The sequence below is a fragment of the Pinus tabuliformis genome, chromosome 2_2, assembly GCF_031772625.1.
Source record: "Pinus tabuliformis cultivar Carrire ecotype Pingquan chromosome 2_2, CPIR1, whole genome shotgun sequence".
In the NCBI taxonomy this organism is placed as follows: domain Eukaryota; kingdom Viridiplantae; phylum Streptophyta; class Pinopsida; order Pinales; family Pinaceae; genus Pinus; species Pinus tabuliformis.
Window position 1 is genome coordinate 392,335,618 of NC_142300.1, and position 72,089 is coordinate 392,407,706.

A 72,089-nucleotide genomic window follows, 5' to 3' on the forward strand; every position below is an offset into this window, starting at 1 on the left:
TTTTCATAATATTTGATTAGATGTTATCTAAAGTATTTTCTATATATTTAAAATCATAACTATATGAAACTTTTTTAATTTAAAGATGTAGCACATATAATTAATATATTAATATAGCATCCATGTCATGTTTTTATGGAAAATCATTGAAAGTGACACTATGTAATTAACATGCATCCGTATTTGATTAGTGTACCATCTAGAAGATACTCAACCTATAGGTGCACAAGTAACAATAGCAAACACACACATTAAAAAACATTTAAACATTCAAGCTGCCAAACCATAATGAGCTTAGCAGTGAAGTAATTTTAAACCCTATGATACGAATAATGCAATATTGGCTTCGGTGGTCTGACAAAAAATAACACACTGTTTTGCTATCTCATTTGGAAATTGAAAGCTGTGATAGCGACGGGAAAAACAAACAAACAAAATGCAATGTTTTGCTATCTCGTTTGGAAATTGAGAGTTTTGATACTGATGGCAAAAATTAGTGCAAATAAAACTGCGAATGACATTGTAACGACTGCAACTGGTCCCATAAAATCCTGCCTATATCCAAAGTAGCGCCTCAGGAATTTGTTCACTTCTTGTTTACCACCATCAGCCATCACCATTTCATCTGAAATATCCCCAAACTGAGATGCTACCAGTCCATACAGAGTCCATGCAAAGGGGGAAACCCAGTAATACCATCTCCACCACACAGGCATCCGCTGCCACACCAAAAAACATAAACATGAGAAAGCGACTTTATTGAGGACCTTCATCAAATATAATTAAGTGGACAGTAAATCTCACCGGCCGTGGAATTATGAAGCCGGAGAAAACCATCCAGACTACTACGAAACCCGTGGAGAGAAGTAAAGCTACGCTCGCATTCGGGGTGAGAGCCACGGTCATCATCCCGTAATATTTGGTGTAAAGGAGCGTGAAGAACATCATAAAAAAATACCAAAAGAATTTGGCCGCTGTCCAGTGGAAGTCGATCAATGCATAAACGATCACTCCGTACACCACCGTTTGCACAAATATGTATGGTACTTCGATCAAAACCTGACCCACACAAATATTATTTCACTATCTTACATTTATAGAATTAATTACTTTCAACTAAATACTAAAATGGATGCCAATCACAAAATAAAATAATTATAAATGTCATTTTATAACAGAGTAAATGAAAGACTGTTTACTTGAGCAAGGGCGTAGGGCAGAGCAGAGTACATTCCTGCTGCCTTTTCTCTATAGAAGACTGTCCTTTCAACTTCGACTACTGGTAGAACAGATACGACATTGCTCAAACCTAGGAAGAGAATTGCTGAGAACATCGATCCCATTGCATTCAATAGATCTTGCTGTCTGTGTCTGGAAAAAATTACAACAACCCATCCATAAGAACTAAAAGTACGTTACATAGAGAGTTGACCAACATAGATATTACTAAATTTCATGACAGTGGGAGCTGAAATTAGTGCTTACGTTTTTTGGCCCATTCCCCAGAAAATGGTGCCAAAGATCAAACCACTGGCAAGGGTGAAGAAGAATCGAACGCTGTTGTACTGAGGATTGCGCCAATAAGACCAATGCTGCTTCCACAGACAAGCCAAGGTTTGAACTACAAAGGGTTGAGCGAATTGCCTATGAAAGCTTAAATCCTTGGAGCCAGGGACAGGATGGCTAATTTGCTGAATTAGAGCTTCATTACGTCTGCGCATAAACCACTATCGATTATCTCTCCGCGTTTTTGAACGATTAAAATAGACCGCCACATATATAAAACAAATAATGGCTTACTGGTAGAGAGATGAATTTCGATAGATTTCTGCAAAATCAACTCCAAGACGAACCGCTGAATTGATTGATGTTACTTCTAACATCCATGTAGCAGGGTTGTATCCAGGTGTGATTTTCGCCACACCTTCAATTGATTCCAAGTACTCCACAAGAGTTTGGCACTGGTGACCAAGAGGTCCCACGTAGATCAATTGTCCTCGTTTCATCAATAGTAACTGATTTCCACATGGAAGAAATCGTTATTGGTTAGTAAAACAGGTACATGAGCTGCGTTTTCACGAGAAGAAAGAAATCTAATGATAATCCAACTCTCAAAAATCTTAGTGAAATTTTGGATCGAAGCGAATTTCATTTTTTATTAAATTCAGATTTTAGGTTAATATGAAAACTAATTTTTTTATATTATTAATAAACTTATATTAATGAAAGAGGAAGTTTATTATAAATATATATGCTAGGTTAATTTTCTAATAGGGTTGATTGAGAGTTGATCTAAGTTGACCATAGTCAATTATTAATGTAACAATGTATTGTTTCATCTATGTAACAATGTTACATTAATGTTGACCATTGTGACACCATTACATTAATGTTACATTAAGATTAACCATGGTTGACAATGATTGACGTTACATTAATGCTACAAAAATGCTTGCTTGTATTAATGGTTGAAGTGGGTTAACGGGGTTGATCATGGTTGAAGAGGGTCCATCATTTTTGGTGAAGGCATACCATGGTTAACTTCAATTGACCATGATTGATAATGATTACCATGGTTGACGAGGGATTAAGATAAAAGATTATGGTTGACCTTAGTTTACCATAGTTGACTATGGTTGACCATTGTTACATAGTCATAGTAATGTTATATGGATGTTGATTATGGTTACATTAATGGTTGAAGTGGGTATAAGGTTGACCATGATTGAGGAGGGTTGACCATTGTTGGGCAATCTAGACCATGGTTGACCTTAGTTGAACATGATTGACAATGATTAGTATGGTTGACCTTAGTAGACAATGATTGACAATTATTAACCTATGTTGACCATGACTAACAATGATTCTATGGTTCACTAGGTATTAGAGGGAGATTATAGTTGTCCATGGTTGACAAGATTGACTAAACATAAATAAATAAATAAATTCACTATGAATTGAGTTTGACCATGATTAACCATAAATATATAAATACACTTATATTAGATAAATATAAATATAAATACATATTTATGTTATAAAAATATATTTATATTATAATTTCAATTTAATTAAAAAAACACTCATAATGTTTATTTTAATAATAAAAAGATATTAATAATATAGAAATTATATTTTTTAAATTTGAAAATAAAATTCTTACATTATCATAAAGCTCCTAAATCATTACAAAACTCTATTATTTTTAAAATTTTGGCTATATTTGTATAGAGTTTATATATATATATATATATAAACACTCTCCCTGTTCACTAAGTCTATTGAGTTTGCATAGGTTAGTTTTTCCATTAAAATTCTCTGTCATAACTTAACATGGTATAAGGCAGGTTCATAAAACTCTTCACAGAGTAAAGTTCTGTGTCATATTTATCACTGTTTATAACTTAACATGGTATCAAAGCGGGTTCATAAAACTCTTCACGGAGTGGAGCGCGGATAGATGGGATTGCTTCTACAATATCGAAATTAACAATAATCCCTGCAAGGAAGTGAAATTTGTGGACATGGAAGTGAATCTCCACGACGATGTGGTGGCATATCCCATTTTATTGGTGTTCTGGTATATTAGCCTCCCACCTGGAGTCTTCAAAACCCGTTGCACAGTTGTGGCTTTTGCGATACATGAGCCTCTGTGCCATCTCTCCCTCTCAGCTAGCAACCACATCTTAGAACACTCACCTCAAATTGATTATGGTTACTTCAATTGAAAACCAAAGCTAAGAGATGGGGAGCTGATTGTGAGTGGACCAACAACTGAAACAGTGGAAGAGTCATTGATGATGACATTAATCTAAGCCGAATAGGCAGCAGTCACTACAGCATTATGCCATGAGGTATAGTTAAGAAGACTTTTGAGAGATCTAATACATGTGGAGGAGCTAAGTTTGATTTTGTGTGACAATTGTTTAGCAATTGTATTATCCAACTCACAACAACAACAAAAACACATTGGCACTCACCACTTAATTTGCAAGCTGGTCAGTGACATTTCTGTGAATCTAGAAATCAGATAACATAACAGCCATCTTCACCAAACCATTTAAAAGAATTGTTTTTGAGTTTGAAAACAATACTTACTCCTTCCTATGCTGAAGAATGTAACAACTAAAATTAAAACAGTGTTAAAATGTAATAAGACAAGTCGATGTAAATTAGTTATTTTTTTATGAAATAATAATAATAATAATTATTATTATTATTATTATTATTATTAAACACTTCAAAATTGTGTTATTATCATGCATATTAATGATGAGAAGGGTAACCTATCTCAATTCTCTGTGATACTTGTTGTATCTTGTTATAAATTAACATTTATTCCATATTTCTATCTACATTATTAAAAGTTTGTCAACTGACTCAATAATAATTAAAATTAAATATAAGTTTTAACTATCATGAGGAATTAAATATCCCAAAAAAAATAAAAAAATTAAGTTATACCAATCAATTCCGACACAACCACTCGGGTACTCGATAATCTCAATCGTAATAAAAGGAATATTTTTTTAAACTAAAAAAAGTCTATCAGCCTTGGATACTTCATATACCATCTATACCTTGGTGAATAGCTTAAATATACCTCATCGAAGGCTTCGAATATATCTATGCTGGGTTGATGAATGGTGCAAACGACCGTTCGTCCAGTATCTACAGTGCTACGAACCGTTCTCATAACAATAGCTGCGGCCCTTGCATCCAGTCCAGTTGTTGGTTCGTCCATGAAAATTATTGAAGGATTTGCCACCAGTTCAACGGCTATTGTTAATCTCTTTCTTTGTTCTGTGGACAGACCATTCACTCCAGGGAATCCCACCAAAGCGCCACTTAGTTTATTCAACTCTACAAGATCCATTACTTCGTTCACAAACATCTGCTTACATAGAAGTATTGTTCACCATCACCATGTTGACCTACAAGAGTAATTAATTGACCTAAACTTACCCTGGAATTGATTAATATTAAAATACCTTTCTTGTTTCAGAATCTATCTCTTCGCCAAGACGAAGCCAAGAAGAGTAAACAAGGGATTCGTAAACAGTAACATATGGTGAATGAATATCGGTTTGTTCGCAGTAACCAGAAATCCTTGCAAAAGTTTCTTGCTTCTTAGGATACCCAGAGATCGTAATCGATCCTTCGATGTATCCTCCAGTTTTTCTCCCTGCAAGAACATCCATCAGTGTGGTTTTCCCGGCACCGCTTTCACCGACAAAAGCAGTAAGTATTCCGGGCCTGAATGATCCACTCACTCCACACAATAATTGAAGTCTTTGTTCTGTGACTCCCTGCTTCTTCATTTCCTGCATTGTTCACAATGAGTAATAATTAATTACATCTAGAGAAGCTAAAAAAGAATGGTCAATGTTATACACCCAGTGGTGTTGTAATAAACGCTGATTGTTTCAAATTGTATTGGATGCTGGATATCTAAATCATATACCTTACAATACAATCTGAAACAACCACATTTTTTTTAATCTAGCCTTTATATTCTTTTATTAAAAAATATTTGAAAAACATTGAACTTGAATTTATTTTAGTATTTAAAATGAATCTGTATAAATAAATTTAAGCAAATTTCGTTTGCAATATGAACTTTCAAATTAGAAATATGGTGGCCCAAAGAGAACATACTGAAGGCATATCTACATAGTAGTTGATGTTATGGAATGCCAATGACAATGGTTGGAAAGGTAAAATCATCCCTTTTCTTTTAGCCGTTGGCGCTGCAGGACACTGCTCCTTAGTAACTTACGAAATTAAAAAATGAGTAACTTGCACAATTGCAATCCACAAATTAAAAAATGATATGAAAGGGAATAGTTCGAATTCCATGAAGGATTTTACCAGAAGTTCGGGTGTCATGATGCTGCTGTGTAGACATCAAGATTGACCTTTTTAATGGAAGGTTTTGCATTTCCTGTTTTTGATCTTTTTCTATCTCATCTTCAGCAACTATTGCCTGCGACTTTCCAATGGCTGCAACATAACATATCCAAACTATAATGATTTAAAATCGTGATGACAAACTTGCCAGTACTATAGACAAAGGATCTGAAAGCATCAGCATTTCTGTATAATCTCTTCCAACCCGTCCATCATGATTTGAGAGAGACTGTGCAGGCTAACAATAACTTTTGCAATTTTAGGTTTTATTGAAAGAGACATTATAAGTTGGTTAATACTTACGGTTCAGATAATGCATTGCCAGAATGAAGAAGATATTAAACGTAACAGCGAACCCCATGAGCGCTGCAACACCAATCCAATACCAGTAGCTATCGGTAAAAATTCCACGAGATTTTAGCAATTTCCATCCAATTAGATCGTTTGGCTGCATCAGGATAAAACTCAAATTCAATGATCTTTTTCACTGGAGCAAAAAGATTTGGTTTGGTTAAGATGTTGCATAAAATAATATCAGACCTTCTGCCACCTTGTTGCTAGGAACTCATTCACTGCAATAGCATTTTGAGCGTACGAAAGAGGGGATAACCAGTAACCCCATATCCACCACCCTTTAATATCCTCTGTTTGAGACAACCCATAAATTAGGATTTAAAATCAAAAAATCTTGGCTTCCGCTTGAATCCTTCCTTGGACTGATAATATATTTGTTTTTGAAAATATGTAATGTACCTCTTGATATAACGTATCCACCAAAGATGAACATCACCAAGAGCGTGAGTGCACCTACGGAGTCTGCGACAATAATATTCCGAGCCACTGCAGCTATGAAGCGAAAGATTGCTAAACCTGTCTGATGGAGGATAACGTACAGCAGAAACTGTCGAAAAAACCTGCACAATAAAAGAGATTAGAACAGCTAACACTTCTAGAGCGTGAGGCATATGCATTGTGCATAAAAGGCACATATCAATATCGTTGTTATATGCAATCACAAGGTTTCTAATTATGTTTTTTTGGGCACAGCCATATTATCATACAGCGCATTCAAATGCAAAGTATTTATTTTAATATATGTTTATATACATTATTGAAGGCATTTGCATTTGCATGTGCATGGTTGGGTTATTAAAGGCATTTGCAGGTTTCGAGCTTTGACAGATATGGAAATCAGATTCTCACGTGTATATTTCATGCAGATATCGAGGTCAGCACTAATACTCCCCAGAGATAGGGTCAAGGTCGAATTAAGTACTCAGCGCAACTTCCATGAAGTATTGGAAGTATTTGCACAAGTTCAAAGTGGCTACGGGTTAAATATGAAAATTTTAGGATTTTAAGGTGCTGATATGATTTTTGGTTTAATTTTCCATGTTTTTAAGAGAAAAATGGTTAATAAAATAAATTTTGTTAATTTTATTTTAGTCTAAAGTTTGGTGTGTCAAAATATTTTTCCTGAAAAATGGTCAAAAATTTATGGAGACTATATAATTTGTTGGAAAATTAATCCAACCACAGAGTTAAATACACTGACAGCAGCCATACCTGTTGTACATGTGCAAATCAATTAAATAGATTTTGTTTGCAGGTTGCTGATTTTCATGGCTTAAAAAAAGTTCTGAGCAGTAGTACAAATTCCCCATCATATCAGATAATTAAATTCAAATGAGCATTTAATATAGAGTTGGTGAATCCAAACATCTATTCCGCAAGTGACATATGTATTCCTCAACATAGAAAATCATTTTTGTAGAATAGTTCATCCCGTATCTTAAAATTTTGACTACCATGTATTAAAATATTAAAAAAAAGGTATGTTTGAATATACATGTATGTAAAAGTCTGGTGCAAAGTGGCCAAGGTAAGTCTAAGAAGTTTGGCCAAGGTAAGTCTAAGAAGTTTTGGAGAGAAAATTTTGGAGCAATTTGTGGTGGGCACTGAAAAACAATTTGTTACTTTAACTTTTTGTTTTACTGGGTGAAAGAACCCCAGTCTCCATCTATCATGGGAAGGAGTTGCAGCCTCTATTTATCATGCTAATGTATTTTCATCTGTTTTGAAATTATAATCTAAAGTATAATTTGTTGCTATATGTCTTTGGAATGTTTTGAAATTATGATCTAAAGTATAATTTGTTGCTATATGTCTTTGGTAATTTGACGTCCGATTCTTAAGAGACAACCACTCTGTTTTTACTGTGTTTTGTTGTGCCTAAATTTGCTCTCTTTTTTCTGTGTTTTGTTGTGCCTAAATTTGCTCTGTTTTTACTCCATTTTAGTTGGGCAAGTCAAATTTCATCTCTGCAACTGTTGTCTTGAGAAAAATCTCCCTGCCTAAATCTTTCATAATTATAAGAAATTTGAATAAATATTACCCACGTTTTTATAATTTGCATGTAGTGCATATCAAAGACCAGTGAGAATAAATCCTTAAAGAAATTCCTAATGTAAAAGACCTATAAAAGCATCTATAATATGCTCATTTCCTGCTTACTGTCTTAGGAAGAGGCAAAAACAGAAGAGCTATACACATAAAATCACGCTGTCATAGGAAGACGAAGAAACAGAACTGCAGAATAATGAAGGGTGGAGAATATACAAATAAAATCTGAGGAGGACGAAGAATAGAAGAAAGAAGTAAAGAAAGAGAGAAAGGAAACCGGTCAGTTCAGCGTAAAATAAAGAGAAATTTTATTGTGGTTCAGCAGAAATTCTTTTCATTGTATGTGACTCTATGTGAGACTGAGACCCGCAGTAACAGATAAGTGGATGAAGAAGAAAGTCACATTCCCAGTACTGAATGCCCATTGAAGCCTTTGACAAGATTGTATGGTTTTGAGATTCAGAGGGAGTCCATTGATTCACTGTAAACCAAGTTTTTGTAAAATTATTTAAGTTTAATGAAAGGCCAGTTGACCCAGTTTAACGCAGGAATTTCCGCTGTCTATGCGTTATATCAGTTTCAATCGATATGCTATTCAACATTGTTTATGTGAATTTCAAAGCTTATAGTGCTCTTGTCTATGTGCTACCTTTGAGTGGGTTAGTTTGACCCTCTGCATCATGCATTTATACAATATGTAAAATACTGAACAATATTTTGCAGCTTGGTGCAATATGTGCATGTATTGCTAGATGAATGTTTTGACTGAAGGATATTTTACCTGTTTGCTGCAATGGTGAACAATATTTTACCTGCTTGGAGTAGGGGCAAAACCAATGGTATAGTACGTAAGAGAAACCCACGCAGCAGATTCCATAAAAGAAAAGGGAATTTCAGTAATCCATATTGGAAGCGAATATGCCCAAGCAGGGTAGAACATGAAATCTCTCTGTTTGTAAAACACAGGAAGCTTTTCAATAGTCAGCGGCATTCCTGAAATTCCGTTGAACATATTCATGGCGAGACCCAAAAAGAGAACCCCAAAGTAAATGGACCCGTCATCCAGATTTCTGTGATGCATATTTGTACGAAAAAAAATTGTCATAGCCAGCGTAGCAACAGAAATTATCTGACAATAACAAGCAGTGAATCCATTGAGAATTAAGAAATCTAAACTGAAATTCTACTAAATTTGGATAGTAATAATACTATTTATCATCCCTTGCCATTCTCTTACCTGAAAGAATCTGAATATATGTACGAAGGAATTCCTCTTCAAAAGTAAAAGTTGTCTATCAAAGCATGCTTTAAAAAGTTCTGCTTTCCTTAGACCGTATTTCTCTGTAGAGAGAGCTGCGGGATGGCATTGCTCTTTGTCGTATGGAGTTGACATTTCCGCTCTGAGATTGGTTCCCACGTGAAAAAATTGAAATGCATTTGCAAACTCCTTCACTGTAACGTATCGGTATGCCTGGCTCGTGTTACACCAGTACTGTTCTTGGTCTTTAAGCGAAGTCACCTATTCCCCAGCAGATAAAATTTGAGCGGATTTTATCAGTTCATAGTGCTTTACAGTTATATGAATTTCCTACACATTCATGGATCAATGAACAGGAATTCAAATGTGTGAGTAGAGATTAATTAAAAATAAATGTACGGGAATTCAATTGTGCACCTGGGGCTTAATTCTACTTAGACTCGTCCTGAAAGAGATTTGTGTCACAAGAACGTGTTAAATCTACCGACCCAGTAAAATTATACTATTAGTGATAATTGTCCTGTAATTCTGAAGTTCATAAAATTTATAATCAAACCAATTTTTTTGATAAAGTAGATTATAAAATTGATCCCTATATATTTTATAAATAATATTAAAATTGTTATTAAGTTAGGTGTAGGGTTTTTGGTAGATATTTATAATAGATGGAAAAACTTAAGTTCACATTTTAAATCTTTTAAATGTAAGAAAACTAATTACCTATCCCTTGAAAACGTGGGGACCGTATATGAATGATCGTAAATGAATAACTATTATTTTTATGCATTCATACAACTACAGGTCAGAATAAATTTGAGGATGTAATAACAATTTCTCCTTAATAGTAGATTTGAGGATGTATTAAAAAAAACGCATTGATGTAAATATATAATGAATTAACCCATTCATACAACTACAGGCCAGAATAAACTTGAGGATGTAATAACAATTTTTCCTTAACGGTAGATTTGAGGATGCATAAAAAAACGCATTGATGTAAATATATATTAAATTAAGTTTATATTTATGTAAATATATATTAAATTAAGTTTAAAAATATATGGGGAAATCTTATATTTTATATTTAATTATAAGTTTTGTTATATATTAGTTAATTAATTTAAATGAAATATTTTATTTTATATTGGTAATTTAGTAGAAATTGTTGCTACTATTTCATTAGATAGAACTAATATTTTATAAACATCATAATGGTTAATATGTTTTTGGAAACCCAACCCAAATTACTTGATATACAAATAGTGAACCATATCATTTAATCTAAATTACTTTGACAAATAGGATATTTTAAATTAATAACAGGTAGAAGTTAAAAATAGAAATTACAATGCTAGCTAAATATTATTTAAACTATTAAAATAAATATTTTTTTATTATTTTATCAATAAAATCTTAAAAATTTTGAGACTATTTTTTCATTTAGAATGGTAAGAAATATAAATGTGGGTCTTTATTTATATTTTAAAATAATATTTATTTTTTTATTATAAAATATATTTATATTTCGTAAGATTTTTTAATCATTTATTAGGTATATAAATATATATAGAGAGGGGTACTTTAAATGATTCCGATGTTAGTAACAATAAGTTATGATATTTTATATGAACTTGTAACATTTAGTTTAGTGGAAAGATGTATGTTGAAAAAGATCAATTCTAATTCTTTATTTAATCGAAACATAGAGAGTAAACATAAATAAAAATTGGGTTGCAATAATGAAATCGGGTAAGGTACCCAAGTACAAATTCATAAACGGAGAAAAGGAAAAAAATCCTACAAGAAAGAAACTCCTCTTCAAAAGAGAGAAAGATGGACATAAACATGGAGCTCGAACTGTAGATCCCGCAACATCTACTGAATGGCGAGAACTAAAGCCTACTCCAATTAGGAATTACCAAAAACATGAAGATGAGAGCCTAGAAACCTCAATGAAGTTGGTTGATCTCTAAAGTAGAAGATGTTGTAAAAGAACAAGAAAGAAAAATAGTGACAAATCCTCATAAATGATTTAGAGAAAATAAACTCTAGTAAAAAACCAAGACAAAAGATTCAAATAAAAGCAACATCATTAACCAAAAAACAAATAATGAGGATTGTAAGCATGAAAACTCAACTCAAACGCATTACAACAACACTAGTGAAGATGTTTGAACATTGTCACCATCACACTAATCAAAGACAATAAACAAAAATATAGCAAAGAAAATTATATATTTCATCATTTTTAACTACCTTGTTGAAGCTCAACTGAGGGACTAGCAATAATCAACAACCTATATCAACATCAAACTCACCCTCCCCCCTAAAAATAACTCAATTGAGGGATTAGTAAAAATCAATAACCTTTACCATCATAAAACTCTGCCCCCAAAAACAAAACTAAGGGAGCAACAACAATAGAAACATTGTATGACTGCAAATTTCGATGAGACACAATGGTATGAAGTCTATAAACATTTGTTCAAATGATGCCATGACCATCCATTAATCCAACCACAATTGATCTTGATCATCGGCATTGATTCATGGTTTAGTCTTTCTCGTTGTTTTTACAGTGATGAAAAATACATAATCAACATCTTTTTATTCCTGGATAAAATCATATGAGTAAAAAGCTCAATACTACTATTTTGTAGGCTTAAATTCTAGTGCATATATAGGGGTGGAAAACATTTAAAACAATGACATTGTCATCTACAATGACATTATCAACAAATTTATCAATCTATGCGACGCAATTAACAGGGGATGCTCTTCCATCAACCTAGTTTACCAAAACTTCTAGAGTAGCTATGGTGTATGGTGCATCTAAAACTTCATCTAAAACTTTCTGTCTTATTTCCGTCATACTTATTATACCAAAACTTCTAGAGTAGCTATGGTGTATGGTGCATCTAAAACTTCATCTAAAACTTTCTGTCTTATTTCCGTCATACTTATTTCCGTAACTTACTTGAATTTGTCGAAGCGGACTCTGAAGCATAACTTCCTCACATCAACCAGAGATATGCGTGGACTGCGCGACTCCCTTTCGCTTCTCCAACACGCCTTACAATCTCATTCCATGCGATGATCTTGGAACAAAACAGTCCTCAGACTGGCGGCCCAGAAGGCTTCAATATTAATTCAAAATAAGATTACACACCATAGATAGCCTCAAGTATGAGAGCACTGATTACACACACACACTCACTTGCAAAACAGACAATGCAGAACTCTTTGAGAGTTCTTTCTTAAATAGCCTAAAATCGAATCTAACTTAGCTAAGACATGAAATAAGATAGAAATAATTAAGGGTCCTGTCGGTATCTTTTTCCACCGACGGTGTCTACTCAATTTTTCTTTTTGTACAAAGATTCCTGTCACAACATGTGATCAACAGTATCACATTGCTGACAAGAGATTCTTTACCATGAACCTTGCGGACTCCTATCACTATCAAAATCTGCTTCAAACTCTGAATCTGGTGGGGTCTTTATTCTTTGCCAAGAATATGTTAAATTTGAAAGCATTTCCTGTGGATTCTTCCATGAAGACGTAAGCCATGATAAATATTCCTTTTCCCAAGTAGGGTCATTTTGTACCTGAGCATCTTGATAGACATCGACAAAGACAGTATCTTTTTCTTCTCCAAATTTTGCTTTTCCTTTATAGTCATGGATTACTATTGAAGATGCCTCTTTTTGTGGTGCATGTGAACTCTGGCCTGCGTCATACGAAAATTTTATGGAATCTGTAGTTTTCCGTAGGCTTTTTGATGGAAAGAGATAATCATCTTTGTTCCATCTGTTCACATATGCGAATGGATCAATTTCAATCCCAAGGAAGGTATCTTTCTTACTTTTTCTAAAGTCTGGCAAAGACTGCACTGCCAACTCTACCCCATCTAACAAATCCCATCGAAAAATCTGAAACATGCTAACTGATTGCTCGATTCCTGCTTGAACCCACAATTTGCATTGATGACTGACATGTCCTTGATCCCAACTTCAAATATCATTGCTGAACATACACGGTTTGACAATAGCAGATTTATCAGACATACAGAATCTTTTGTCCAATTTCCGGAGGAGACACTAATAGTTATTAATGCTTTTTGATTGATAATTAATCTTAATACTCCTCTCTTTCCTTGCATCGGTTCCAGTGTTTTAATCATTGAGATTTTTTCTGGTAATTTTAATGAATGGAATTCTTGAAGCCACATAGAAACCTTTTTTATTTGTTCTGGATTTTCGGCCAATGTGGATTCTAGAATGCTATCCTTGCCATACATCTGTGCAAACGGATTAGGTTCTATCGGATTGCGAAATTCCATACTCTGATAATCCCATGGCTCTGTAAAAGTTCTGAGATATTGAAGGGTTCTCATCACACACTGGGAAGCTTTTGTCTGAACTTTCTTTTGACATCTGCCATTCTTTATTTCCCAGTCAGCAAAAGGCTGGAACAATTCATATTGTGGAAAAGAATCTGTAGATACAAAATTTTCATCCACTTGTTGTAAAAAGGCTGCCTCTAATTCTTCGAACATATCAGGAATCCTGAGGGATTTTAAAAAACATTCAACTAATCCGTTCATATTCACTTCCTCAAGATCTAACATTTTTGCAGAGACATAAACAGCAACAGAGAAATCAATTCCACGAATTATTTGATAATAGTTCAAAGTCTTTAGAACTTTGATCATTTCTGGAGTGTAATGGTTGTTCCATGTGTCATCCAACAATTTGAAATAAACTTTTACCTGTAAATTTGGTAGAGGATAAACCTTTACCAATTCTTCGTCAAGATTAAGAAAAACACCAACATTTTTATGCTGCCAAGCCTGGCATCTTTGAATCCACTGATTTCTTCTTAATCTTAAACCAACTACCTTTTTTATTTCTTCCATAAGGTCGGGTAGGAGGAATTCTAATATTTTAAAACGTTGTACAAAAGTTTCAAAATTATCATCAGAAGCAGATTTACCTGAAATATCAAACATACTTTGTTTATGTACATGAACCTTATTCATTTCTCTTGTCAAAGCATCTGCTAAGAAGTTAGAATTTCCTGGGATCCATTCAACATCAAATTCATACATCTGAAACCACATTTGCCATGCTAACAATCTTCCTCGAGCTAACTGTTTTGAAATATTTGCATTCAAGAAGTATTTAAAATTCATGGAATCAGTCCGAATTAAAAATTTTGCAGGAGCCAAATAGATTTCAAACTTCTGGATTCCATTAAAAATAGCAAGGGTTTCTTTTTCAGCAGGGAAATAACCTTTTTGATGTTTCTGAAATTCTCCCGATGCATATGCACAAAGAACTTCTTCAATTTCTTCTCCTTCTCCTTTTCTCTCAAGAAGAGTGGCTGCCCAAAAGTTATCTGATGCATCTGTTTGTAGAATCAAAAATCCATTACCTGGCGGTTTTAATGCTGGCAGATTCTGGCATTCTTGCTTAAGCAACTGAACCGCTTTAGTAGCTTCATCAGACCAACCTCTGTTAGTAAATTGACGAATTGGAGAAGTTTTTTCAGAGAGATTTGGAATATATTTATGTACATAATTTAAAATTCCTATAAATCTCTGAATCATATGTTTATCTGCTAGCTGATCAGGAAATTCAGAAAGTTTTGTTAACACATGAGGCTGCATCTGAATTTTCCCATTGCTGACATGTATTCCAAGAAAATCAATACTTTCTTGAAACAAGATCATTTTCTTTTCTGACAAAACAAGACCATGTGCCTTGGCCTCATCAAGAAATATCTGTAAATGTTTCAAATGAGATTCTAAATCTGAGCTATGTACAAGAATATCATCAATATATACAACAATGAAATCATATTTACTGAAGATATGATCCATTCTTCTCTGAAAGAAGGCAGGAGCATTCTTCAATCCAAAAGGAACAACCTTCCATTGGAAGAAACCTGCAGGACATGTGAAAGCAGTTTTATGACGATCTTCTTCTGCAATTTGAATCTGATAATATCCTGATTTCATGTCAAATTTACTAAAAATCTTGCTTCCTTGGATTTTCTGCATAATAGTTTCTTGTCTAGGCATAGGATAATTGAAACTTTTGGTGATTGCATTTAAAGGCTTGTAATTGATAACCATCCTATCCTTTCCACGAACTATTTCTGAATGATTTCTAACAAGGAAAGCGGAACATGAGTAATGAGATTCACTCTTTTCAATCAACTGAAGATCTAACAATTCTTGAATCTGCTTTCTCATTTCTTTTTCCTCAGCAGGGGTGCATGGTATTAATTTGCCGGTTACTCCATTATCATGCAATGTTTTAATTTCCTGCTGTGGACTTTTTGTAGTCCAGAATGCTTGAGGATTGTTTGAACAACATTTTAACAATTCCTCATGCAAAGTAATCTGTTCAGCTGACCAATTGGGATCTCTATTTGCTTTCTGGGTAGGTTGTGATTTGGCCTCATATATCATTAGTACTTCTTTCCAATCATGAGACTCATTTTTTGTTTTCTTGGTACCTACCTTTTTTTGACTCTGCTCCCTTCTAGCTTCTGAGTTTGCCATTGTCAAACTTGGAACTGCTACTGCTTTCTTTTTGACATTACAAATGATTTTTTCTTCACTTATTGTTACAGGCAGTACTGAGTTAATAAATGGCATACCTAAAAATAAGCTTGCAGAAGCATCATAATGCTGAATAACAGAGATTTTGATAGTAACCCCCCCAAGTCTCATAGAAATGTTATCAACATAATGGGTAAGGTTAACAGATCCACCAATTGTTTCAGATCTAAGAATATGTTGCAGTGGCTTCCATAATCCCTTAAAAAGAGATGGGCGTGCAAGATTATTGGAGCCACCAGTATCAATAAAGGCATCAACACGAATCCATTCACCACGGACTTGAACTTCAACTGGAATATACAGAAGATCAGTGGTTTTGACTATCTTTTTGAGAAATGCATTTTCTTCTTCTAAAACAGAATTATTTACAGGGAGTGATGATGATGATGAAGACGCAACTGTTTTATGATAGGGACACAAAGAACTAACAAGTGGCTGTGGAGGCAAGGAATTTAAATTGGGAAATGAGTCCTTCAAGTCTGCTATAGTAACAGTTTCAATAGAAGAATGATCAGACTCTTCTTCTGTAAAGTCTTCTGTATCGGTCTCATCACTATAATGATGTTCTTCTTCTTCAAATTCACTTGGTTCACTTTCAAAACCAGAATAACAAATATTCATTTTTTGGCTGACATCATTAAGAGAATCAGTGTCAGACAATGAAGCATCAGTTAAAATATATACATCAGATACTTCATCATTTGAATCGACTACTGACCAGTCATCTGCAAATTCATCAATCTCAAAACAGGCTTTCAATTTATTAGAGGAACTCTTGGGACATTTTCGGGCGAAATGTCCTTCTTGCTTACACATGAAGCAAGCATTATCTCTTTTTGGTTGTTTCCTCTTTTTAACATATCTAAATTTTCTGAATGGCCTTCTAGGATTAGAAACTCTCTTTGGTCTGTATTTACCATATTTCTTAGTTCTTCTTTTTCTGAAAGGAGTCCAGGGTAATACAGAACGACAAACATTCAGATTTGGAGAAACATTATGAACCTGTTTTTGCCAGCACAAATACTTAACCTTTTCTTGACACCGGAATAGGAGATCTATCCAATAGATTTGTTCAATCTTTTTACCTTGAACTTCAATATCTTTCATAATCATGTCTCCTAAATTTCCAGGTAACTTTGATAAGAAAGCAACTTTTTGAGTAGGATCATTGTTTAAACTTGCTTTAAAAACTTTAGCCATGTATTCTGATCCAAACTGATCTAGATCTTTTAAATCTTTCAACTCCATTCTAGTTAAATCAGTAATTATTTGCTTTCTTTCATCAGTAGGTTCTGGAACAAATTGAGTAAGCAACAAAACTTCTAAAGTAGCTAAACCCAACGCTGCAACATTCTGTCTTTCTTCATTAGAAGCAGACATCCACCAATCCCACACAATACCTGCCATATGTTTTTCGGCTAGCAAGAAAATTGAAAAATTATCCAATTTGGACACTACTTGCATTTGGTATAAAGCACCAATCCATATTCTAATTGATTCAGCTGGATTCTTAGACTTATCCAAATCTAGCACATATCCAGATGAATTAGTAGCAAATAAATCCTCTTCAACTCTTGGATATTTTGGCTCTTTATACATATTGGCTTTCTGTAGGGAGGGCATTATGAATGATGGAAATAGAGTAGCAGCATTCTCAAAAGTAGCCAATTCGCTTTTATTTCGGTGCACTGTAGTTGGCTTTGACTTTTCTACTCTAAAGCCAATTTGGCTACTGCTAGACTCAGCTACTTCTTCTTGGGAATCACTTGTTTCCCATTTTTTAGGAATCTCCATTGTTTTAGAAAACTTTGGACGCTGTGATTCCTTTTTCTTTTTCTCTCTTCTTCTTCTTTCTCTTTCTTCTCTCCTTTGTTGTTCAGCAGTTTGCTCATCATGTAGAAGTTTAAGATTTGCTAGAATTAATTCACTTTGACATCCCAAATCATCTAAAACTTCTTCTGCATGTGCACACCAAGTGGTTAAATAATTTCCGATCTGATATGTCTGATCAAGATCATTTGTATTTTGTGCATTATGTTCAATCAATGGAGCACAATCTGCACGAGTAATTGGTTGTCTAGAAGATGAGGAGGTGGTACAGAATTTTGTACGAGGAGGCCACTTGCCACCCTTGACATATCTACGATTGGCATATTGCCATTCTTCGACAGGAGGAAAACAACCTATGCGGTGCATTTTATTTACAGTGGGTAAAAATGGTTTAGACTCTGGTATGTACAACTCATTAGGTGACAATGAAGGTTCACTATGACTGACTTCTTGTAGGGCAGACAAATCATGACTACTTGACGGAACTTCAGTTGGAGCAATAGGAAACACATATCTTTTCTGCTTGGTAATTGGACGAGGTACTCTTGGCCTTGGAGGAATCAATTTTACTTGACCATTGTCAATAGCAACTCGTTTTACCTTTAGTTCAGGCTTCTTTTCATCAGCAATAGACTTATATTGGAAATACCAGTTTCCAGGTAATTCAGTAGGGTCATATAGGACACCTTCAACTTGGGCATTTGATAAACCAACAGTGACACAATCTTTCAATACAGGCTGTTTCAGCTTAGGATGTGCTGTATTGGTAAGTTGGAATGAAGCTTGCCCTATTACAGAAAGGTATTCACTTTCTTCTGCCATAGTTAACCCTTGAACCCCAGTTAATAATTTCCAGCAATCTTTCAAATGTACATCATTCAGGCTGATGGCATAGTCAGGATAGATTGTCCCATACTGACAACCTGTGGCAAGGTTTCCCATAATAGTTCCGATCCTAGCATGATCATAATTCTGATGACGGGTATCAAACAGTTCGGCAATACAAGGAGTATTAATTCCATGACGAAACAAAGGAGCAAGACCTATTCTTATCCCCCCAAAATGAAGATAGAAATATTTTCCGTCTTTAGCATATTGACGAAATTTTTAAATTTCATCATTAGAGAACAAGTTCAAAGCAAGGATTTGAGTAGAAGGTCCAGAGATTTTTATAGTAATTTCTACTTCCTTCAGAAAAGTCTTTCGTTTCAAGACAAAAGTCATGGGGAGTTTATATATATCAGTAGCATGCAAAGCAGGAGGAGTCCACTTAGAAGGATCCTCGACTATCTCATGACTTTCATTTTCATTATTTTCAGACTCAGCTGAACGAGAGGAAACTTCAGTAATGACCTTTCTATCTATAGAGGAAAATGAGCGTAACAGATTTGCCATATTTTATAATCTAAACCAGAGATAGACTAAAGAAAGCGTTTATCTACTCAGCCCAATGATCAACAGAGTTGCCTTTCGAAGGCTGTCTGGCTTTCTCTAGAACTCTGTCTATAGATTACAGACTCAGGACTATAACAGGGCTCCGATACCAAAACTTCTAGAGTAGCTATGGTGCATCTAAAACTTCATCTAGAACTTTCTGTCTTATTTCCGTCATACTTATTTCTGTAACTTACTTGAATTTGTCGAAGCGGACTCTGAAGCATAACTTCCTCACATCAACCACACCTCAAAGACCTACTCTAGATTTATGCACTTCAAGCATAATAGGAACATAAATTCACTATCCATTATTCCCAAGTCCTCATCTAGTATATCCCATTTTGCTCAAAAATTGGGATCTAATGTAGGTAGTATGTTTTTCAAAGCTAAGTGTAACAAAAGCCTATGATGAGTCATGGTCATCTTTCACAACATTTTGTAGGCCACTAACTTCTTGTTCAATTTTTTTCTTGCACTCTTGCAAATTATGAATAATGTCATTTTTCTTTGTCAAGTATAACAATAAGGCACCTTCTTGTCAATAAAGTGTTTGTGACATCAAATACTCATATATATATATATATATATATATATATATATATATATATGGGGATAACAACACATTTTCCAATCTATCAATTTCTATCAATTAACTCTAATTAGTATCTCATTAAAAATTATTTATATAAATAATATCTATATAATATTAAAATTAATTTATAAAATAAAATAATTAAAAATAAAAATGTATATTTTTATTATTAATATTTTATAGCTAATAAAAATAAAAATGATTTAAAAATAATGTTATTAATATTAAATTACAATTCATTATATGTGTTATTAGTTTTTTGAATATATATATAAAGTTTATGTAGGGTAAAATAGATGGTGATGGAATGTATTGCTAAGGCACTCTATGATGTGAAGGTCATAGATTCAAAATTTTCTAGACAAAAATCCAGTTTAGCTGTGTGGTCAGGGCACTATCCCCAGGTAATTTTGACGGATTAAATGCCCTTAGATCATATTTTCTTAAACCAAAGGTTAAAGATGTAGTCATCTCAAGACTCACACAATTTAGCAAACAAAAACAAATTATAAAATATATTTAATTAGAATATACAAATTTAATTTAAATATTTATAAAAACACAAATAATATATATAACATTGAAATGTAATATATATATATATATATATATATATATATAATTATAATTATAATTATAATTTAACTCATATATGTTTTATAATGATTGAATAAATAAATAGTTATATGTTTTATAATGATTAATGAAATTGATTTAAAAGAAATATATAATTATATATTAATGTAGATTTATTTTAATTATGAATTTATTATGTTACAATTTATATTTCAAAATTTAAATAAATATATAAAAATTTAATATTTATAATAAAAAAATTTACCAAAGACAAATAATGATAAATATATTTTTAATTTTGAATCTATTAAATATTAAGAGGATCAAATTTCTTGAATTGCAAATCTTTTTTTCAAGTTTTGCATTTCAAAAGATGATTGTAGAAATTTGATTCCTCTCTTGATAGATCCGGAGTTACCATGGGTCTATGTGGGTATAATTAAAGGAATAAATATTTAAAATGTTTGAATCCATGTTATATAATGTGATTCCTCTTGAGAGTTAAGATGGGTCTACCTAACACCCAGAAGGATCAAATCTTTCAATATACACTAATTTTTCTAATTAATCTCAATACTTGATAAATCATAGTTAAAATAGCTTTATACTAATTATTTAAAATACTAATTTTATATATGTAACCCTAGCATATTTATATCTTTATTTGAATTTTTGAGATACTATAGGTTTAAATTTTCAAATATTTGATTCTTCTAAAATTATATTTTCTTTGGAAAAAATTGTTTGTCATTTTATTAATAAAAATAAATTTACAATATAACAAATCTAATTATATTATTATTTTTATTACTTTTTAATTGAGTTCATATTAAGTTTTATTATTATTATTATTTTATTTTTCATCTACGGCATCATTGTAATATCATATCATGTCTCGTCAAAATAATATTTTTAAATATATAATCTATATTATATATAATTTGAGTGGGTATAATGGTTAAAAGCACTTGCTTCGTGATAAGAAATTATAGATTCAGATTTAGAAGAGGCTAGCGTATATATACATTGGTAGACTTTCATAATTAAATTCGTGCATCTAGGTGAGTCCCTTCCCTTGTCTTATAAATAAAGAGGGTTCTTATACACTAATTTAACATCCAACTTACCTTAAAATTAAATTTTTATTTTTATTATTTTATATATATTTTGTTTATTAAAATATTAATAATTTTAAATTTAGTTTTAAACCATTATATTAAAAATATTTTAAAATAAAAATAATATTAACATAGGCTATAAGTATATATATAATTAAATTATCATATATATATATAAAATTGAGTTATCATAATTATTTTTATTATTTCAAACAATATATCTTCCACCAAAGATTTGGAAAATATATATAAAAAGGAATGAGAAGATATCAATATAGGTTGTAGATATATCTGTTAGTATACTGACTCTGTTCGTCCAAAACGTATGTACGATGGTAACTTTTTTCAATATTTCAAAAATGTTTGTACCGGGTCAGATATCGAATATATAGGGTAATATCTCAGTTTGATCTATTTTACACATTTAGAAAAAGTTGTTTTTAGCTGCAGGTTTATCATTTTTACGCATTTAGAAAAAGTTGTTTTTAGCTGGCTATTTTTTCTATTCTATCAATAGGTGGAACGTGAACAGCGCTACCTCTTGCAAGAAATCTGCAACGCCTTTTCTCTCGGGGCATTTAAATCCCATGCTCTCGAAGAATTCCACAACAAATTCGCGGGGTCCTTGGTACACGATATAACCGTCTGAAAGCAAAATTATATCGTCGAAGAGTTGGAAGGTTTCAGGCGCAGGTTGCAGAAGAGAAATCACCATTGTCGCCTTCATAACATGAACGAAATGGGAGAAGCATCGGATAATCTGATATGTGGTAGAGCTGTCCAGCCCCGTCGAAATTTCATCCATCAGGAAAGCTTTGGCACCTCCAACCATCATCTCCCCTGTTGTCAGTCTTTTCTTCTGACCTCCCGAAATACCTCTCCGCATATTGTCTCCTACCATCGTATCCGCGCATATCTCTAACCCCAAAATCTGTACCAAATATTTTGACATTAGGTCATAATTCTTATAAACATGTTTACTGTGATTATGAATTCGAACAAAATGTACCTTCCATTCGCGATTTGAGCGTTAAAATGAAGATGAGTAGGAAGAAGTCTTACCTTCAAAACCGAGTCCGTCATAACACTGGTTTCCTGTCCCTCTATTGCTGTTGCCTACATATATATATTCAACAACAGTTCAAAATATTTATTTCAGCTCCATCATTTTTCATTAAAAAACTATTAACTAAATTCAGAACTGCACCACTTTTGAGGTGGGCACCTTCATGAAAACATCAACGTCGGAATCTGGTTTCACCCCTAGTTGTTTCTCTCTTCTGGAAAGCTCAATCAACGCATCTGCAGCCAAGACTGGTTATTCAGCATGGATCTTAATCATGGGATCAAAAAGTTAGACTATCGTTATTTTTCATGATGTGTAGATTTTCACATGAATATAGAGATTTTAAAACCAGATCTGTAATGAAGGCTGATTTTCATATTAATATAGATCTTAAAACTAGATCAGTAAGGAACGTTATACTACTTAATTAGTATAGATCTATCTTAAATATGGATCTAAGGTAAGTTTAGAAATTTAATTTCTTCATGTGTAATTTTTTAATGACGAATATTATTTAAATGTTTTATATAGTTATTTGTAAAATAAACCTCTCTGCTCAATTACCACTTTCACGAAAATATCATTTTATAAATAACCCAGGATAATAAACTAAATCCATCGACAACCAGACACACACCATGAACATTAAACATTTAGAATTTAATAAAAAAATACCATATCTTGAACCAACGCCTTGACAACGAGACGAAAAGTTCAGAGTTTCTCTAACAGTCATTTCTCCCATATGAGTATCATGCTGACTGATGTAAGTAGAAGTCCTCTCTGGAAAGAATTCGTTCAGGGCATGCCCATTATACTTCACTTCTCCTTCAACCTGAATCAAAACCTTGTACAGAATGATTCGATATTGTTGAGTAAATATAAGAGCAGGAAATTGAGATTTGAAGGAATACTTACTTTAAGAGTGTTTGGAAGCTTTCCGGCAAGTGCCAAGAGCAGAGTTGTCTTGCCCGAGGCAGGAGGCCCAAGAAGCAACGTCATTCTTCATCATTTTAATTGTACAAATCGCAAATCAACCCAGACCTTCGATGACTGACAATATTTCAACTTAAAAACTTTCAAGATATATATTTACCTGCCGGGTTTAACGATACCGCTGACGTTGTGAAGAATTGTCAATTTTTTCTTCTTAGTTCCACTCAACCGAAGCTTTCCCAAAATGTCCTGCAATAAACATTCCACAAATTTTTCTGTTAAACATGTCATCGAAGCTATGCAACCCAGCTGATATTAGTACTAGTATATAATGGCTTAGTGATTAAAACGTCTAATCCACTGGAAGGACGAATAATGCGATGATCGCTATATAGATATTCAAATATAAATTGAATTTCTTACTCCTAGACATGAAATTCACAAAATCTTTGGTTACGCTCGTAGAACAAGAGTTTCTTGGGTCGTGGAAAAGGTTCCTTCTGGTCTCTGGACCGATATAATGCCAAATGATCCAATCTTAATAAAATATGATATAATAGTTCACTTTCTTTATAGCGTTTATATATATGTTTGCACCATTGGTTTATTAAAAACTGAAGATAACAGTTATCTTGTTTAAATTATATTCAAAATAAATATACAAAGAATTTAGTTTGAAAAGTGAGAAATCTAAAGAATTATTATGTATGAATATTGATTTATAATTTTTTAAGGCTGAAAGAATTGAAAAAGTTGGGAAATTGAATTAAGATAATAAGTTAAAATTTTAAAAAGGATGTTAAGTCAATTTTTTAATATAAAATGATATTGTATTTCTGAAAGATTAATTAAAATGATTGTTTAATGATGATTATTATTAAAAATGATATTGTATTTCTGAAAGATTAATTAAAATGATTTTTTAATGATGATTATGTTTAATTATTGGGTCTATTTTTATTAACAATTTTTAATTATAATTAAATAATATTAAATATAGTTAATTATGATCAATATGAACATTATGGACTACCATGTTCATGGTCAACCATAACTTGACTATATTTAGCCATAGTCAACCATGTTCAAATATAGAGTCAAGCAAACTTAATTATGGTCACCAATTTTCGCTCTTATAACCTGGTTCAAGAATATCACATAAATACAGTGTTACATTAATAGTTGACTATGATCAATCATGGTAACTATGGTTGACAAATATTAATGTAACAATTCACAATATTAATGTAACATAAATATGTAATATTACAGTCAAGGTTGACCACTGTCAACCATGTTTAATTATTGTGAGAGTCATTAACCCTCTTCAACCATTAATATAATATTAATGTAACATTAAAATTAACACCAATGTAACATCAACAGTGGTTGACAAACATTAATGTGACATAAATATATTGTTATATTAATGGTCAACCTTATTCAACAATGGTCAACCCTCCTAAACCATATTGTTTGGCAACAATAATGTCAACTATAGTAAACCATAGTTTATTAATCTACCCATCCACACCTTATCAATTAGCACAACCACATTAATAAAGTGATAAATATATTTTATAACCACAATTTTTCACCATTTTCTTTTAATTAAAATATAAATTAAGAAATTAAAATTATAAATATACAAAAGTATTTTATTTTTCTTATGATTCACAAATCTCTGGTAAAAATAAATTAAAAAAAATAAATAATGAAATTTAAATTTCAAAAATAATACCTCGACTATATTGGCTGTCCAGTTAATTAATGTTGGCAATCCTCGACTTCCAACGTAAACATCGCCAGAAACATTCAGTTCCTGGAAACGGATCTCAATCTCCGGTACGACAATTCCCACTCTGAGTAGCACAAACACAAGGTGATGACGTTAGTTATATATATATATATATAAAATATAAATTGAAGCTAATTCCAAAAATAGGTAAGAGGGTGTATAATGTTGAGAACCGGTCGAGTCGTTCACGAAGTTTGAGCAGAAAGCGTTCATTATCTTCGCCCGTCACTCCCACGAGCCTGTGGATGAGTAGTTTTCGAGCTTCGGGCGGAATTTTTGTGACGTCGATCTGGCTGTGACTCGGTCCCGTTGATTGATTGTTGATTAGAAGGTCGTTGAGTATGGAAGTTCTGAGACGATTGTATGTGGGTAGCCTTTCTATTGCTGCCCATGACAACTCTTCCTCCTCGCATCTGCGTGCTCTTGAACTCGATGACAGACTTGGGAATCGATCGCTGCCACTACCGAATACGCCGCTTTCCATTGCCTCCTTCAATACACCGTTTTAATTAGTCGGCACATTCATGCACGTCTTACATGGTGATTTGACCTGCGATTCATACCCATATTACACTGTGAGTTGCCACCTAATGTATACATTTTCATTGAAAGACACAGAACTCAATTATTAACATTTTCACTGAACTGTTATTAACAGAAGTGTTTTGGATAAATGGTTTTTTTTTCACTTCTGGTTCACCCATACCCGGGTCAATGGGTAGCCGCTACATCCAGGGTTGTTCAACACTGAGTGGACGCACCCGAAGGCATCAACACCCCTCGGCCTATTTACTGACCTAACCCCAAGAGCTTTCGGGATTCGACTCTGTGACCTCCCATGGACGAGGCACTTGATTTGACGGATTGAGCTAACTCTTGGGGCTAGGATAAATGGTAATCTATTGTTTTGTTTAGATATTTTTTAATATAAAATTATTTGTTCAATTTCTTGTGTTGATCAAAATGATATAGTGTACATAATAATAAAGATACAGTTGCGCCAGATTGAAAAAAAAATAAAAATATAATTTACACATTGATAAGAGCTATGCACCCAGCATTTTAAGACACCTCAAACAGAAAATTATATGTGAAGGTACCTCCTCTTATGCTTCGGATTTACTCCCCACAGAAAATTGTGCACCCGTGTGCTCAACATAACCAGCTATTGCCCTGTAAGGTTGCAGTGAAAGCTGTAAACATTAACCATTTGGAAATGAATGTTATTTAAAATATTCACTAAATTAATGTTATTGAAATAATTTCCATTTGTAGCTTGAAACGAGAAGAAATCTTAACATTGTTTCCAAAATTTAGAATAGGCTTTCCTCACTTTGAATTTAAACATGGTAGTCATTTTACATTTTGTGTGGTTATGGTTTACGGAGTCATCACATTTACTGTTTTCTTCTGTATGGACTTTTCGAATTATCTTCTGTGGTTTATTATCAACAAGGTAGTTACTTTGAAAATATAATTTTTATTTCAAAATTGATATTAAAGTGGCATTAAAGTATATAATATTATATGAGATATATATTAATTAGTTTTTATTTAAACATAGTAGTTACCTTACATTTTTTTAGCATTAAAGTATATGGTATTATTTATTTATAAAATGTATATTAATTGGTTTTTATTTAAACATGATAGTTATTTTATATATTTTTTTTTCAAATATGATATTAAAATATATAATATTATTTATTTATAAAATATATATTAATTGGTTTTTATAAGATTTAGTTTTGATCAATTTATCAAATCAAATATTCAAAATGAGAATTACTTAAACTATTTAAAAAAAATACAACCTCGACCAAACTTCCTATACAATCTTAATAATAACATTCCAGCATTAAACACATCATTTTTCAATGAAACATTAAAGATAACCCACCTAAAAACAACTTAGTTTTATATATAATTTCAGAAAATAATTAAAATATTAAATTAATTTATATAGAAAATGTGAATATTTTATTTCTTGTATAATGAGAGTACCTCTATGCTTGTTCACCGACACAAACACCAGAAATATATAAATATTTTAATAACTATCTCCTCGAGTATAATTAGAGTTCTTATGTATAATTAGAGTTCCTATGTGATTTGTTCACCTGCACAAAAACCAATAACTCTGTTTGTCATATACCTCCCAAAGGTTCTGCACTTTGAAGACACCCTCCTCCTCCAGCTCGTTTAGGGAAGACGTTCACTCAATATGTTAACAAAAGACTTCCAATTGGCATTACCCTATGACAAAGCCATAGGTCATTTCACTCAATGGAATAATATATTTTGATTTCTTAACCTTATATATCTCGAAACTAATACAAGAATATTTTCAATCATGAGACTAAGATAGCAATTATCAAAATATAATTCATGAGATTATGATAGCAATTATCAATATATATCTTGATTAGTAGTTATTTTTAGAGTTTTTTATGCAATAAAATTAATGTATTTATATAAATTAAAAGTAGTTAACCAATATATAAAATGATTTTTTCCTTTTTTGGGCAATTTTATTAAAAAAAATTAATATAAATTTTTAAAAATCATAAATTTAAATTTTTTAATTTAGAAAATTTAAATCCCTAAAATTTTTTAGGGTATTAAATGCATTGCATTCAAAAATGCATGCCATATCCACTATTCAATTGTATTAATTTACTTAACAAGTGTTTTTTAACAAAACAATAAAAACATATTTAACACCATCACCGTTACAGTGGTTTTACCCATGGCACATTAAACATTATAACATTGACTTATTTATCAATGGCATACTATACATTATACTACTGACTTGTTTATCCACGGCATAATAAACATTATGATATCAATGTCAATCAACATTAACATATGGATTTCCCTTGTGCATTCATGTGATATGGTTCGTAGCACGGTGGATAACAATTATTACTTCATTTACTTGTTTCTCCGTCCTCGCGGTATGAGCAAATTAACCAAGCTATGTCTAACGACGGGTGGCCATCCGGCCCCAGGCGTTATAGTATTTCATCGCCATCTAGCCTCCTTTCAAGCGTCGATTTGTTACCCGAGAAACGCACAGTCAGATCTGCCCGAGGGTTCCTTTCGGTAACCACTCGAGCCAACTCTGCCTTCCGCAATTCATTTGCACTGTATGTTTCGGTAAGATTCCTCTCTGAGTATACTCTCGGCGATGGAGGCCTTGTAACCCTTGCACTGTTCACCATTGTTGGCTATTGTCGGTTGTCGAGCTGCTACTTCGGCTCTCCACTTTTCCAAGGGATTTTCAACAGGGATTGTCAACATTTTCAACACCAGGAGACCATCCCTCAGGTGAGCGGCGGCACATTTTGTGTATTGTGTTATTATTGCTCTGATTTGCTTCCCATTTTTTGTGTTTGGTATTCTAATCCACCTTGCATTTGGTTGTTGACAGGTTACAATCCGTCGACCTTCCTCCTTCGCACGCAGGCTCAAACCATTAGGGTTTTACTTCAGGGTAAGATCTCTGGCGTATTTGTTTTCACTGTTGTGGCATTACCAGCCTCTTATGTTGTCAACTCTGGCTAATTTCGTGGGCATTCTTGTTGCCCTGGCATGCCTTGATACTCGGCTTGCTGCTCATTTGGCTTCAATCTCCGTTGGCGCTCCCAAGCGATGTCACAGGTGCATTTCGGGTTCTGGGTAATCTATGTATTTGTTCAAACTCGTATAAGAGTTATTATTTGTGTTTGTGTTGTTTCAACAACCTAGCTTGTGCTACAGTTTAAAGGCCTCTACAAACTATATTTGTTTCAGACTATATTTGTTTAAGGGCAATAGCCTCTTTTAAATACATATGATGTTCTTTTCCTCCTTTAATAATTTGGAGGGTTTTGCCTCTTACGGCGTTTAATGCATATACACTGTTATTTTGTATTCTCTGCACTGATGTTTTTTCTCAGCGCTCGAATTCGGGGCTACAGTGATGAATGCACCAGTTAGGATTTTAATTTATTTTTAATTTATTTTTAGTTGATAATGGCCATGCGGCTCCGTGAGGATTTTAACAGTATAATAGACTCAAAGAGTTTTGGTTCTGTAAGGCTTACAATGCATGGTTCTGGTCTTGATGTTATAATTATGCTTTCCGTTCACTTACTTTTCCTATCCCTGTACATTTACATTTCTTTCCTCCAGTGCATTTATATTTCTTATTGTTGGGTATTTTTCATGGGAAAATACCAAAATCCAAACAAACAAACACTACAGAGGCAATGCTTTGTTTCACCTCCACAGGATCTTTTTGCACAGGGAAGCTTTTAAAAAAAAATCTCAGAACAGAGTATTACACAGCCATAAAAATCCTTGTATTCATTAAAATAGAAAATGCCTGAAACAACATCCATCCTCTTTCACTCGGAGGGATTTACCAAAAACAACATTCAGTCAACTTCTAATACATATTCATCCTCTTTGCTGAGAGGGATTCACCAAACTTAATTCATTCTACAAAACTCTGTTTTCACCTGAGAATTTACTGTGCTGGGTTTACTGCAGTAAAACCCCTTTTTACTTTACTGGTGTAAAACTATTTTTACACATACTGCTGTAAAAATATTTTACACATACTGCTGTAAAACAAACCTTTACATATGCAGTAAATTTTTTTTATTACATTCACAATTTCAAAAATACCTGTGCGCTCTTTTCTTTTGCATTTCAATGCAAATCCAATACAAAAAAAACTTACTTAAAACACATGCGCTCCACTTCGTTTTTCATTTATGCACAGGTGTGCAAAAATACATAGTTCTTCACTGCTCCTCCTTCTTCAAATGATCAATACATAATAATAATTCAATGTTGCTTCCCCTGTTCTTTCCTGCTGCTGCGAGCTCATTTTACACATTGCACTGCTGTGCAAACTTCTTGGTTTTTCGCTGCTACAAGCTTCACCACCAGTCAACTCAAAATATACATGTGCTCTCCCATTTTCTTTTGTTGCTGCTGGCTTCTATTTTCATCCCGTGTGCAAAAATTACCACATGAGCACTGCTATGTAAAAATACACACTCGGTTTTTTTCGCTGCGTGGTTCATTACAATGGTCAACGCACTCTCATAGCAAATACATTAAGTTTTACGTGCCGTAAAAAAAACATAAAAAATCTACCTACGCATATGACAATTCATAAATAAAAAGTATGGTCAATGAAACTTAAATTTTACTCCACGCCAAGCTTTTAATGTTGGCCGTATGCAGGTTTAATCAACCAACGGACGAAAATGGTGGAGCAGATCGAACGGAGGAGATCAATTTCGGAAGCCAATTTTGGGTTGAACTTTACCTCCCGAAATATTACGTTGGCTGATGTCAGGCGAGAGACACGTGCCGCCACCACATCGTATCGGAGTCGATTGCCGGATTATTCCTTCGCCGGAAAGCTGGTGCGAAATATTTCAGGCGGGTTTCGTAAACGGTTTCTGGCGATGGTACGTCTGCGCAGTTTGAAATTACACATTCAACACTCCCCTTTAATTTCAACTGCTGGGCATTCGGTCATACCCAAACACTTCCTCACATAGAGGGATTCTCCAACACTGCTGTTACAAAGACATCTTCCTCACATAGAGGGATTCACCAACTGCTTCTGATGCAGTTCCACACACAACAAAATAGTCTTCCTCTTAATAGAGGGATTAACCTGAAACTGTGCTTAAGATCACCTTCCTCATGACAGAGGGATTCACCATAACAATGTGCTGAAGAGCACCTTCCTCTTGACAGAGGGATTCACCTGTGACTGTGCTGAAGAGCACCTTCCTCATGACAGAGGGATTTACCACACTATGCTGAAAAGCATCTTCCTCTTGACTGAGGGATTCACCATGACACTGTGTTGAAAAGCACCTTCCTCTTTAACAGAGGGATTCACTAAGAACTTCACTTCCTCTCACGGAGGGATTACTGCCAAACACTGCTTTAGATGCAGTTTCAAAACAAAACATTCATTGCACTGTTGTGCATACTCATTACATTGTTCTTTTATGCTGCTGCATATTCTCTGCTGCGTCTACCCCACACTGCTGTGTCTACACTTGCTGTTGTGTTGCTGCACTTCACTTACATTTCTTTGCAAACTCTGCATTGCTGTGCATTCTTCAAAGACAGAATACTCTGTCTTTTCTGGAACAATTACTCTGTCCCACCTTACAAATTTACACTGTTGTGTGTAAACATTTCTTACATTCACTGTTGTTGCATATGTTGCATTTCAATTCAATGAACAACACATTCACTATACTTACATTTACTGCTGTAAAGAAAAAATTTCTTTTACATCTGCTGTTGTTCATTACCTTTCATTTCTTCAACAAAAACTTCATGCTGCTGCATTTTCTTATTTGCATTGCTGTGTAAAAACATATTTCTTCATTCTCTCTTAGTTCTGGTTTCATTTTCTTCGCACTACTGTGCTTCTCATTCTTGCCATCACGCTGCTGCCTCTTCTTATGCACTGTTGTCCATACCCATAACCATAGACTCTGTCATCCCTGGGTTTTTATTTGCTGCTGCGTTGCCTCTGCAATTTGCATTGTGGCTGCCTTTTGTTTCATCATACTGTTGTGTGCCCATACACTAACTCTTTACTCTCCATTACTTGCACATAGAGAGAAATCATCCTTACGCTGTTTTGCTCTGCATTCTCCACACAACAAAAAAAAAATTAACACGGGCTGCTGCCTTTTCTTTTTACACCCTTGCTTCACACAATCTTAGTCTTCATTCATTTTTTTTATTTACACAATGCACTGTTGTGCAGTTCCTTTCATTTTTCTGCTGCCACACATTATCATTCACCCATGTGTATTAAAAATATGTTGTCCCTGTTTTTCTTTATGCATTTCTTTGCATGCTGCATTGCATATGAAGAAAAAAGTTACATTTTTTTTACTGTTGTGTATTGTACTCACTCTGCTGTGAGTATGTTCTATCACATTACATAGAAGGAAACTACCTTCCATTGCTATGCATTTCAATGCATGTGCTCCATAACAAAAAAAATTCAAAAACTGTTGTTTTATGTTCTATCTTCCCACTGCTGTGAGGGTCTCCATGCTTTGCATACTTTTCTTATTGCGCTGCTGCACTTCACATTTGAGCGCTGCCCCTTTTTCTTCTCTGCTTTTATGGCAGATTTAACTTCATATTTTTCCCTTATAAAAGGTCTTCATCAAAGAGTGACTGTTAAGACAGTTCAGCAACAAAAAATTACAAGCTCCCCTTTAATGTGTGCTTGTCTTCTTTTGGCAGACTCTTCTCAAAACAAATTTAGATCCACTGGGGAGTTCAAGGGGTTTTCAGATTGCCTTTCCTTCCTTCTCCATACTTGTGTAACTTTCTTCTTTTGTGTGGGTCTAGCTTGCATAGCAGCCCATCTTAAGTTACAGTCACGTGCCATATGCCCAATGTTATGACACTTGAAACATTCTACATTTTTCATGAATAAGAATTCATGATTTCTTCTTGCAAAATTGTTTCTTGGAGATTGTCTGACACCATAACATCTATCTTTATGAAATGCTCTACAGTCTTTTGCCATATGACCAAAGTTTAAGCAAGCATAACAATAACCATAAAATGAACTTTGGTACCTGGGAGATGGAGGTTTTCTTGATGTACTTCTGAAGCCTTGCTGCCTTGAGATTCTTTGTTGATGACCATTGCCTCTTGCCTCTTTGACATCAGCTACATTTCTTCTTTGAGCTGGTTTTCTACTTGGAGTAGGATTTCTTCTATTGCAGCCTTCATTTTTCTCCTTGCCTTTGCTGGAACTAGGAGCTTCACAACTTCTTTCTGGCTTCTTCACATCTCCTTTGCTTAAAGCATCTTCATCCTTGTTTGAGGGTTCACCTACATACCCAAGTCCTGATTTATCAGATGGAGATCTATGATAGTTGAGCATGTCATCCAAAGCTTGAGAGCTCTTCATGATCTTGTTCATCCCTTCAACCTTCTTCCTGAGGAGGACAATCTCTTCTTCCAACCTTTCACACTCATTATTCTTCTTTGTAAGCTGTTCCTCAGTTTCTTCCTTGCTACGAGTAGCTTCAGCTGCTACTATTTTGAGGGAGATAATATCTGACTTCATTTTGGAGATTTCTTCATCTTTTGCTTGACTGCTCTTCATTTCCTTTTCAGCTCCTTGTGCCTGCTTCCTGGCTTCTTGTAGTTCGGACTTAGGGGAGGAGACCTCTACCTTGTACTATCCAATCTCTTCTATAAGCTTGTTCACTCTCTTGTGCCTTTGTTCAAGTTGACTTGACAAGGCGTCTTCCTGCTTCTTTGCTTCATTCAGCTGATTTGTCATGGATATGACTTCTTCATGATGTTTCCTCTTGCTTTGATCAAGCTCCTTCTTAAGCTTGATAAGCTCTTCATCCCTTTCTTTTACTTGAAGTTTGATGAGGTCAACCTTCTCACATCTAGCTTCCATGATCGATTCAGAGCTTTCTTCTTGACTGATGGTCATGGTCAGTTCTCCCTTTGCATGCAGGTCATGAAGTCTGTCCCATATCTCCTTTGCTGATGAATATTTTCCTAGATTCTTCTTTATAGAATCAGGGAATCCATCCAAGATAGTCTTTGCTGCCTTTGCATTGTACTCCTTGGATTCTTTATCCTTCTTGCTATCATCAATCACTGATTCCCAGATCTCAATCCCTTCGGACTTTAAGAAAGCCCTCATTTTTATTTCCCATATATCAAAGTTCCCATCGAACCTTGGAACCTCAAATACAATGCTTTCAAATAGATTGTTTTCTATTTTAATAGAAAAGGGAGACACAACCTTAGGGGATTTGAACACTTTCTTCTTTGATCTTGCCATTCTTAACTATTTTTAAAATCCCTGACTGTGTTTTTAAAATGACTCATTGTTTCTTCAACAGCAACACAAAAGTTAATATGAGAAATACCTGAATCCTTTTGCTGAAACTTCACACAGCTGGAGAAGCTTTACTGCTGCTGCAACAAGGGTCTTTCCTTCAGCTTCTTTGACACTTCAAAGAGCATGAACCAGCTCTGTCACCATCAAAGAGCCTAGACTAGCTCTGATACCACTGTTGGGTATTTTTCATGGGAAAATACCAAAAACCAAACAAACAAACACCACAGAGGCAATGCTCTGTTTCACCTCCACAGGATCTTTTTGCACAGGGAAGCTTTTAAAAAAAAAATCTCAGAACAGAGTATTACACAGCCATAAAAATCCTTGTATTCATTAAAATAGAAAATGCCTGAAACAACATTCATCCTCTTTCACTCAGATGGATTTACCAAAAACAACATTCAGTCAACTTCTGATACATATTCATCCTCTTTGTTGAGAGGGATTCACCAAACTTAATTCATTCTACAAAACTCTGTTTTCACCTGAGAATTTACTGTGCTGGGTTTACTGCAGTAAAACCCCTTTTTACTTTACTGGTGTAAAACTATTTTTACACATACTGCTGTAAAAATATTTTACACATACTGCTGTAAAACAAACCTTTACATATGCAGTAAAATTTTTTTATTACATTCACAATTTCAAAAATACCTGTGCGCTCTTTTCTTTTGCATTTCAATGCAAATTCAATACAAAAAAAACTTACTTAAAACACATGCGCTCCACTTCGTTTTTCATTTATGCACAGGTGTGCAAAAATACATAGTTCTTCACTGCTCCTCCTTCTTCAAATGATCAATACATAATAATAATTCAATGTTGCTTCCCTTGTTCTTTCCTGCTGCTGCGAGCTCATTTTACACATTGCACTGCTGTGCAAACTTCTTGGTTTTTCGCTGCTACAAGCTTCACCACCAGTCAACTCAAAATATACATGTGCTCTCCCATTTTCTTTTGTTGTTGTTGGCTTCTATTTTCATCCCGTGTGCAAAAAATTACCACATGAGCACTGCTATGTAAAAATACACACTCGGTTTTTTTCGTTGCGTAGTTCATTACGATGGTCAACGCACTCTCATAGCAAATACATTAAGTTTTACGTGCCGTAAAAAAAAAACATAAAAAATCTACCTACGCATATGACAATTCATAAATAAAAAGCATGGTCAATGAAACTTAAATTTTACTCCACGCCAAGCTTTTAATGTTGGCCATATGCAGGTTTAATCAACCAACAGACGAAAATGGTGGAGCAGATCGAACGGAGGAGATCAATTTCGGAAGCCAATTTTGGGTTGAACTTTACCTCCCGAAATATTACGTTGGCTGATGTCAGGCGAGAGACACGTGCCGCCACCACATCGTATCGGAGTCGATTGCCGGATTATTCCTTCGCCGGAAAGCTGGTGCGAAATATTTCAGGCGGGTTTCGTAAACGGTTTCTGGCAATGGTACGGCTGCGCAGTTTGAAATTACACATTCAACACTTATTACCTATATAATTACATTTCTTGTTATGGACCAGTGAGGAGGGAGACTGGACTGGTGGCTGAATCATTTTTTGTCTGCCCTGGTCTCAACTCCCTTCCCTCGTATTCGATATATGGTTATTTCTTGTTCCCTGGTTGATGTTTATTGGAATCTGGCACTACTCAGAACTGTTATCGAATTTCCTTAGGCTATGTTTCATATGTGTGTACTCCGTTGTGTTTTGGGTTCAGTAGAACTCTTCTCTTTAGAAGGTTATGTTGTAGAAATAAATTGCCCGTTTTGTTTTAGTGCTTCCTTAATCTCCAGCTTAAGTTTGGTTATCTTGGACAGCTAATTCGAGGTCTTAACATAGCTTGTTATTAACTTGATTGTTTATTTAGGGTCTGTTCTTGTTATTACAGTTAGCGAATTAAGGTATAACACACGTTAATACATCTTCACAAAATGACAGTAACAGATAAGACCACAGCTTAGCCATTTCATGTAAATTCTGCTTTCCATCTACAGACTCCTGAGCTTGTTATAGTTCTGGTTACAGAGTAATCTTTCAATCTAGCTATTGTGTCCTTACGATAAGACTTTCTATAAACAATAATACAGTCATCACATTTATTCACGGGTTATAAACTCTATTTCCTAATCAAGCAAGTAAATATGTGTACATACTATATACCATTTCTCAGTGTCTCAAATTCCACAAGGCATAGTCTCTCAAATTTCACAAATTCCAATGGAAGCCCTTTAGACCCTAGGCCCATTCTGTCCTTTCTAATCTTTTGACGAAGTCTGTCCACTGGTATTCACCAGCTCACGACCGCTCTGTTTGGTAACATATTACTTAGGTTTTCCAATCCCTCTTTCTTTCTATAAAAACCAATTTCTTTCCACTGAGAGTCATTTTATCTCCATGAGAGAGAGGCGTAATTGTTTCTTTACGAGAGAGAGTTGTAATTGTTTCTTTTAACTGTTAGAGGTGTAATTCTTTCTTTTAAGAATTCGTTAATTGGTCTTCTTTCATGAACGAGATTTCGTTATTAAATAAAATAACATTACTTAAATGTTAAACTTTAGTTTAATTATTGGTAATTCAGCTGTCATTGCGGGGGTGTTACAGTGCATTTCAAACAATAAGAAATCAAAGTCTTGCTCTAAATTGTATTGCTAAATTCTAGCCAAAAAAATTAAATGTGGATAAGCATCAAAACATCTCATAATACATCTCACATTAAGAAAAGTCTTTCAATAGAAATTATATAACAGAAATCAATGCATTTCAAACAATAAGAAATCACAGTCTTGCTCTAAATTGTATTGCTAAATTCTAGCCAAAAAAATTAAATGTGGATAAGCATCAAAACATCTCATAATACATCTCACATTAAGAAAAGTCTTTTAGTAGAAATTACATAACAGAAATTTTTGGTCGCTGCGTTTCAAACCAACCAGTGTGGTTCATCATCAGGACCAGATGAATAGGCGGACCATGGTAAGGACCAGAACCAACCACTGTGGTTCATCATCTGGACCAGATGAATAGGCAGACCATGGTGGTTCGTCATCAGGACCAGATGAATAGGCAGAGCATGGTAAGGACCAAAACCAACCAGTGTGGTTTATCATCTGGACTACATGAATAGGCAGACCATGGTAAAAGCTTAAATAGAGAGCAATGTAGAGACCATAATTTCAAGTAACGACTATTTTTGCAAAATAATATTTAAATTATGATATTAATTTATTAAAAACAAATATTATTAAGTAAAGGTTGTATTAACGGGTAGTTTTTGAAAAATAATATTTAAATTAATTTATTAAAATTAAATATTAATAAAAAAAAATATTAATGGTAAATAATCGAAAAACATAACTAAAAAAAGTCAAACATTATTTAAATTATAATATTAATTTATTTAAATTATAATATTAATTTATTAAAAGCAAATATTATTAACGACTATATTAAATGACTAGTTTTTGAAAAATAATATTTAAATTAATTTATTAAAATCAAATATTATTAAAAAATTCTATTAATGGAAAATAATCGAAAAAGATAACTAACCAGAATTAAAAAATCAAAGTCAAACTCCGAAGAAGGAGGGAAGTCAAAAATTATAAAAAAAATTATAAAAAAGAGTGAAGACCCTAATCGAAACAAGATTATATAATAAATAATAATAATAAAAAATTAATGGAAATAAAATAAAATAAAAATAAATAAAATAAAACGAAAATATACACAAGTAATACATATATAAAGAGTTTCAAGCTTGATCTAGATGACAGGGTTGTGAGCTTCGATGTGGTTTCCCTCGACACTAATATCCTTATCAACGACGCCATCAAAATCACCAAGTGCATTACAGATCTTGATACAGCTAATTTAGTTGGTATTTGTCTTATTTCAACTTTATTTTCATTCAATGGGGAATTCTATGAGCAAACTTGCGGTATCGCCATGGGTTCCCCCCTCTCCTCTGTGGTAGCTAATCTATTCATGGAGGATTTTGAATCAAAGGTCGTAGCTTCTTCTTGTCTTCTGCCTAAGATGTGGAAGAGGTTTGTGGATGACACTTGTGTCATCTAGTCCCATGGTAAGGAAGAGTTGGAATTGTTTTTCCTCCATCTTAACAATCAATCTAGTTCCATAAAGTTCACCATGGAATTTGAAAGTAATGGTAGTCTTCCCTTCCTTGACATCCTCCTCTCAAGGATTGATGATGGCTCTTTTTCTCATCAGGTATTTCGTAAGAAAACTCATATGAAACAATATCTTCATGCTAATTCTCATCATTTCCCAACGCAAAAGTTTGGTGTTCTTAACACCTTAGCGACTAGAGCTTTAAGAGTTTATGATGACAACCATCTCAATGAAGAGAAATCACATCTCCTAAGTGTTTTCTTTAATAATAGTTATAATAGACACCATTGTACTAAGGTTTTCCTTAGCGCTGAAAAAGGTCCTAGGGCTAAGAAAGATACCAATGATTGATTTTTTGGTGTTCATCTTCCTTTTATCCAAGGGACCACTGACAATATTGTGAAGATCCTAAGGAAGCATAAGGTGGCTTCAATCTTTAGGCCTTTAAATACCATCAGGAGCTCCCTTAGATCTGTAAAAGACCCAGTGGACCCAAAGAATATGAAGGGTGTTTACGTTATCCCATGCTCTTGTGGACTCCCTACATTGGTGAGACTGGTCGCTCGATTAATCAAAGGATTCGTGAGCATGCTGATGACATCAAGCATGGAAAGACTTGCTCCTCTTCTTTGGCAGGGCATGCAGATAAATATAAGCATCACATCTGCATTGAGGAGGCCCAAGTTGTTGCTAGGGTTAGTCATTCCCATCATCGTAAATTGAGGGAGGCCCTAGAAATCGAAAAAAGACCTAATAATTTGAATATCGACGATGGTTGGCTTATTAGTAGAAGTTCGGTCCCTATCCTATATATATATATATATATATATATATATATATATATATATATATATATATATATATATATTACTTGTGTTTATTTTTGTTTTATTTTATTTATTTTCCATCAATTATTTTTATTCTATTTTATTTCCATTATTATTTTTTATATGATCTTGTCTCAATTAGGGTCTTGACTCCTTTTTATAATTTTTGACTTCCCTTGGTATTCAACTGATGGTGTTCCCCCTCAAGGGGGAGGGGACTGTGATATCCCCCGGTTAACATTTTCCATCTTACAAATAATTGTAATTATTTTAAATGGTTGAGAAAGGGGGACATATTCCATTGCTTTAGGAAGAGGGTTTCTTGGGGAAATGGTTGTCTTTTATATATTAGTCGTAGTTGGATAAAAGGGATTTAATGTGCTAATTGTGCATTAAATGTAACTTAAAGAAGAAGGGTTGGTCCAAGTGTCATTCAGCTCAAACATCAAGAAAATAAAAGGACAAAATTTATTTGGCATGGGTTGCATTGTCAGGACGTGATTGAATGTTTGAATATTTATGTGGTGAGAATCTTGAATTAACTGTGACTTACGGGAAGAAAAAGGCAATTAATTCGTTAGGTGACGGGGAGATGTTTCATGGAGGAATACATGCTCCCTCTTAGGGTAGCACGCGCACAAGTCAGGAAGTATTGGTAGCAAACATGATATTCAGAACTATTGTGTGTGGGATAGAACATAGTTGAAAGGGGGATCAAGTGGTCTCTAGCATTGAATCGACTCCAAGAAAAGGAGCACCAACTCAGTAACCTCTTGAGTGAAGCTTGTTGTGTGAATTGTTTAAGAGAACATAGATTTCTTGTAAGGCTAAAGAACCCACTGGAAGCTGGTGGATTGATGAATCTGTTAAATTTGGGATGAATCACTCAGGTGTTTGTGAGGGCTGAAGAACCACTAGGAGTTGCCTTGGGATTGAAGCTCTGGTGCTTGACTCATTGAAGAACCACCTGGAGAAGTGATTTTGTTACCCATTAACAACTTAACCACTGATGAATCTTCCTAATAGTTGACTCCCTTCTCCTGAAAGTGAGCTAGAATTCTTTGTATTGTGAAATGTTGGTATGACTCTATGTATGTCTAAACTGTGTGAGCCATAATGAGCTTAGTTAGTGGACGAAGAAACAATGGCCTTGTGACATCTTGTTTCTATTGTGTTGGTTGTATGAAAGCACCCAAAAGCCCCCACCTCAATCTTTGGAATCTGGCTCAAGGGTGATGGTTGTAAGTAAGTCTTAGCAACAATTGTCTATGGTTGGATGGAGAGTTGAAGTCCCAACCTTAATGTTTAAGCACATTTTAATAAGATAAGTATAATCGAGCCTTTATGCATGTATTATTATGCATAAGTTTAATGTGTTGGGTTAATGTTTGTGATGATATTGGTTCATTGTGTTGGTTAATTCTTATGACATAATGAGGAATGTGTATTCCTATACAATGTTAAAGATCTATGCCATGAATGAGGAATGGTTTATCCCTGGAGGACTGATATAATCATGATTCTTATGTTTCATATATTACTCAGTTAATTTACTCAATTTAATGACTAGGGAGGTCAAACTACCGTGGAAATGTACATTACATGTGCCCAGAATATAATATTAGGAATGGTTTATTCATGTATTCATTTTAAGTCTATGAATTGGTTAACAATGGCCTGTGTGTTGAGAAATGGGTAGATCTCTATGATATTATCGATCTATTGTGTTGTTGAAGGAATGGTTCAACTCTTGTATTTACTGGAAGCTTGAAATTAATCTAATTTGTTGAGCGTGAAGGATGAGAAAATATTTGATGTCGAAATTCTCTCTCCTTGTGTTTTAATGACCTATGCAACTGGCATGTTCATGTAGTTGGTGTTTGTATATTTAACCTCAAATGAGACATTGCATCTTGTGCATATATATGTGTGTGTATAAATAACTATACACTCGCTGGCTCGGCTAAAGCCCATGTAAGCTTAAGAGGGATAACTCTAAAGCAGGCCATATAACACCTTTAGAGTATTAGGCAGAGCCTTGGAGTCAAGTCCAAGTGCCCCTAAAAACCACTAAATCCACCCTGTGTATATTTACAGGCAATGGGGTGAGTGGGATTGAGCCTTGATACTTTAAAAAGGGTCGTTCTCAAGAATATAACAATATTCATATAATTATGTGCTAAGAGCTTCAACAAAGTTGAGTCGGAGCATGCGGGTGTAGCATAGAGGAGCCATACTTAGTATTATTTTAAGGCCCAATAGGAAAGCCAGGTTACCAACCATGTGGTCGTAACGCATAACCGAGCATGATGCCAACATAATGAAGGGATGAGATTAAACGTGAGAGATCGAAGGTCGAGAGAGAGTTGGGGGTGACATGTCTAGGAGGTTACATCCCTGGATGCTCATGAAAGATCGTTAATCTGGTAGGTCGTCGACATGGAAGCAGTCGGGTGAGTGTGTTCAAATTCAATCACTAACTACGCAAGAGGCATCGATTGGGCAAGATCCTGAGATGACGTATGCCCAGAGGTTACATCCTAGAAGCCCACATTAGGTTGTAAAAGATAAACATCGGGGCTAGCAAGGACCAGGATAGTGTGGCAGAGCCTGCAACGTGGGGAAGGCCAGGATGACGTGGGGGTCGTGCATTGGATGTTGGAGGAACCACTTCCCATGTAAAGCAAGTGTATTACAATGTTAGGAGGTTTAAGGAGGGACCGCATAGATGGGTATTTATCATGGCAGTTGATGGGAATATGTTTATCCCAGAGTTTGTCTCCTAGAGATAGCCATGTGCAGTGTTCAAGGGAGAGTCGGGTTGACTCAGTACCGAGCCACCGTGGCAAGAAAAATGACACCGGAGCTTAAAAATGAGATTTGGGACATATGAACTATCCCATAGCATTGACCATGCAAATGTGTGGACTCGCGTGGACACATAATCTCAGAGGTCAAGCCTCGGGTGTTTAATGATGGAGCATGTTTAAATAGCATGGGATGATGTAAGCCCATGATGTAGTGGCATACATGCGAAAACGACATGTTGTTCATTGGTGTATGTGAAGACCCACAGAGAAGTCAACCTGGAGGGTCAACCCTGGAGAATTTCGTGAATACACAAGGTAAAAGGGGTCGGGTAACAGAACCTAGGAAACATGAATGTTTTCCATTAATGGACAACCGACAATGAAACGGAAATGCAAGGGGAAACGAGCCAGGGTAACAGGCAGAGGAGACGAGAAAAATTAATGGTAATTAATGCTCTTCAATTATCACATCATGTGTGTGTGTGCGTGTGCTTATTTTAATGTGAGGACCACAAACAATGAACGGGTCGGCAGCCAATGCGTATGTTCCATGAGGCGTTGGGTGATTGTCTAGGTAGATGCATAGGCCCCACGAGGGCACCATGTGGGCGCGACGTGGCAGAGTGGTGACATGGCAACTTATAATATGTTAGAACTCAATTGACCATAACTTTTGATCCAGAGGTCGGATTGAAGTAAAATTTTATATCATTGGAATCGTCTTGTCAAGACGAATGCAACGATGATGTCTAATTTATTTTTAAGTTAGTTGAAAATATTGAAATTTTTAAACCCCATTTTCATAACGGTACCTTGGATCTTAGGTCAATACAATAAGCATCTACTTTTAACTAGGTTTTTGGTGTGGATTAGGAGGGGTGTGTTACAATATCTACATAATAGACTTCACTTTATTCATCATGATTACGCTCTACATCTCATGCAAAGTCACACTTTTCCTACAATTTCTTCAACAAACTTCTCTACAGTGTTCATGATAAATAGACTCTTTATGTTTTCTATATCTTCTTTTACTTCTTCAAGCTCTTCCACATCTTCTCCAATTATTTTTTGCAATGTCAAAATATTCTACTTTTTTGTTACAAAGATCACTTGGTCAATAATTGTAACACTTTATTGATCGATATTGCTTCTTCCATCATGTATGCCATCTCTAGAATATCGACCCCAATACTACTGTAATTTTAGGAAGATTTTTTTCATCCAAGCCTTGTTGAGTGAGAAATAATGTTGCATCATCATTTTTTTTTCATTCTAAGTTAACATTTATGATACTGAATCATGGCCTTATAGTGTCTAACTTGAATTTTCTTCAAACTCGTTCAACATAATATCCCATAAATCTTCTACACATAGTCTAATTCTCATCTTAATGACTCCAAAATCATAATTTTTACCCAAAAAAATCAAATAATAATATATAATAATTACTAAAAAAAATACATATTGATAAATCTTAATTCATCCTCTTGAAACTTGTATATAACCTTTTCCAAAAAGTTAATTCACTTTTCAAAATTAATAATGAAGAGAAGACAAATCCATATTAATATTTTTTTTTTTTTAATTGAAGTTTTTCAAAATCCCCAATCAATTATTATTGATAACCAAAAAAATCAAATAATAATAAATAATAATTACTTTAAAAAAATACATATGGATAAATCTTAAGTCATCCCCTTAAAACTTGTATATAACCTTTTCCAAAAAGTTAATTCACTTTAAATTGAAGTTTTTCAAAATCCCCAATCAATTATTATTGATTACCAACCAATTCATCGAGAGTAGTAATGAAAACAACACAATTCACACTAATATTTATTATAAGAAAAACAAAAACAAAAACAAAAAAAACCATTTTCCTTATACTTCTGAAAGTTTTCTATGTCGATTACCAAATTTACATCCCTATTATGCAATATTTAATATTGTGATTTCCTTAAATTTGATTTTAGGGTTGGTATATAAATCATTAAATTTTAAAGTCATTAGATTCTAATTATTTATATATTAGTTACATGTTATGTAATAAGTGGATATTTTCATGTGTATATCTAAAATAGTTTTTTTTCACAAAAATTTGATGAAACAATTTCAAGCAAGATTGTGATTTTTTGTTATTTAATTTTTTTTGAATACATAAATAAATTCAACACCTTGAAAACCCTTGAGGCACTAGAACTATACATATTAAACCACTTAAACTAGATTTTTTTTAAATCTCTTGGAATTTGGTTAAAATTAACCAGAAAAAAATGTCTTGAAAAATGTTATTTTGTCTATAAGTTAGACTACGCCTATCTCAAATAGTAGAACTACACCAAGGTGGATATTACCATTTGTATATCTATTAGCTTATATTCATCTTAACTTTGTATCTATAAAAAACTAAGAGGGATCAAATCTCTTTTCAATTTAAAAGAGATTTGTATCTCAAAAGATTTGATCCAGAGTTTAGATGGATCTAGACTATTTTTATTTTTATATAATATGACTTAGTCAAATTCTTTTATTAACAAGTGCTACGTAGTATCTAATACCTGCAGCTTAGTTTAAATATAGTTAAATTGGGGTCTAGACTAGTGACAAGCTACAAGCCGATCAATAAAAGCCTTCATGAAAAAATAGATATGAAAGTGAAAATGTTGCGCTAAAATGGTGCTTTTAGGTGAGCACCCTACCTCATTAATTGTGATGAAGCTCTATAACTGTATTTATTTCGCAGTGTTTCATTCAAATTGATATAAAGAAACTTAGTTTCAATTGAATGAGATGTGAATTCCAAGAAACTTGTTTTGCACAAACATTTGTTGCCTGCAATGTTCATGGGCATTGTACATGATTGATATAGAGATGAATTTAAATGTTTTTGTCACAGTAAAGACAACGTATATGAAACAAAAATTTTATTGTTATCTCTCAAATTATAATATTCATTATTCAATTCTAATATACTATCTTTAACTATAAAGAAAATCATATTTTCTGCAACACATACTTATCCCATACTATAATACTAAACGAGAAACATTATATACAACAAATAAATTTTAATGGGTGAAATGAAATAGAAAATCAAATAGCAATATGATCAACTGAGAACATCTTTTATTGAATGAAATGGATTAGAAAATCAAATGCCAATATGCTCAACTACATAAATAAATAATGATATTTAAAAACAAACTTATAGATTAATATAAACAAAAGCATATACACAATTTAAATGATTCATTTTCAAAAATAATTCTAAAATAAGACTATGGGTCATAGAAATAACTTTTATGGTAGACAGTTGTCGAGAAGCTCAGTACATAAGTTCGAGGTGACCTCACAACTCGATCTTCAAGTCCTTCAGATGCGACCTGTAGGATGCATAAGTTCGAGATGACCTCACAACTTGAGCTTCAAGTCCTTCAGATGCGGTCTGTAGGATTCGAGCATAGGAGCCATCTGCCTTGAAAGACTAATCATGATAGGAGCATTGAAGCCATATAGCATAAATAATAACAAATTACAAAGAGATGAGAAAGTATGTGGGGGCACTTCTCCTCAAAGGCTTTCCAATTTCCCAGTCTGTGGGGGCACTTCTCCTCGAAGGCTTTCTAATTTCCCTCAGCATCCTATCATAGAAAAATCTCGAAGGGCTAGAAAGGCATGGGAATATTAGGGTCCAAGTCTTCAATTAAAGACATTGGATACCAATGATCTCTCCATATAAATCTCCCACTCTCCTCTGCTTCACAACCTTTGTCAAATTCTTCAACTAAAGAAGAGTCGAGAATGGTGGGTGAAGCTACACTTGAAAAAACCACATGTAGATCCCGCCTCCTTGTAGCAAAATTCTTTCTTTTTCTTCTTATCGATTGTACTTTAGCTTTCAAGAACAAGAAACTGCAGGCTCCCTTGGATTTATTATTACATTGGCTGCCAATTTTGGGCAAGAAAGTGGTGAATCCAACAAAAGTTTCATTGATTAATGCATCCATTGTGTATAACATAAATATGCAATGGACTATGAGATGGCATGAGAATGAATTCAGAGTACTTCGTCATCTTCTTCAAGTTGTCGATCCTAGATTGTGTGTTTCATATGGATTTTTCGACTGTGTTTTCTTCATATCGGAAACAACAACAAAGCATAGGAGTAAATGGAAACCAAATGCAAAAGGGAAAAGGAAACAATAGCTAACATTGTCGCAAAGAAGGGGAGCATGCATGGTAGCATTTCTAGTGGAATTGAAAAGAGGAAAGAGAAATAGTTGTTGCTTCCAGTGAAAGAAAGTTATAGAAAGGTGAAGAGAAAAAAATAGAGTCAAATTAAAAATTAACAAGAAAAGAAAGTGATGCAGGAGCATCCGGACACCTCAGTGAAAAAAAATTAGAGGAAAGAGACACGTGGACAACCACATGGACAGACAGGTCAATCTTGAACAAGATTCGGTTAATAAACTAATTTAGTTAAAAATCAGTTAAAACTGAACTGAATGTATGTGTAATAAGAACTGAAGGATTCATGAGATAATCAAGAAAGAAAAGAGAGGAAAAACCCTGTGCGTGTGAGAGAGGGAAAAATGTAGTTGCAGAAAAAATCTTGATTAAGGCTGAGATGCCTTAAATTGTAACCTCAGATTGTAAATAATAAAAATGTGTTTTTGTGAATTTATACTTGAAGAAGTCTTTGAGAATTTAAGTCCCTGTGTTTTTTTCTTTATTTGAATTGTTGGCATTTTGTGGGGCCGGCCAATGCCATGGAAAAGATCTGCAGCCTACCAGTGCTACTGAAAAGAATAGAATTATATTTACCTAGGACATTGCTTCCATGCGTTTTTTTTGGGCGCAGTATTTTCTGGTATACTTCAGCAAAGTATGTTTGTTACTCTCAGACCTTGTGTTACAAAATGGATTTATGCGCCGGCTATCATCAAATCTATTATCAAATCACTTCCGAAATTTGGAAAGAGATATTAGAGAATACGAGCCAATTGTGAAGGACGTGCACGTTTTAGGAGAAAATCCAGAGAGCATGTCAGTAGCCAATAGAAAGTCCATCAAGCAAGCCAAGGAGCTTATGATAGACGGCCATGGTGACAGAGGAAAATGTGTTCACCTAGTGAAGTTTTTGACGGGAAAAATGTCTGCAGGAGCACGGCTATTGTAGCCAAGGAAGCAGCGGACGGTTTTCCAAGAACAGGGTAAAGGCGAAGTCAATGAAAAAAAAATGATTCAAGTGTACCGGCGCCTCGATAAAGAATGGTACTCTAGGAAGGTAAGGTCGGTTGATGCGTGAACAAATCGGCACCTCGTTGTCTATGATGAGTGCCAGCAGCAGCGGCTTGATCTTAAGGAGGAGAGAATTAAAATTCCGGCTGAAGCCAGCAACGCGTCTGGGGAATGTTCAGAGGTTAGCGCTGCACTGATAGGCTTCGTGGGCCCATAATCCACAGGTCTCAAGATCGCGCCCCTAAAAATATTGAAAACGAGAGATTTAGAATTCGTTTTCATCAGAAAGAAAGAAGAAGAAAAAAATATAAGTCAAATTAAAAAATAATAAAACTAAAAAAAAATATTGGAAAAATAATAATAATAATAACAATTACTTTTTCCTCTTTAAAAGTTGTCATCTTAAATTGAAAATATTCAACAAACTATAATTCATGAAAAAAAAATGGAAATAAAACTAAAAAAAAAAATCAATAACTAATAGAAAAATAGAAGTTACAAAACTGCACCCATAATAAAAACTTCAACAAATCACTTTACAAATAAATAAATTTAAATAATAATAAAAAATAACAAAAATTGAATTCCAATGTTAAACTATAGATAAATGACCATTTTTATAAAAACAAATTAATAATAATAATACCATATAATTATTATACCACATAAAATATAATAATTATAATTGTTATTTTTTAATTATTTTTTAATATAATTTAGGTTATTCAAAAATTAATTACATTACCATATCCCTACTGTACTAAATTAAAAAACCCCTCTCAACACAAAACGACAAAATAATCCAAAAAATACCCAGCCTTCCCATCTTTGTGTTGAATATGGCCTTTTAACTTCTCTATATGTAAGATCTATAGGGCAACTTTAAAAAAAAAACTCTATTTTTAATGAAAATTAATTCCTGAAAACCTTGTTTTCCCATATCTCTCCTGAGGAATTATCTTTACTGCGACTTTTTAATATAGATTTTTATCTTCTCCATAGGTATAATCTATCTTTAAATCAATTTGGCCAAAATGACCGTTCGAGGTCACATTTTGCTGGCCATTGACGGGGGAAGGGGCCGCGGCAGCGGCTCTCCCGGGTGTGAGAGCGGGCGGTTATAGAGCAGCGGCGGCAGCGGGTCTCTTCTGGGCTTGAGAGCAACAGGTTATTGAGCAGTGGCGACGGCGAAATAAAAGGGAAGAAGCGGCGGTTCTCCCTAGAGTTTGGTGTTGAGAAAAGACCGCGGTTCTCCTAGCCTCGCTAAAGTGCCGGATTTTGTTGCAGATGGGTGCGCCAGCGCGGCTCCTGTGGGAATGGCTCGGTTAGGGTTTGGAGAGATGGCGGCTCTCCTCAGCGAATTTTCTTTGAAACCCCAGATTTGTTCTGGGCTTTTCAATAACCATGCTCTGAGAGAGAGAAACCAATTTTATGGATAGAAAGGAGAAAAGATTCAGCTATTCAACACATACATAACATTCAAATCAATTACTCACACTAATTACACAGAAAGAGTTACAGCTAATGAAATTGCAATATAAAATGGTTACGAAAATATCAGTATAAATTTATCTAATTTAAATATGGATCTAATAACATGAGCAGAGAGGGATTCAATTTTTTTGCATTATTTTTTACATTTATTTAAACATAGCAAAATTTCAATTTTGATGAGAGACAGACACCCTACATATTATAATGATGACATTATTACACATTTATATTGATGAGGGAAAACACCATTACACATCATACTGAACTGTAAAATAAACCTATCCAACAACCTGAAACTCAGAAAGACTTTACATTACAGCATGAGCTGTAAAATAAACCTATCCAACGGCCTGAAACTCAGAAGGACTTTACATTACAGCATGAGAAGCATATGACGGCCTGGTATTTACAAATCTTAATCATATCTCATTGCAGCTATACTAAATTCAAAGACCTGTTCATACAACCCTCAGCGTGTACCAGAATTGCAGCTTATGAGGGAATGTATGTTCGAGAAATATACAGGGCTTGAAACAGAACGCTTAAATTCATGCAGATTAAAGGTTTCTCCATAGAAAACCTATAAAGCGTATTTAACATTTTGTAAGGTTCAGTATATTTATATTTATATTTATATAACTCTGTTGTGAAGAAAAAATAAAAAAGAGAAAATAATAATCTAAAAACATAAGCGAGCAAAGTACCTTGAGTTGCAAGAGATATTCCAAACGTTCACAACTGTAAACCGCCCAGTCCCTCGCGAAAATCGCTGCTGGAACTCAAATCGATCAAAGCAATGAATGGTCAATACTGCAATTTACTGGGGCAGGGAGAAACCATCAACCAGAGACGAAGAAAACGATGAAGTGTTCATGGCTATTTTAAACTCCATCCAGCCAAAAACATTCCAACTATAATTCCACTAATATCTCTATCTAATCTTCCATATCTCACTTTGTTGACTAATGAATAATAATTTAAGATAGGTCATTCTTTCATAGACTCATAAACATTAATCTAAGATAAGTAATTCTTTTGGTGGACTCACTGTGATCACGAAGACCCTTAACTACTCTTAAGTAGCTAACCTTTTTGACCTGTAAACATTAATTTAAGGCTACTAGTCTTTTGGTGTGGTCACGGATTTGATGTTTTCTGACTTGTAAATATTAATTTTAAGATAGTTGAGTCTTATGGCGACAGGCCTGACCTCTCTTTATCTGTGTTGACAAATACACATTTAAGTAAAGACAATTATGTTCAATCGTGGATCACCCACTCTTTTTGTCTTTTTAGTTTATTTAATAATTTTTAATCTATTTTTGTTTTTATCCTCAGAGTGGGAGAGGTGAGGAGGATTGATGTGCCATACATTACAAGATTTGAAAGAGTGATTTCCTGACTACTAAATTTGAGGATTGATGTGTGAGTGAATGAAAAATAAATTTTATATGAATTATTTATTTAGTAAAAAGAAAATTAGGGTTTTCATTTTACTTTCTTGTGTAATCAAAAGTTTTATAGAGGTTTTTCCCATATCATTCTCTTACCCCGAAACACTATAATATGTTAGGATTATTTTATGTTTTTTTAATTATTATTTAAGTATTAGTGTTCGCAAAATACAAATGAGATGAAACTCCTAGGGAAAAACAATTTGTAACACTACCTTTTAAGAGTAAGTGGGTAAATCCCAAAGCCTCAATCATTGTTTTCTCTCCATCCTGGTTTTCCCTTTGGAAAGTCCTGCAAAGTCCCCACTAACGCCAAAAATTGCATACCCAATCACATGACTCCAGTCAAAGTAGAGTCCATCCACATTTCCACTTATCATATCCTTTACCAGATATGCTTTATTCGCAAATCAATTTTAATTGGTGAATTATTTTCTTTATCTTTGTACATAGTTGTTTTTCTTAGTTAACTTCATTCCTATACTCATCTGATGAATGCATGACATATTCTTACTTATCTTTATTTATGAAATGTGAACATTTGGAATAAAGTTATTAAAAAAAAAAAAAAAACCGCTAAACTTATTAAATGCAATGCATGTTCTTGAGTAAAGATCATGAAGTCCTTACACCTCTTTAGCTCGGATAGATCTCCACCCTGAAATGTCTTCAGGGCATTTATTTGATATAATTTATTTGGAAAAGTACATAAGCCTATTCAAAGCATGGATACATTAGAGCAGGTTGGTTTTGAATTTATTTTTCAAAAAAGGATATATTAGAGTATGTTGGTTTTGAATTTATTTTTATATTTATTTTTAATTTTGACTTATTTTGTAGTTTTATCAATTATAGTAAAGTTAGAGAGTATATAAATAAATGGTCAAAGTATAATGAACCTAAGCATTACGACAAAGGTTATAGTAACATTTATCAAGCTTGATTTGTTATTCATGTTTAAGATGATTATCTATATCTCTTATGTTTCACCCCTACAAATCATAGTGCAATTTATTGGATGATTTTCTTTCAATTTATGGTTTGAGGGTGAAATAACCTTTGGAAGTGAGCTAAAATTAATGAATAGTAAATATGTTATCAATTTGTATATTTATCACAATTTACATCTATATATCGATTTAGGTTATAGTAACATCTATCAAGCTTGATTTGTTATTCATGTTTAAGATGATTATCTATATCTCTTTCCTTTCACCCCTACAAATCATAGTGAAATTTATTCGATAAATTTCTTTCAATTTATGGTTTGAGGGTGAAATAACCTTTGGATGTGAGCTAAATTAATGAATAGTAAATATGTTATCACTCTGTGTATTTAGTTTGACGAAAGATTGTTGTTGGTGTTGTGTGCAAGTCTAAAGAAGAGTTTGAAATCATGAGAAACTATAGATTTCACTCAAACAACATAAAGGGATCAACAATATCACCACAAGTTTTCTTCCATCCTCATGTCTTGGGTAGCTAAGTTTTGTAACTTATTGTTTTTGGAATTGAATTATTTATTTTATGTCACTCTATTAAGGATTCACTCTACTAATTAGGGTATTTTAACTAAAACCTAATTCTTGACTTTGATATAACTTTTGAGTTCTTTTATTAAGTCCCTTGTCTTCATCTTATCTAGATTGATAAAGGTTGGTTTGATTTTACCTTTATCAACTACATTTTTATTATTGATATAGAGAAATTTAAATTATATGTATTTGGCTTGTTTAGTAAAAAAAATTCCTCTTTGGATTGGTGCATGAAATTGTTTTAATTTATAAATATGGGTGCTCACAATTTTAAAAAATAAAAAGTGTAGGCACACTTAGTTATTGTAAATAAATACATGAGAATCTTTGAATCTCTAGTAGATTGTAAAACAATGTTACAAGTTTTCAAATTTCTATATTTTTTAATTTAAGTATTTTTTCAAGTCTAATATAATGTTTTCATGTACAATCTCTCTCTTTTTATATTTATTTTGAATATAAAATGAATCATTATATAATTTGTAATATATCTTGGTATTTTGGGTTGTAAAATTGTCGGAATTGGTTTGTAAAGTCCATTTTAAGGGCATGTCTCATATTGGTCATTTGGGGTATGGAACTTTCTAGAGATATCTGAGGTATCAAATGATACTTTTGGGGGTCAAACATTATAATCATAATTCTAGACATTCAACACTTTTTGACATGCCAAAATATTTCCAACAATATGAAAATGATCTCAATGGAAGTTTGTATGTAGAAATTATTCCTCCCACTTAAGATTACCTACTGTGTTGACCACCATGACACTAAGTGGTTACCACGTCAAGCCTCACTACTCACATAGGTAGGTCCAATGACATGTGGAATTTCAAGAATATTCTAAAGCATCCAAAACAGTAACACTAATTGATGGTTGAGGCATGCAAAATCCCTAACCCCAACTCTACATGGAAGCGAGGCAATGTTAAAGGCTAAGCCACTTGAAAGAGAAGGGGTTCCATTTTTTTGTATTGTTTATAACATCCTCCTCCCACATTTACCCAAGTACACAATTGATGGTTGAGGCATGCAAAATCCATAACCCTAACTCTACATGGAAGCAAGGCAATGTTAAAGGCTAAGCCACTTGAAAGAGAAGGGGTTCCATTTTTTTGTATTTTTTATAACATCCTCCTCCCGCATTTACCCAAGTAATCGGTTTGTCAAGGTAAGCATGTGACGAGAGGCTACTATGATGTGGTTCAACTCCCCATGTAAAGTTAAGGAAGTGGAACCAACAAAACAAAACCATTCTGACTTTCCACACATGCTATAGAACCTTCAAGAGCCAACCAACCCTTCCAGGTGACCAACCCTTGAGACAACACAACATTTCACTAATCTAGACCCTCAACCACTCCCATGACAAGCCATGCATGTGAATAAGGCCTTTCATTCACTCCCATAGCAAGGCATGCCAACTATTTTGGATTTTTCAACTAATTATGAACCGATGACCCCAAATTTTGTGCCACTTTTTCAGGGTCAGGGCTCAGGCCACTTCCCAGAACTTCATGAAACTTTCAGAAATGATAAATAACAATGGAATAAGGCTACTAATGCTATCATTATTACAATTACTTGATCTTACCCCTACTATCCATGACAGGCATTTCGTCAAACATGTCACAAATATGAAATCTACAAGTCATAACAATGAATGTGATCATAGGGGTATCATACTTATCTGAGATTCATAAGGAAGCATTGATGCCTTATCAAAATAGTTGCATTATCATATATTAGGTCATATATTCATTGTTCATTTGTTTTCTAATCAAAACATGATGAGATCCATACATCAAGATTGTCATAAAACATCCTCTTAACCAACATATATTCAACAGAAATAACAAATATATAACATCCATAAAACCACATATGAAAAAAGTATATTTACCCATTAAATGCAAGAGGAAATGAGTTCTTATTAACATATGCAAAATGCAACCAAGTCTGGGACTTTCACGTACCACCCGATCATAGATTGGTTGAACCAAATCTTTCTTTCAGCCAATCACCCCCGTGCCATATTCCAAGCATGAATGTGGGATCTCATGGAACAAATCAAACAAAACCAAGCTAGGGCTTCCAGAGGCCAATCCAACTCAATCCTCAAACAGTGATTCCACCTCATGATCGGACATCACTAACCATCACCAGATTGGTCTCTACCCAAGTTGTCTAGGGCTCTAGAGTGTTTGTTCCAACCAGGGCTTCCACAACTAGTAACTCAACCCACAGTTGTTTTCGGGCTTCCAAATTGTTTGTCCAAGCGAGGCTTCTAAGACTAGTAGCTCAAACCATCAAGGGATTCTAGAGAATTTTTCCAACCAAGGCTTTCAAAACTAGTAACTCAACCCAAGTTGTTATAGGGCTTCTTGTCCAACCAAGGCTTCCAGGAACTAATAACTCAACCCATAGCCAAAGGAACATGAGCACCAACCAGAAAACAAATATAAAACCCATAACACCATGGCTATCTAGGAAATGGAAAGCCTAAGAAAATCCACTTTCAATCTGGGAAATCCTCCATGCCAATGACAGATTGTGACCAAGAAACCACATGCATGCACCATGCATACAAAAACTAGCAAGGAAATCATACATGCAACTTGGTACCTGCAAGAAAAACTTAGTGTAGTTTCTGATACTAATTTCCTCTTGCGCTTTCATGCTTTTCATTTGCCTTCTTGCTCCAAATCCCAAGTATGCCACACTCTTCTAAGAGTGCTCCAAGAAAAATATAAGTGTCCAAGAGTATGAGAGAGAGAATAGAGAGAGAACTCCAAAACTGAACTGACAAAAGATACCAACTGATCTTCAGAAGCCTTTTTATTAATGAGGCCTCTATTTTCTTCAATTTCCATTGTTTTCCTTCATTTTCCTCCTCACATGAAACCTATGATCTTTCACCTTCCTTTTCTCCTATTCTCCATTATTTTCATAAATAAAATGCTAATTAATGCCACTGTGCCTTTCCAAAGCCTTTGTCATTGCCTTTGCCAATTTCCTTAGCCATTAATTAATCACAAGTGATCCCCATCACTATGTTTTATCCCAACATTCATCTTGGAATACGTGTCCCATGGCCTTGGTTATTATTTTTCCTTTATTAACTTTATTACATGGATTTTTAACTAGGGTTTTCACAAAACCCTCCCCCTTGGGGAACACCATCCTCGATGTTCAATGACACCTACAACCAACAAGAATATTGAAAGCAAAACATACTATCCATGGAGCTTTATAATTTAGCTCGTTGCACTATTTACAATGATCAACCTATTGGAAAGAAAACCAACATGAGAACATAACAACATGACAACCATAACGACATGACACCCACACCGCTTATTGTAGCTTTATAACACAACTCATGGAGGTATTTGCATCCATATACATATGTACCAAAACATCACATCAAAACATATGGAAAAAACATTCACTCAACCAACAAAGCGAGAAGGATACATAGCCTGCATCTGATCCGACATCTCCCATGTAGCTTCATTGGGCCCAAAGTGCTTCCATTGCACTTTAACCTACTCGATTCTAGAGCATGAGCATCTTTCTCTACAAAATGCACTAAGGATCCGGCTGGAATTCACCTTCTGGTTTCACTTGAAATAAAGACCATTCAGTCACATTATCATCATCTTTAACATACTTCTTAAGTAATGACACATTGAAAACATCATGGAATTTCATTGTTGGAGGTAGTGCAAGTCTATAGGCTACTGGTCCAATCCTTTCAAGAATCTTGAAAGGTCCACAAAACTGAGTTTCAATCTTAGCACATGATCCAATCCTCAAGGAGTTCTTCTTGGGCTTGATGTGAAAGTACACATGTTCCCCAACCTGAAACTCCTTAAACAACCTGTTATGATCTGTATAAATTTTTTGTCTATCCGGTGTTTTCTTTAGATTCTTCTTGATTACCTGCATTTCCAGTTCCATCTCTGCCAGCATGTTTGGTCCAATCAACACATTGTTCACTGGATCACTCCAACTGATGGGAGTATTACAACTTTTCCCATACAATGCCTCAAATGGACTCATCCTCAAATATTCTTGGTACCCATTGTTGTAAGCAAACTCAACCAATGAAATATACTCTTCCCACTTCCATTGTTGATGGATCGCATACATTCTCAACATATCCTCCAATATCTTGTTGACCCTCTTTGCCTTTCCATCAGTCTGTGGATGATAAGTTGTGTTGAAGGCCAAATCTATACCCAAAACTGCAAATAACTCTTTCCAGAATCTAGAAGTAAACTTGGCATCCCATTTGGACAAAATTTTCTTCAGTACACCATGCAACATCACTACATCTCTAATGAAGACCTGTGCTACATCATTAGTTGAATATGTAGACTTTACTGGAATAAAGTGTGCTACCTTTGTCAACTTGTCCACCACAACCATGATAGAATCATGTTGTCTAGATGTCCTCAGCAAACCTGTAATGACGTCCATGGAAATGACCTCCCATTTCCACTCTGGAATCAGAATTGGATGTAGTAGACCACTTGGATGCTTACACTCTATTTTTACCTATTGATAATCCAAGCACCTAGCCATAAAATTTTCCTCTTCTTTCTTCAAGTTCAACCAATAGTATAACTTCTTCACCATTGTCAATGTCTTCTGATATCCTGGGTGACCTGAATATGGATTAGCATGAAGTCCCCTCAAGATAAGCTTCTTGAGATCACTGTCATCTGGCACATATATCCTATCCCTGAATCTGACTAAACCATTTACTTTGAGATGATAGTCCTCATCCTGATCACTTGTAGCCTGTTGTAACCTATGCATAAGCTCCATGTACCTATCATCCGATTGACCTACCTGCAATATCATATCATTGTCCCATAGGAGTTCATAGTTACTATATGGTTTACCTATATCCTCCTGCTAAGAACACATGTGACCATGTTCTCTTTACCTTTAATTTACCTGATCTCAAAGTCGAACTCACTAATCGTGACCAACCATCTAGCTTGCCTAACATTTAGATTATGTTGGTCAAACAAGTATCTCAATCCACTGTGACCACTCATCAGTACAAACCTCCTACCAAGAACATAGTTCCTCTGCATCTTTAATTCATGAATGATCACTTCCAACTCAAGGTCATGTGTGGGATAATTTTTATCGTGCTCATTCAATTTCCTTGATTCATATCATACCACTTTTCATTCTTGCATAAGAAATCCACCAAGTCCTTTCTTGCAAGCATTTGTGCACACCAAAAACTCTTTGTCTGGATTTGCAATCTTTAAAACTGGAGCATTCATCAACAATTGCTTCAATTGTTCAAAACTTGTCGCACATTCTTCCTTCCATTCAAACTTATTACCTTTCCTCTGTAATGATTTGATAGAATATGAAATCTAAGATAAGTTTTTGGTGAACCTCCTATACTAACCTACTAGTCCCATGAATGATCTTACCTCATCCACATTTCTAGGAGTTTCTGATTCCATGTTATGCCTTATCTTTTCCGAATCCACTGCTAAGCCTTCCTTGGAAACCACATGCCCCAAGTAGTGTACCTTTGTTTGAAAGAAACCGCATTTGCTAAGCTTGGCATACAACTGATGCTCTCTTAGAAATCTCAATATTGATGCTAAGTGTTCAACATGTTCTTCCTCATTTTTACAATATACCAATATATCGTCAACGAATACAATAACAAACTTGTCCACATAAGGACGCAATAGACTATTCATCAAGCACATAAAAGTGGCTAGAGCATTAACCGAATGGAACTACAACAAACTCATAATGCCCATACCTAGTCCAGAAAGCAGTCTTGTAGATGTCTTATTCTTTGATGTGTACTTGATGATATCCGGATCTTTGATCGACCTTTGAGAACATTTTTTCTCCCTTCAATTGATCAAATAAGTCATCAATCCTCAGCAAAGGATACCTGTTCTTGATTGTCACCTTGTTCAACTGCCTGTAACCGATGCATAACCTGAGAGTACCATCCTTCTTCTTTATGAACAACACTGGTGCACCCCAAGGTGATACACTTGGCCTAATGTATCCCTTGTCAAGCATTTCCTTTAACTACAACTTCAATTACACTAACTCTGGTGTGCTCATCATGTATGGTGACTTTGATGTTGGTGTTTCCCCTGCTACCAACTCAATAGAAAATTCCACTTCCCTATGAGGCAAAAAAACTGAAATATATGCAGGAAACACATCTTGAAACTATTGTAAAACTGGGTATCTGCTCAAGATATATGCATCCTCAACTTCCTTACCTTTGCCACTAGAAATATGCACTGCAAATAACACACACCCTTTCCTACAACTACACTTGCCCTGCATAGCTGTCACCATTCTAATTGATGTTGCCTTCTTCTTACCTTGCAAGACTATTTGCTCCCCATTGTCATCCAAACACTCAATGTCTTTGTCATAAAAATCCACCTTGGTCTTATGAAGATATAACCAGTCCATACCCAACAACATACTATATGGCCCAATGGAAATACATTCAAATGCGTTGATGTAGGGATAGAATTCAACTCAAATGTCCAATCTCTTACCCAATGATGAACTCTCTTCATTGTACATGTATCCAACTGCACTAACCAAGATTTTGCATGCACTTCTTTATTCAAACCATGCGTATCCACCAGGTTAGGATCAACATAACTATAATCAGATCTGGGGTCAATCAAAATAGAAACAACTTGATCACAAAGCTTACCATCCATCTTGATAATAGACACTTGGTGATCTACCTGCATGTTATCCAATGTTGCATAAATCCGAGGAATTCTCTTTCCAACATCCCCCACTTTTTGTGCTTCCTGGGCACTTTAAATCTACGGTCTACCACCCTGATGTTGTGGACAATCTCTCTAACGATGATCCTTGCCACAAGTCCAACAATGTAAAGGCTTCCACCCTGCACCCTTGTTCTTCCCCTCAAACCAAAATTCCTATTCTCTTTCAGATGCACTGATCTTCTTATGTGGTGCTACATTCTTTTTGTTACTTGTGTCCTGAGGCTTTGTTCACTTCTTATCCCATTTTCCTTTATTCTTTGCATTATCTATCCAATCCTTCTTAGTCTCAGATTTGCACTTTGATTGCTCAAAACAATGATTTACCTTCTAGATGGACTCCTCCATTGATCTAGGCTCATCAAACTCAATATTTTCCTTGAATTCTACCAAAAACCCACTGATGAATCTCTGAGTTTTCGCTTTCTCCTCCTTCAAGTAAGGCACATACCTCAATAACTCCAAAAATCTGCTAGTGTACTCCTCACTGGTCATGGATCCCATCTTCATCTCATAGAATTCCTTTTCCTTGTCATCATAGTATCTCTATGATAGATACTTCTTTCTGAATAGTCTCTCGAGCTCACTCAAAGTCAGCTCCTCTTCCTAAATTCCCCTTACATTCTTTACATATTCCCACCAGATATCTAATTTACCTTTAAGATTGAATGTTTTTATTATGGCCTTCATGTTCGCTGAGTAATCATGCAATCTGAAGAGCTTATTCATCCCAAGAAACCATGCTTCACCATCCTGTGACTTCTTCATTTCCCCATCAAATGTAGGTGGTTTTTTCTTTCTTGAACTTATCCGACAAATATCCTCTATCACTCCTCCTGTAAGGATGTAATCGATGATTACCATGATACCTTTATGAACCAGAACTAGAGTAAATCCCATGTCCAATGCCTCGCCTATCAGGTGTATCCAAGAATTTTCTATCCCTGATCGTGTCATCTATATCTGACCTGTGCCCACCATGTGACCTGCTACCATATGCTCCATTAGTCCTATCCTCCTACCCATGGTTGATCTGAAGTGGTCCATGTCTCTGTAAGTCTAACAAAATCTGAAGTATAACTTCATTAACTTCTGCTTGTTTCTCCTGTGCCTAAATGTTCCTATCATTATTTGCTTTGCAACTCCTTATTTTTTCCTTCAAAACTATATTCTACCACTCTGCTAGTCATCTTTGATCTTCTTTTCCTGCAAGGTATATATTGCCAGCTAAACCAAATCATAAACAACCAACGTACCTCAGTATAGTTTGGGGAGTATATATCATCTACAAGACCAACCAGATTAGCGCAATACATACAAATAAACATAATCATATCAACATTTAATCATCATTTCAATCATTATCCAGTTATCAATGCATGACCATGCCAACCACATACCATGATCTCATGCACGACAACTATCACCATGTCAATGTATTCATAACAACATATAAACACTATCTTGCATGACCAATGCATAATCGGCATGCATTCATGACGACCACATCCATCAACAACACCATCAACTTCTCACATGGTGACACCACTGCAACTGTGACCAACACCATACATATTCAACAAGTGCATAGACAAAAAGCGTCAAGAACAAATATGTAATTTACATGTATGCATGACCAACACACATCGCCCATCCAGTACAAGGGGTGAACCATGCTTTGATACCACTCTGTAACACCCTCCTCCCACATTTACCCAAGTTAATCGGTCCGTCGGGGTAAACATGTGATCAGAGGCTACTATGATGTGATTCAAATCCCCATGTATAGTTAAGGAAGTGGAACCAACAAAATAAAGCCATTATGACATTCCACGCATGCGACAGAACCTTCAGGAGCCAACCTACCCTTCCAAATGACCAACCCCTAAGACAACTTGACATTTCACTGATCCAGACCCTCAACCGCTTCCATGAAAATCCATGCATGAGACTAAGTCCTTCTAGTCGCTCCCATAGTAAGGCATGCTAGCGACTGTAAACTTTTTCACCCAATTCTGAGCCAGTGACCTCGCATTCTGTGCCACTTTTTCAGGGCCAAGGATAAGGCCATTACCCAGAAATTCATGAAACTTTCAGAAATGATAAATTACAATGGAATAAGGTTATTAACGCAATCAAGTGTACAAGTACTTGATCTGACCCCTACTATCCATGACAGGTATTTTGTCAAACATGTCACAAATATGAAATCTACAAGTCATAACAATAGATCTAATCATAGGGGTATCATACTTATCTGAGATTCATAAGGAATCATTGATGCCTTATAAAAATAGTTGCATTATCATCTATTAGGTCATACATTCATTGTTCATTTGTTTGCTAATCAAAACATGATAAGATCCATACATCAAGACTATCATAAAACATCCTCTTAACCAGCATATATTCAACAGAACTAACAAATATATAACATCCATAAAACCACATATGAACAAGTATATTTACCCATAAAATACAAGAGGAAATGAGTTCTTATTAACATATGAAAAATGAAACCAAATTTGGGACTTCCACGTACCACCCAACCATATATTGGTTGAACCAAATCTTTATTTCAGCCAATCACCCTCGTGCCATATTCCAAGCATGAATGTGGGATCTCATGGAACAAATCAAACAAAACCAAACTAGGGCTTCCAGAGGCCAATCCACCTCAATCCTCAAACATTGATTCCACCTCATGATCGGACATCACTAACCATCACCAGATTGGTCCCTACCCAAGTTGTCTAGGGCTCTAGAGTGTTTGTTCCAACCAGGGCTTCCAGGACTAGTAACTCAACCCACAATTGTTTTCGGGCTTCCAGAGTGTTTGTCCAAGCAAGGCTTCTAGAACTAGTAATTCAACCCACCAAGGGCTTCCAAAGTTCTTTTCCAACCAAGGCTTCCAGGACTAGTAACTCAACCCAAGTTGTTATAGGGCTTCTAGAACGTTTGTCCAACCAAGACTTCTAGGAACTAATAACTCAACCCACAGCCAAAGGACCATAAGTACCAACCAGAAAACAAAGATAAAACCCACAACATCATGGATATCCAAGAAATGGAAACTCTAAGCAAAACCACTGTCAATCTAAGCAATTGTCCATGCCAATGACAGATCATGACCAAGAAACCACATGCATGCGCCATGCATGCCAAAACTAGCAAGGAAATCATACATGCAACTCGATAACTGCAAGAAAAACCCGCTATAGTTGTTTATCCCAACGTCCTCTTGCACTTTCCTGCTTTTCGTTTGCCTTCTTGCTAAAAATCCCAAGTATGCTACACTCTTCCAAGAGTGCTCCAAGAAAACTGTAAGTGTCCAAGAGTATGAGAGATAGAATAAAGAGAGAGCTCCAAAATTGAACTAACAAAAGCTACCAATTGATCCTCATAAGCCTTTTTATTAATGAGGCCTCTATTTTCTTCAATTTACATTGCTTTCCTTAATTTTTCTCCTCACATGAAACATGTCACCTTTCACCTTCCTTTTCTCCTATTTTCTATTATTTTCATAAATAAAATGCCAATTAATGTCATTTTTCCTTTCCAAAGCCTTTGTCATTGCCTTTGCCAATTTCCTTAGCCATTAATTAATCACGAGTGATCACAATCACTATGTTTTTTCCCAACATTCAACTTGGAATACATGTCCCATGACCATGGTTATTTTTTTTCCTTTATTAACTTTATTACATGGATTTTTAACGAGGATTGTACATTTTTATTATTTCATTGTTGAGTAGAGTATATAGGAGAGGCATGTGAAACATAACAGAGGAGGTAGAAATATTTCATGGTAGAAAAGAGAGAATGGGTAAGTCTCATCTTATAACTAGGTTTTCTCCCATATAGGATTTCCCATGTCACATTTTTCTTGATTGTGTGGATGGTGTGTTCATGCTTGTTTCTTTTATTTCAGTTCCAATTATTTCTATAATTTTGAGCACTACACTAGTAATATTAAATATGAAACCTATGATGATAAATTATATAGTAAAACATCTTGAAGTATTGTAATAATTGTTGTAATGAATTGTTTTTGTGGAATGTCCATGGTAGTTTACATATCACATTGGTATAAAAATAGTTTCTTTGGGTATTTATGAGGGGAATTTTAGGATATAGGAATTGGTTTAAGAAGGAAGTATCAAACCCCTAGACATGCAAAATTATTCCAACCATAATAGTCCTCTAAATGAGGAAAAGGAAAAAAAATTGAAGTTGGAAGAACAAGTCATTGATATCACTAACAACATTTCCCTCCTCATGGTAGTTTTATTAAATAGGTTGAACCTCTTGGGGAGGTTGGAAACTATAAATTAAAAGTTGGACTAGATGTGAAATCAATAGATAATGAAGACATATAAAATGAGTCATAGAAAGAGTGACCAAGTTCCAATATAATCATGTTTTCACAAATATCGATTTAAAATAAAGTGAAAGTGGAAATCAAACCCCACTAAGGTGAGATTGAGATTATTAAGTTAAACTGTTATTTGTATCCATTAGAAGTTTATTTTAGTGTCCATAACATAGAAGAAAGGATAAGGATTTATTTTTCCTAATTAAAATTAGAGGGCCATGGATTAACCTAGTGAGAAAATCACATGGAGACACTTAGATTGGATGATCTGAAATTAAACAAGAACACAAAAACTTACAGATATAATCATAAACATAAAGATGCAGCAAAAAAACACTTCATTTCATTAATAGAAAAATATTGAACTATGCTTACAAACAGAATGGAAATAAGATAGCTTGGGCGATGGTAGCTTATCTCTGAGAAGAGATGTGACGGCTACATACCTATGAATTTTGTTGCAATGAGGCTCAAGGACCCATTTATTATTGGAAAACATGAGAAAACCCTAAACAACCAAAACCCTAACCCCAGGAGATGTAACACCAAGAGTTTGTGGGCCCCGTTGGGGTTAGTTGGGCTGCCAACTTCTCGGGGTCGTAACTTGGTCATATTATCTCTGTTTGGAGTGTACGTACCTTGTTCGAAAGGTCTTGCCGAGAACTACAAGTTTTTCTGCAAGCCCCTTCCTGTTTTTATGGGCATACCACAGACCCCAAAAAAACTTCGTTTAGGGGGTCAAAACTGCTCCGAAAGTTCAGGACCCGAAAAATTGCTAAAAATAGTAAATGTTGAAATGAACAAGGAAACATATGAAACTTACTGGGGGGGTCTAGGTGGAATAGGCAGGTGGACACCAATATCCACCTGGATCATTCCTACCCCTTAGGAAGCAATGGTCCCCATTACGTGCAGAGCCTCCATGAGCTGAGGAAATTTTTGTTGAACCTGGTCCCTGGTGAAGGAGTTGGCGTGCTTTGACAAATCGATATAACTCTATTGTCTATTGGTGAGTGTTCTTGATCTGTGTGTCCATGATTTTATCAGTTGTGGCATTTTCCAACAGTCTGAGTTGAGCTCTGTTGGTGTGAGTTCTTCTGCAATGTCAGATGTGTCAAACAATGGTGGAAAATATGGCCGAAGGCAATCTACATTGAACATTGGGTGCAGACCAAGGAACTGTGGGATTCTAAGATCAAAGGCATTGTCACTGATAGCCTTGTTGATGGTGTATGGATCATATCAGAGTGGGCGAAGATTGCGGTGGGGTCCAGCAAGGCGCTCCTTCTGCAAATGTAGCCAAAAATTTTCACCCACCGGGAACTTGTGTGGCACTCGATATTAATCATGGCATTTCTTGTACTTACCATTGGCTTTGTCCAATATATCATGGACCTGTTGGCGGATGTGTTATGCTCTTAACCTGCAAAATGATACCCAAATATAGAATATGCGAAGAAAAGATACCCAGAACACAGAATAGCAATGATTTTATTATTCAGAGAGTAATGTTCACTTACCTCTTCGAGGGGGGCAACCTCCAATAGAGCAGAGCTCGATTACCAAATAAGACACGATGCTCCTCGCAGGAAGTCTCTATCCTTTATATATGAATCATACATGCAATACCACAGACCAATATCGTGGGTTTTATTAATACCATCTATCTAATACTGCGGCCCATTTGCAACTAACTGTGGTTCCGTCATTAATTGCGGATTAACCACTTACAATTATTAATATGGGCTTTATTGACTCTTGACTATGACATGATCCCATTACATAAATAAGGGGGTTAGGGTGGGACCCTAACATGCCCTCCCCCTTAAGACTAGCCTTGTCCTCAAGGTTGAAGCTGCGGAAACTGCTGAAGAATAGTGGCTGGTTCCCAAGTTGCAACTTCCGGAGAGGTGTCTTTCCATTTGACGAGGACTTCCTTAATCATGCGGCCACGCAGTTGCTTGTCTCGTGTGTCTAGGACCTGTTCAGGTTGAAGCCAGATGGACCCTTCTTTGTCCAATTCAGGTAGACTGGTCTGAATTCTGCAATTGTTCCCAATCACTTTCTTAAGGCATGAGACATGGAAAACTTGATGGATTTTTGCAGTAGGTGGCAAGGCCAACTTGTAAGCCACTTCTCCAATGTGTTGAAGTACTTGATATGGTCCGTAGAATTTGGGAGATAGTTTCTGACACCCCTTTTCTTTGAGTGATGTTTGCTTATATGGTTGTAGCCGTAAAAAGCCCTGATCCCCTTCTTGAAATTGGCGCTCGAAGCGATGCTGGTCTACTTGTTGCTTCATGCGGTTCTGAGCTTGATGAAGATTCTCTCGAAGATGGGCGAGCATGGTTGCGCGGTGTTGTAGGAGTTGATCCACTGCTTGTACTTTTGAGCACCCCTTGAGATACGAAGTAGGTGAAGGCGGGAGTTGACCATATACTGCTTCATAGGGAGTTATTTTGGTGGTGGCATGATAGTTGGTGTTATACCACCATTCAACCAGAGGTAACCACTGTACCCAAAGGTGTTGCTTTTCTGAAGTGAAACACCTAAGGTAGGTTTCTAGACATTTGTTGACAGCTTCGATTTGACCATCTGTTTGCGGATGATAGGAAGTATTGAGTTTTAGTTGAGTGCCTTGTATCCTAAAGAGTTCCTGCCAAAAATTACTGGTGAAGATCGGGTCGCGGTCGGACACAATAGAAGTGGGCATGCCATGCAATTTGAAGATCTGATCCATGAAAGATTGAGCGATCAAAGTTGGTGTAAACGGGTGGGTAGGGTGCAGAAATGAGCATACTTCGACAGTCGGTCCACAACCACCATGATGACTGACTTGTTCCCTGACTTTGGAAGACCTGTAATGAAATCCATAGAAACCTCCGTCCAAATTGATGCCGGAATGGGCAATGGTTGTAATGTGCCTGGTGTGTTGACGGTTTCCCCTTTGTGGCGTTGACAGACATCGCATTCTGCTACGAAAGTAAGGATGTCCTTTTTCATGTCTGTCCAAAAAAATGATCTTCTGGTGCGAGCATACGTCTTCTGAAAGCCCGAATGTCCTGCAATGGGAGATGAGTGCAATTCTGCCAAAATGCGACTTTTGAGGGTGGATGTTGGTGATATTACGACTCGGTCCTTGTAGCGAAGAATATCATCCTGCCACAAGTAGCCCTTGGTGGAATTTGGATCTACCTGCAATTGAGAAATGAGTTGGGAGAGCCCGGGGTGTGAAAACCATTCCCTGCGAGCCTCTTCAATCCATTCTGGAATGGGGAGGGAAATTGCTAGCATAGTACTTTCCTCCTCAAATTGGCGAGATAATGCATCTGCTACACTATTGTCTTCCCCTTTCTTGTAAATGATCTCATAATCATATCCCAGCATTTTGGCGAGCCATTTATTTTGTTGTGGGGAGGATAGGCGTTGCTCCAAAAAATATTTAAGACTGTGATGATCTGTGCGGATTTGGAAACGTCGCCCCAATAAGTAAGGTCGCCAGGTCTCGACTGCATGTAAGATGGCCATCATTTCCTTCTCGTAGGTAGATTGGCCCAGATTCCTCCCACTTAGTTGTTGGCTTATGAAGGCCAACAGTCGCCCTTCCTGCATTAAGACCGCCCCAATACCTGTACCCGAAGCATCACATTCAATGACAAAAGATTTGGTGAAGTCAGGTAGTGCTAAGACTGGAGTGGAACACATGGCATTTTTTAGAGCTGTAAAGGCCTGCTGTGCTTCCTCATTCCAGAAGAATGAATTTTTCTTTAGGAGTTGGGTGAGGGGCTTCACTATGCGACCATAGTTGCGGACAAATTTACGATAATAGCCTGTGAGACCCAAAAATCCTCTCAAGCTCTTCAAGGTCTTAGGTTGAGGCCATTCCTGCATTGCCTGGATCTTTTTGGGGTCCACCTTGACACCATCACGCCCCACAATGTGGCCCAAATACTCTACTTCTGCCATGCCAAACGAACACTTGGACATCTTGACAAATAATTTATGCTTGCGGATCAGTTGCAAGAGTAGATCTACATGCTGAAGATGTGCGGCCCAAGTGCAACTATAGATGAGGATGTCATCGAAGAAGACAAGGACAAATTTCCTGAGATATGGTTTGAGAATGTGGTTCATAAGGCTCTGAAAAGTAGAGGGAGCATTACAAAGACCATATGGCATGACCAGGAATTCATAATGGCCTTCATGAGTTCTGAAAGCAATCTTGGGAATGTCGACTTCCTTCATGCGAATTTGGTGGTAGCCTGAGCGAAGATCCAGCTTAGTGAAGAATTGAGCCCCATTGAGTTCATCCAGCAAATCATCAACCACCGGGATGGGAAATTTATCTTTGACTGTCAACTTATTGAGGGCCCTAAAGTCAGGACACATCCGCCACTCCCCATCTTTCTTGAGCACCATGACCACTGGGGATGAATAAGGACTAATGCTAGGACGAATGACACCTGCTTCCAAAAGTTCCTTGATGATTTTTTCTATTTCATTCTTTTGGGTGAACGGATATCTGTATGGGCGAACATTTGGAGGTTGGGCCCCTGGAACCAAGGTGATGCTATGATCATGTTCCCCTCGCGAGCGTGGAAGCTCATGAGGCTTGTCAAAGACCGGCAGATGGTTATTTAAAATCTGTTGCATCTCAGGATGAATTGGCAGAGGCTTGGTTTCGACTGCCTGGATGGCATTAAATTGAGCTACAACTCCATGATTGCCCTTTTTTAACATTTTTTCCATCCTATGCGAGCTGATGATAGAGGGGGCTCCCACCTAGAGTCCACGGAGGGTATGTGTGTAGTTGTTCTGCTTAAAACTCATATATAACTCCTGGAAATCCATTGTGATTGGCCCAAGAGTGCGGAGCCATTCAGCGCCGAGGACAATGTCGCAACCCCCCATGTGTATGGCAAACATGTGGGTTTTCAACTGATAATCTCCCATTTGAAGTTTGACATTTTCACAGCGGCCTTCACATTTCATTGTGCCTCCATCCGCAATTTGAACTTGGAAGTTAGAAACTGCTCGTACAAAACAATGCACTGCTTCTGCGATTTTTTGATGGATGAAATTATGTGTACTTCCACTATCAATCAAGACTACTACTGGGCGATGTTTAACAAAACCTCTGATTTTGAGAGTTTGAGGGGAAGAAATCCCTGCCAAAGCATGCAACGAAATAACTGGTTTGTCAGAGACATTGTCCTTTTGGTTGTCTTCTTCTAGCGGCTCATGTTCCTCAAGTGGTGGATCTTCCTCTGTTGAGCTGTAGTCAGTGGCATCAATTTGAAAAAATTTGGGCTCCTTGCATTTATGACCTGGGGAGTATTTTTCATCACAGTAGTAACATAGTCCTTGCTTTCTTCTGTCGGCCATTTCCGCAGGGGACACCTTTTGGACCTTAAGTGTTTGAGTCGTGTTGTGAGCCTGTGTGGGGCGACCTTTAGCGGAGAAATTTGGGCGACTATATTGGGCTGCTAATGCACGTTCTACATTACGAGCTACCTTGCAAGCCTCCGTCCATGTGGGAGGGTGGTGCAGTAGGACTTGAGCTTTGATGGCATCTTTAAGACCGCTGATAAAACATTCCGTGTAGAACACATCCGAGAGACCCCAATTGCGGAAGGCTAAGGCTTCAAAAGCTGTAATATATTCATCCACTGTACCAGTCTGTCGGAGCTTAGTAAGATGACCCAAAAAATATGATTCCTCGTCAAAGCGGTCTTGAAGAGCTTTGGTGAGTTTGGTCCAAGTCCTAAAAGGTCCAGTGCAACGTTGATGCCATTCCCACCATTGCCACCTTTCATTGTCCAAGTACATGCTCCCCAACATAAGCTGAGTCTCATCATCTAAGATGTGATTCAGTTTGAAATACTTCTCCATTTGTGCTATCCATGCCGACGGGTGAGAACCGTCAAATTTATGCATATCCAACTTGGGAGGTCGTTGACTGGGTTGTTGGTGGGTGTGTGAGACGTGAGGAGAGTGGCTAGACTCACCCTCATTGTGTCCATTGCCATTATACTCCTCCTCGTGGGCTTGCTCCTTGCCCTTCGGGATTATTTTCTCGACCATGCTACATAGTCCGCTAAGCTGAATGTGGAGGGTTTGCACTGATTCTTCAAGTTTGTCCATCCTTTCATTGGCCATCACTTGAGCTCTAGTTTCTACCATACACCAACCTGATTTTTTGAAAATTGGAACCGCCTAAAAAAAATTTCCACTAAGAAGTGAATGGTACCACCGTGCTCACCAATAAGCGCCTCGAAAGATCTCAGACTCTTTTTTTTTTTTTCTCTCTCTTCTGAAAACTCCTAACGGAGTTTTACTCCTTCCTTATCAATACTGCAGTCGCCAAATCCTCAAAATGTCAATGCGGCCATGTCCTGCGAAAATTATACCCCGGTATAGGAACCCGACTCCGATCTGGTGGATCTGAGAGATCTAAATGGTGGATCTGATAGCTCTGGGCGGCGGAACAGACTGCTTCTACGGATCTGATGGATCTAATAGATCGGAATGGCTGATCTGCGAACTCGAGACTGCGGGACTGATGTTTGCTGCTGCTGCACCCCTTTTGCACAAGCGAATCTGGAAGAGATGATGTGTGATCCCCCGATAGAAAAGGGAACTATGGTCTTGAGGAGTGTCAAGTGCTACAGATCACAATATACATAAGGGTCTGGCAGTAGTACTCAGCCCAATGTTTCAGGGATCTAACTAAGGAGGATCGACCGTACCCTTAGTCGTACAACCTGACTACCCTATCGTACGGGCGAGTAATCTCTCCGAGTGCTGTTCTCGGTGTACTGTAGCCGCAAGACGGCCGACGGTTTATCTATGGAGAGGTTTCAAGGGAACCTAGGGGGCTTCCGATATACCCAGAGGGTACGTGGAAGACAGTCCGTGCGCGGTTCTGTCTAATGCGCTACTACTCGAAGGGGTACCCACAGGGGTTACAAGGGAGTCCAACAGATGTGACCACCTCTTGTATTTCCTGCGTGCATGCCTCCCCAAATCTGCAGGTTTATGCGCTCAACGACAGATCCCGTGGTTTAAAGACGCCGGAACACGTCTCTAGCCAAAAAAAAATTGCTAAGAAATGGAGATCCCACCGGCCCTGGAAAGTGCTCTGATACCACTTGTTATAGCTCTGATACCACTTGTTATGCTCTTAACCTGCAAAATGATATCCAAATACAAAATATGCAAAGAAAAGATACCCAGAACACAGAATAGCAATGATTTTATTATTCAGAGAGTAATGTTCACTTGCCTCTTCGAGGGGGCAACATCCAATAGAGCAAAGCTCAATTACCAAATAAGACACGATGCTCCTCGCGGGGAGTCTCTATCCTTTATATATGACTCATACATGCAATACCACGGACCAATACCGTGGGTTTTATTAATACCATCTATATAATACTATGGCCCATTTGCAACTAACTGTGGTTCCGTCATTAATTGCGGATTAACCACTTACAATTATTAATATGGGCTTTATTGGCTCTTGATTATGACGTGATACCATTACATAAATAAGGGGGTTAGGGTGGGACCCTAACATGTTGAATGCACTCAATGAAGTTGTTAGCCCTTTCAGCTTCAGACTAAACATGAACCAAATCTACCTGAGTGGCTGCAAATGGTATGGCCACGTCAATGGGGCATAATGGTTGAAATCCCAGCCCTACCTGAAAGGGGTTGTGTCATGTTGAGCTGTAGAGAGCTCTATTGTAGTTGTGTTGGAAATACATGAGACTTTCATCCCACGTGCATGGATGCTTCGAGTTGTACATGCGCAGAATGTGTACAATCATCCTCTTGACAACCTCTGTTTGGCCATCAGTCTGGGGATGGAAATTCATGGACTTAGTAAGTTTTGTATCCAGCATCGACCAGAGACTTGACTAAAATGCACTCAAGAACCTTTTGTCTCGATCTGAGACAATGGACTATGGGATCCCAAAGTGTACCCACACTCGCTCAAAGAAGAGCTTAGCAGTGGCCTCTGCTATGATACTCTTCTTGCAGGCTGCCATGATGCCCATCTTAGAGAATCTATCAATGACCGTGAAAACGCAATCGTTGTCATTCTTGGTAGAAGGAAGACCCGACATGTAATCCATAGAGACAGATTCCCAAGGATGGCTAGGAGTAGGTAGAGGAGTATATAGGCCTTTCTTCTTGATGGTTGGTTTGGCAATGGCACAGGCGGTGAAAGATCTAATGTACTTCCCAATATCCTGAAAAAGTTTCAGCGAATAAAAATACTTCTGCAATACCACCATTGTTTTCTCTACTCTAAAATGTCCAGCGACCCGACTGTAGTGTGCCTCCCAAACCATCTTGGCACACTCACTTGAAGGAACACAAATGTGTCCCAGGTGGCATTACATTGCATCCTGAAGGTGAAAATTGGAAACTTGCTTCCCTTCCAGGAGTGTCTAGTATATGTTGTCGAATTCTGGATTGCTCTTGTAAAGATGCGTACACCACGATGTCTCGTACCCACAGGATTCGAGCACAATGATCAGCGCCATGACCGGTGGTCGACTGAGGCAGTCAGTGACGTTATTGGTGCTACCCTTCTTATACTTAATGTTCAAATGGAATTGTTGCAGATAGGTGGACCATTTTTGATGGCCATCATTTTGCAACTTCCCTTGTGTATGTATGAACTGTAGAGGTTGATGGTCTATGCAGATGACCGTTTTCTTCCCCAGAATGTAATGCTTCCATTGACGGCAGACCTGCATAATGGAATACATTTCTTTGTCCTAAGTGGGGTACTTTCAGACTATGTCTAAAAGTGTCTCACTGTGGTAAGCCACTCGATGCCCATGCTGAGTAAGAACCACACCAATAGCATAGTCGGAGGAATCTGTCTCAATA

The 72,089-nt window shown here is 35.7% G+C and overlaps 2 protein-coding genes across 9 annotated transcripts; one reads left to right on the top strand and one right to left on the bottom strand.

Moving 5' to 3' along the window:
* Positions 1-302: 302 nt before the first annotated feature.
* Positions 303-49,958, bottom strand: LOC149192918 (ABC transporter G family member 39-like). 7 transcript variants are annotated; one of them, XM_089404727.1, is made up of 24 exons: positions 49,702-49,958; positions 26,656-26,728; positions 25,729-26,105; positions 25,499-25,619; positions 23,918-24,006; positions 23,740-23,824; positions 23,497-23,656; positions 22,981-23,057; positions 22,818-22,871; positions 22,294-22,686; positions 9,551-9,832; positions 9,126-9,442; positions 6,664-6,824; positions 6,451-6,554; positions 6,214-6,358; positions 5,872-6,003; positions 5,659-5,774; positions 4,992-5,324; positions 4,604-4,894; positions 1,801-2,015; positions 1,486-1,713; positions 1,200-1,371; positions 805-1,059; positions 303-719 (listed from the first exon to the last, which is right to left on the bottom strand). In XM_089404727.1, the coding sequence occupies exons 3-24, from the start codon at positions 26,037-26,039 to the stop codon at positions 450-452; spliced, it is 4,311 nt and encodes a 1,436-aa protein (XP_089260853.1). In that variant the 5' UTR covers positions 26,040-26,105; positions 26,656-26,728; positions 49,702-49,958; the 3' UTR covers positions 303-449. The 7 variants fall into 7 exon arrangements, with proteins under 7 accessions (XP_089260853.1, XP_089260859.1, XP_089260854.1 ...); XM_089404733.1 differs by having other exon boundaries at positions 5,659-5,750; positions 49,702-49,957; XM_089404728.1 differs by lacking the exon at positions 49,702-49,958 and adding an exon at positions 45,595-45,770.
* LOC149192919 (uncharacterized) lies at positions 28,151-29,343 on the top strand. Of its 2 annotated transcripts, XM_089404735.1 has the most exons (3): positions 28,151-28,888; positions 28,992-29,054; positions 29,222-29,343. In XM_089404735.1, exons 1-3 carry the CDS (start codon positions 28,538-28,540, stop codon positions 29,306-29,308), a joined length of 501 nt encoding a protein of 166 aa, XP_089260861.1. In that variant the 5' UTR covers positions 28,151-28,537; the 3' UTR covers positions 29,309-29,343. The 2 variants fall into 2 exon arrangements, with proteins under 2 accessions (XP_089260861.1, XP_089260860.1); XM_089404734.1 differs by having other exon boundaries at positions 28,163-28,888; positions 28,992-29,343.
* Positions 49,959-72,089: the final 22,131 nt, after the last annotated feature.

Excerpts from the sequence above, each read along its gene's own strand:
- LOC149192918 (XM_089404731.1), bottom strand. The coding sequence starts at position 26,039 with ATGGAAAGCGGCGTATTCGGTAGTGGCAGCGATCGATTCCCAAGTCTG. Across the intron at positions 23,825-23,917 it reads GGTATCGTTAAACCCGGCAG|AATGACGTTGCTTCTTGGGC; the intron begins GTAAATATATAT and ends AAAATGATGAAG. Across the intron at positions 1,372-1,485 it reads TGGGGAATGGGCCAAAAAAC|ACACAGACAGCAAGATCTAT; the intron begins GTAAGCACTAAT and ends AATTTTTTCCAG.
- LOC149192919 (XM_089404734.1), top strand. The coding sequence starts at position 28,538 with ATGTCTAACGACGGGTGGCCATCCGGCCCCAGGCGTTATAGTATTTCA. Across the intron at positions 28,889-28,991 it reads ACCAGGAGACCATCCCTCAG|GTTACAATCCGTCGACCTTC; the intron begins GTGAGCGGCGGC and ends GGTTGTTGACAG.